This window comes from Solea senegalensis, linkage group LG8 (assembly GCF_019176455.1).
Source record: "Solea senegalensis isolate Sse05_10M linkage group LG8, IFAPA_SoseM_1, whole genome shotgun sequence".
Taxonomy (NCBI): domain Eukaryota; kingdom Metazoa; phylum Chordata; class Actinopteri; order Pleuronectiformes; family Soleidae; genus Solea; species Solea senegalensis.
In genome coordinates, this window is record NC_058028.1 from 10,279,575 (window position 1) to 10,333,869 (window position 54,295).

Consider the following 54,295-nt stretch of genomic DNA (forward strand, 5'->3'; position numbering starts at 1 on the left):
AGCGATTTGCCGGGTTTGATATTACAATTTGAATAACATATATGTATATCTATTTGACTTTTTTTGCTATATTGAGAACACACCAGACTTAAAATAGAAAGTTCCATTATCCCTTTGTAAAATAATGACAGAAACTGAAAGATGTGTGGTCGTTGGGATTAAACTGGACTGCTTTGTTTTTCTTACTTCCTTAGAAGTTGACAGTTTTGGGGAATGAAACATTTCCACCCACTGACAGTGTTGTCTATTGACTCGAGTCCGCCCTCACAGGCATGATCATGTGATAGCGCTTTCTTCTTTTTTTTAACCTCTGCAGTTTATTTATTGATACATCACTTCACTTACAATAAACTAATTTCACATCCTCTTTTCAACCTGCACTCATGTAATTCCTTCTGTGTTAAAGGTCAATGTTAAATAACAATCTTTACAACAACACGTGGATGCATCTTTTAAAAGACACAAGTTTTCCAAGTTGATTGGGTTTGTAGTGTGAATATAAACATTCTGCTAAAATTAACATCACTTTCCTGGTTTGTGAAAGGAAATCAAACAACAAAAATAAGAGATATTCATTTACTGTACAGCAAAAGCTGAGGGTTTGTTCCCAGAGCTCACAAGTACAGCGTCATTTTTTTTACAAACAGTGGGTGTGTTGTCTTGCACTGAGTGAATACCTGTTTCTATACATTTGTACCAGAAATGTTAATTTTGCATTTGAATGTGATTATGAGAGGATTTTCATTTAATCTCTGGCTGCTCACACCCAGCACAAAGGATCCCTATCCTCACATCAGCACACTGCTAACATTACACTCTACATCTGATAAGCCAACTGTGAGCTCGGGCTGAGGGTTTGGGTGGTGGAGTCAGAAAGAGTAAGAGTTGACACTCCTTTAATTAAGCTTCAATAAAAGTGCACACTACATAGAGATGCATGTTGTTAGTTCATCTTTAAAGTCAATATTAGCGACCTCTACTGCTGATCACTGGGCTGTCCAGCACAAATCTGCATTTCAAAGCAAAACAGCTATATTGCACAAAATATAAGGTGGATTATATCACTCCTTTCCTATGTCTCTCCTTCCTTGTAGCCTTGCATAATGTTCAGTTCTTCAGCTGAAAATTGTTTAACCCAGGGCTACTTCAGACAGATTCAGACGGATATTCACCGATGAAATCTGAAGAGGTCACACCAGTTACCTCACACTGTTACCTCATCCTTTTCACCTAAAACAGAATCGGACAGATGGACATGGTGTGTGTGTGTGTGTTTGTGTGTGAGTGTGTGGGGGTGTAGGTGTGTGTGTGTGTGCGTGCGTGTGCATGTACTGTTCGTGTGTGAGAGAGAGAAGAGATGGAGAAAGAGAGGGAGTGTTCACCAAATCCCCTTTCAATAAGTCTAAACAGTGGAGGAATGTCTGTCTCCAGCACATCATTTCTTTTCACATGTGACTTTATTTGACCTGCAACACCAGACCACATAAAGATGTAAACAGATATATGTAACTTGTTTTGTTGTTTTTTAAATAATAACAGTACAGTAAGTCTGTGTGTTTGCTCTCGTAGAGATGAAACGTTTGGTGGTTATGTGTGTAAAAAAACAGAGTTACTTGCTGCTAACTGTGACTATAGGATATACAGTATATACTGTATGTTGCAGTAAAGTTCAGAGGTCACCATACCCCGTGAAAACAGCTTAATCCAAAAACAGAGGCTACACAGGAGGAGGCCCAGGATAAAATAGATGGCTAATACAGACACATACATTTAAAAAAAAAAGAAAAGGGAATGACACAAGGCAATGACTTCCAAAAGAAAAGGGGGATGTCAGGGTTTTCCTAGATTACATGGAGGGAATTTATTGATTTCCCCTTGTGAATATTTCAGCTGTAAACTCTGCTCAGAGACACTCCATCCAGTCACTGCATTGCTGCATAAACCCCAACAGTGCTGGTTGTTTATATCAACAAGAAAAAACAGCGTCATTTTCCTCTCTCCGTGATCAGAGCCTCTAGGGTTGTCATGTAATCCCTGGGGAAGCTGTTATTTAGCTTTCACAACAATGAGCTCATCGTAGAGTCCCCACACACACACATTCAGGCTGAAACTGAAAGGGGATCCACAAGTCTGCACTGGGCTGCCATTTCAAACCAGAGACTGGAGCTCCAGGATAAATAAACTATGGTTAATTCAGTGTACTTGGATTGCTGCTTATCTGCACCACAGTCTAACAACGTGGATCATTATTAATTAATCAGGAGTGTTGTGTTTTCTATGCATCTGTGTGTGTGTGTTTACATAATTATATAAAATGAAAATACTAGATGACAAAACATACAGTAAACTGAACATATCAATAGTTACATTGTTCTGTAAATAATATACATAATGTGCTCTTGGGAACCATTACTGTCATGATATGCTTTCATATTACTATGCAGTAATGTGTCCTCATATGACATTATATTACATGATATTAAGTGACACTTATTATGGTGTAATATGTGCATCACATTGTAGCAATATTAGAACTAAATTGACTTAAAAAAAAAAGTTACCATTCTATCAATTGGTGTATATAGTGTTCTTTTGAGCTGTTTTTTTTTTCTGTGAGACTGATGCCACAGTCTGTTGTGCTTCACCTGTCTCCACCCGTAAGCCCTATTTGTATGTCTACAGGTGATATGATGCCACAGGTACCCAGCTCAAGTTGCATGATCCTATCAAGTGATTAGCAAATCCTGTGTGGTCATTACTCAGTGTTCTGCCTAACAACAGGGCAACTGTTTGTTTTGACTATGTCCACTGAAACTGGGTCACAGGATAGCAAGTTATCTTTGTGTGTGTATGTGTGTGTGTGTGTGTGTATGTGTGAGAGAGAGAGAGAGAGAGAGACACACACACACAGCACAAGAGCATCCTTATGATAGTCTACGTATGGCTGTGCAGAGGCAGAAATGTTGCACAATTATATATACTATACACTGTATAGTGTATAATGTGCATACTACTACTACAGGAGTATATGACAAAACAAGTTAAAGGTGTTAAGCTAAAGGCAATTTTATTTTTTGATTTATTTCACATTCATTCATTCATATAAGACTACTGGTTAGTTATTACTGGCTTATTACCTTTTAGGGAGAAGTTCAGCTGGAGAAGGTGTGAAAATACTTAAGTAATGTACCTCATACAGCACATTGGAATGAGTAAGATAAGATGAGATAAGATAAGATTTAATTGATCCATGATTTTATGACTGCTCTAGGCTCTTCAGTTGCCCCTTGAGGTCAAATAACTTGGAAAAAATGGAATTGTAGTTATATAAATAGTAGTAGTTATACAGTGGAACAGTTGACCCAATGTACAACTACAGGATAAAATTATGCACAATGATAAATAAGTAAAAAAAAAAAGAACATACAAGGTGACAATGACATATGTCATATGCTCTAAATATTGTATGCTAACAATTATAATAATAATAATATATTCATCTGTACGTTATGTGAGTGTGGCAAACTTCGCAGTTGGAGTTTTACTACCCTCATTACCTGGGAGTCAGTCGGTCAGGTTCATTTGCTGACCGCTTGCGCCATCTTGTGGACGACCTACAAACTTTATTTTTAAAAAGTTTAAAAAGTTTATTTGTCTCCATCGCTATTAACATATCTGTTAAATATCGGCTCGATGTTATTTATATATGTGTCAGTGAGGTAACAAAGGAAAAACACAACAACAGCTTAATTGTGTCTCGTAAAAGGAGAGCACTGTCTCTTTAATAAAGTATGGCGTCGGAGAGCGGGGTCATTATTTGGCAGGAAGTTAGCCGCAGCTAACAGGAAGCGGGATAATAGAGACACTTTGAGGTGCAGGAATTGGCAGCGAAGAGCCGTGAGTCCAAACACTGCTCGTTACTTTCACTACGACTCCTCCGAACAAAGGTAAATGAATCGGCCAGATTTGATCTTTGCGATGTTTTTACTTCGCCGTTTAGCTGCACGTCGTTCGCTGCTGAGGGCGCTGTGGCGTGGTTCCATGGTGGAGTGGTTCGGTGCCTTTGTATGAGAGCAGACATGGCTTAGTGTGCTTACATTACATGTCTGTCCAGCAAGCACACGCTCGTGGATCAGTTTTAATGTTTCTAAGACACGCTGCACTCTATATACAGTGTTTTTATGAGCTGCTGCGGCTCAAGTGACTTATATTCACATTCTGTGTCGTACGGATCAAATACGCTTACTGAAGCTTTGGAAACACATGAAGGATCTATTCATTTGGCTTTGGCACACACACACACACACACCTCACCGTGACCTGAGATCTCGTGAAAGTGAAGAGGGGTCGTTCAATTGAGCCTCTGTCTGTAGCAAAGTAGGACTAATAGTAACTCATAATTTATATTATTATTTGTTGGGAATGCTGTGTTGTGCTGTAATGTATTGTATGTGCTCCATATAAGTACATTCTTTCCAGTGTTTTTATACTTTTGGTAAGTTGTATTTTGTTTTCGCGAGGGGCCAGATCAAAGGCAGGTTAGGTAGCTGATGACGGATCAAAGACAACACTGTCTTACACTTCATGTGAAGAAATGATCGGTTTTTAACTTTGATTAAGAACATTATAGCATTACACCACAAATTACTATTCTTCTTCTTCTTGTAATTATTATTATTATTATTATTATTATTATTATTATTATTATTATTATAATAAGACAACAACACATACCTGTTGAGAGTACTCCCAAGTGCATTGCTGTTATTGTTAAATCCTGTTTCCCAAACCCTTTTACAGTGACCCACTTTTTAAGGAGGACAAACCATTGTTTCCAAAATAAATCACGAAAAGAGGGAATCTCTGCATAATATAACATTTCTGACTATTTTTTACTACCATTTCTGTTACACCTAATATTATTTTGAACAGGTAAACCAGTGTTTTTCCGAGCACATTGCACATCATGTTCAATATATGAATCATAACATAATGTTTCAGCACTCTTAACTAGTTACTAATATTCAGGTATCTTTAAATAACATATATGTACCCAATGTTGAATTGATTTTGATTTTGTGGCTGATATTGGTTACTGTTGATCTCTGACACTGAGTAATCCTTAAACAAACTGTCTTAATTTGCTAAATTAATTTTCTTTTGAAAGTAGGACTATGAAATGCAAACTGAATATGATACTGATGAATACTTTTTTTACTTCTAGAAATTAGAGGATTTGCTTAACTTTTTGGACGGTCATGCAGTCTCCAACAAACAATAACACGATTCATCTGAATAATTGAAGTTTAAATAATGGCAATTAAATGTTTTTAGCTGAGAAGTTTTATCTTCCTGTAAATTATTTTGCAAACAGCTTTTAAATGTTGGACTTAAAACATGTATCATTCAACCATCCAGATTAAGTAACCAAGAGAAAAAATGTTTTTTGAGGAATGATAAACTGCCAATTTATTAATCTTGTTTAATGTCAATTGACTAATCCTTTACCATGACATCATCATTATCATCTCCTTTTACAGGAGGATCAATCAGTCAGCCACCTGTGAATGAAGACAAGATTAAACTATGGTAAGTAAGAGGTAAAACAATTATATTACTCTTAATTATTTTACTCTTTGGTAAAGCGTATCAGAATAATCTGCATTTACCTCGTGCTTTATTTGGTCCAGTTTTTGATGGTTAGGAAAGACTGACATCTTTCTCCTCTTTGTCTTCTCTCTGCTAGTCTTCAGTGGTTGATCTCAAGACCAAGGAGGAGAAGGATGCGGAGTTGGATAAACGAATCGAAGCTTTGAGGAAGAAGAATGAAGCTCTGGTCAGGAGATACCAGGTACAGAGATCTTAGCTGAAAATACATCAACTATCAAACTGTGGCAACTAAAAAGTTTCACCACTTTTATGTCCAGCCACATTTTTTCTGCCCACTTGAATTTAATGGAAGCCGGGTCTTATGGTCGTGTCCCTGACTGACTCCATGATGGTGGCGTCGAGGTCTTAACATCCAGTTTACTGAAAGCTTGGTCAGAATTGGCTAGCAGTTTGTAAGTGAGAAATACCACCCAGTTTAATCTGACTTATTCTCTCACTTGATCTCAAAAGGAAATTGAGGAAGACAAGAAGAAAGCAGAGCAGGAGGGCATTGCTGTGACGACACCACGGAAACCCCGTCCCCATGAACCAGAGACAGACCGAAGGAAGACGGAGAAGGAAAACATAACTGTCACAGTTGACCTGTCTAAACCAGTAGGGGTAAGATATTTTTTAAAATCATTGCATTGACACAGTTAATATCAGTTAGTATAAAAACAGAATGGCATGTTATAGCAGATTCTGGTGCAAAGTGAACTTAGATTACATTACATGTCATTTAGCAGACGCTTTTATCCAAAGCGACTTACAATGCAATTGAGTACAATCAGCCAGGGGTGGAGTCGAACTTGCGACCATTGTGACCATGATGTCTTTCGCACACAGGGTACTGGTCTTAACCACTGAGCCACTCCACCCCCCAATGATAGTCACCAATGTCCTGACAAATTAGCCTTGTGCTATGGTTATCTAAATGTTTATGTTCATTTGTAGTTGTTTTAATCTGTACGAGTGCATGAAAAAACATGTGTGACCCAGATCCATTCGTTTTGTCTTCATTGATCCCTCACCAGGAAAACTGACCTATTCATTAATTGATTTGCCTGGCAGCAGTTCAGCTTGTGCTCTCAATCATGTGTATGTGTCACTGGCCTCTTTTGCTTTCTGCAGACTGTGCAGAGTCCAGTTTGATGTCTTGTGAAATCTCCACATGGTTTGAGAGGCTATGGGACTGACCCCTCTTTCAGGAAACAATAAATAAAGATAAATGTTTATATTTGGTTTAATATATGCACAATGATGATGATGATTGCAGACTGCTGATATTCAACCTACTAACATTATGAGGCAAAGAGAGACAACAGAAGGTATCTGCTCCACCTGTGTTTCTGTTGGAATGGATATTGACTCAGAGTCAGCAGGTCATGGTTGTTTCATTAGTCTGTTAAACCTTTTCAAAGCTTGACAACAAAACACTGATCCCTTTGTGCCCCCGTGAGGAAGTCTGAGTAATTGCCAAACCCTGCCAGAGTATCTATGCCTCTCACAGGGTGAAGAGATGGAGGATAGTAAAGATAGTTTTTTGATAGTTTCTCAGTGGTAATGGTGTCAAGCTCAAATACAAGCAAGGAACTAAATACAGTAATGAACTGAGCTCAGTGCAGCTTCTCCACTCAGTGACAGGGACACACCTCCTGCAAATTTGTCAGGACTCTATATGTGGATTAGGAAGAAACGTAAATGTTGTGTTGTAAGATGTATCACTCTGTGCGCAGTGTGGGAATGTCACAACACTGCTATACCGAGAAACACAGGTGGTTGTGTGGAGCTGATAAGCTTAACAGCATTGTGTGAACTCGTCTGGCAATAGTTACACAGTAAATCTTTAAAGGTCTCCAGACTGTTGAACAATCAACTCCTCTCCCTGCCTCACCCTCTCCCTCACTTGTTCATCACCTCCCAGTTGCACTGTCTGACTTTGTCGTGTTGTAGTGTTGCATGTTCTTCAGATTGAATTGACTGAGTGTGTGTTTAAATGTATAGTATGGAGGTTAAACTTGGGACAGGAAGTCACTGGCTGAATGGATAAATCTGTTATCTGTTTCACAAAAATCCATAATGCTCCCTATAATTCTGCTAATGTGCAAAAACTTTTTTTGTCTTTTTGACAGCCCCGAACAGTAAGTAAAACTAATTATATGTGAATCTGGCCTTTCTGTAATTACTCTGTTTATTTCTTACAGGAGAAGAGAGTTGTGAATGACTGGACACCTTCAACTCCTCGTGGTCGGAAGATGTCAGAGGAAAGCGATGGCCAAAAAGGGCAAAATGATGGTCATAGCCCACCCAGAAGGATGGGGTCTGGACGAGTAGGTCGTGGAGGACAGAGAGGAGGACGTCAAGAAAGGAGAGAGCATGAACCAAGGGCACCCAGAGAAAGAGAAGCTGGGGAGTCTGGAGGACAGAGGCGCAGAGGAGGATGGAGAGGAAGAGGAGGAGAGGGGGGAGGAAGAGGAGGAGAGGGGGGAGGAGGATGGGAGAGGAAGAGAGGGCGGAGGAAGAGGAGGAGAGGGGGGAGGAAGAGGAGGAGAGGGGGGAGGCGGAGGGCCAGGGACACCAGGCGGCATGGACAGGAAATCAAAGGTAATGTTACTGCAAATGAACCACAACACTGATAAGCAGGTTCACAATTTTCATATATATACATTTCATGCCTTATTTAACAATTACAGTTTTATTAGTTAACTGTAGAGAGCAGTAAAAAGATTGAGGCTCAAACAATGAAAACGCATTTCAAACTGATTACTTTTTATATGATGCCTGTATTTCTGCTGTTCATCCACTGATTGACAGTTTTAAGAAAATCTGTCCTGCCTTGAACTCTGAAGTTGTTTTATAGCCAGTATGTGTTTGTTTGGAACACCAATGTTCATGTTCTGTGTGTTTAAAATAGTTAACTGGTAACAGTGTGACATTTATTGCTCTTGAACAGGAATGGGAAGAGAAGAGACGACAGAACATTGAAAAGATGAATGAAGAAATGGAGAGAATAGCAGAGTATGAGAGAGGACAGCGGGTATGAGTCCCTGTTTATCAGTTATCAATATTTGCAGTTCTGGTGCTTTTCTACAGATCATCCAAAGACATACTACAGAGATCCCTCCCCTTGCTTTTCTCAGACTTTCCTGTTTATTGATCGGTTAATCAGTTGTCTTACTTTATTGATGAGCTAAATAACACCATATACTATAAATGAGCATGGGAGAAACTGATTAAATGTGACAGAGCTTTACATTTTTAATTTCCTCTATTAGGTGGATGGTGATAAGCCAATTCGTAACTTCCTGGATGACCCAAGACGCTCAGGCCCAGCCCCAGACATAGACCGGAAAGAGGGCAGCAGAAGACATGTACGAAACTGGGGGGGGCTTGATTTTGACAATGTAAAGACGGGAGCGGAACTAGAGAAAGAGTGGACTGTGAGTACTGTCTCTCTTTTTTTTCCAAGAACAAGCTGCAGGGGGTTCAGTTCTTTGCCTGTGGGTCTGATAAACCCCCAAATCATTAGGAGTTTACTGATAATACAATACTGACTTCTCTCTCCTGTCTGCACAGAGTCGAAGACCTGGTCCCAAAGGCTCTGTGGACATGACCATGTCTATGACTGGCAGGGAGAGAGCAGAGTACCTGCGCTGGAAGAAAGAGCGTGAGCAAATTGACGAGGAGAGACTAGCACGTCATCGTAACGCCACAGGCCAATGGAGAAGAGAGTGGGATGCACAGAAGACTGAGAACATGTAAGAAAGGGGAGGAGAGGTTTTTGACAAAATTTCTTTAAATGCAACCTGAAGAAAAGCACCAAGCTTGAACAGAATTACAATGCATGTGTGTAGAATTTAAGCCCTTTAAAGTCTGAAGCTGCTCGCCATTAGGGGGGGCTGTAGCCCTAGTTAACACCTGGTCATCAGTGAGCTAATGAAGCATAAGAAATCAAACATTTTTACCATCAGTTCTTATCTAAATTTAAAATGCATGTCAGGAATATCCTGATTTCGGGTCTCCAGGAGCAAGGTCCTCATTAAACACAAACAGGGGACAGGGATAGAAAGTGTTTGACTGCTTGTCAGTTGGGATAAAGATGAAGAGCGTGGCATCAGGAGGTGGGATACACTGGGCGTGTGTGTGTGTTATTCTGCATGTTGATGTAACCCAGCAGTTGTTTTCACAGGTTCAAAGAGGACACGAATGTGGCTGCAGAGGGCATCGCATCTGAGCAGGGCAGCAGAAGAGGCAAGTCCTTACACACACCCATGCAACACTAATCTGCTGTTGCTGTGGTAACACATGGTCTGGCATGACAAGGTCAGCAGCAGGCCTGGCCTCATCCTCATGTCTATGTTTCTTCTCGTCTGACGTGATGACACTGACATCTTGTCACATGCACATATCATAAACACCAAGCACACTTCAAAGGACACAGCAGTATCTCCTATCTTCAGCTCATTAAGACCCTTATTAAATTTGAAGGTGATTAAGCTCATTATGTAAATGCTCACTGAATTTCCCCTGAGTTCAAATCAACCTCTTAAACCATAGCCAAGCTGATCTGTCTTTACTTTCTGTCATGAATGAGAGACGTGTGTGTCTGTAAGTGAGAGCGTGGAGACAGAAATACTGTAATGTGTTTGTGTGTCCTCTTTGCAGCCCAGGGGCGTAACCCTCGTACAGAGCCTCAGGGCAGGGCTTCAGGTTAGACCACAGCATGGCTCTGAGTTTGCAGTGTGTGTGTGTGTGTGACAAAGCATGATTTGAATTAACTTCACACGCTGGTTTCCCCTTTGTCTTGTACGCACACTGGGTCAATGTGTGTCAAAAACTTAAAAACCAACAGTTGAAACATTAAGGGATTTTTGGCATTGTTGATTGGCATATATTTATTTCATGCCAGATATCCTTCCCGATTAAGTGACTCCCATTTATCTGGGCTTGGGACCAGCACCAGGACTACACAGGAGAATGTCAGTTCAGGGATTTTCTGATTTTTCTCCAGAGGCTTCTCTCTCTGGGTTAAACATACATTTTCATATTTGTTTTGCCTTCTCTTGGCACCTCAATGTGTTGCTTTTATCGACGGACTCTTCTGTCTGACTAGAACTGGAGTGTTTATGAACAGGATATGCACACATATAGGACATGCCCCACATTGAAACCTTCATTTCACTTTGACAGCATGGGTGTGTTTCTCTTTTTCACCGTTTCTAATTTGTGAAATGATTCTTGATTCTCCTCTTCACAGCCCCAGGCTGCTCTGTTCAATCTCCTCATCTTCATCCCCTCAGTTTTTTCTTTTTTCTTTTTTCTTTGCTTCTCACTGATCCCTTGTGCTTGCCAGTTTCTCTTCCTGACCTTTTTTTTTAATCACATCCTCCCCTCCTCTCTCCACCTCAAGCTCTTATCCACCTCCCTCCTTGCTTCCCCTCCTCTACTGGATCATTCACTCTCCAACCTTCTCTCTCCTCACTCCTTTATCTTCTGTTCATCTTCTCTCTGTTTGCTCAACATCTTTCTTAACATCAGCTGTTGTCTCCTTCCTCCACAACTACATGGTTTTCTCTATTTAACTTCTTTCCATACATATTTATCTTTAACTTTAACTTTATCTGCTTTCTGTCCTTTTTACGTCATATATCCATTCCATTCTAATCCTTCCTTGACTTACAGACTTGCACACTAGCATATTCTCGTGCAGTATTCCTCTAATACCTTCCTTGCTATCCTCTGGGATGTAATATAATAAAATAGTTATTTGGTTCATAAAGTGTAAAAAATTGACAGATGTTGAATGTTGTTTCCCAAACCTCAAAATTAAAATGTCACCTAATGTCTTGATTTGTCCACAGACCAAAGACAGTAGAGGAGCAAAGAAGCCAGAAAATAATGACATTAACCTACGTATTTTATTCATATATAAAAAAAAAACACAAACATCAAAATAGTTCAGAATTGACAGTGTAGTTAAATATACCCCAAGAGGGATAAAAGCCTAGTAACCAGGTGTGTAAAAATTAAAACTGAGTATCCCAATGGTAGGACTTCTCTTGCTCTCTCCCTCTCCCTCTGTGGTCTGTCATCCACCATCTGATAAAGCACCCTTGTCCCAGAGTTCAGGTGAACTCTGGACACAGCAGTATGCTGTTTCCAACTGCTGTATTCAAAGGAAGTGTGTCCCTTTTTTTTAAGTATGTGTTGACTGTAATTTTATATATGTTGATATTTGATTCATGTCAAATTGACTTCTGTGATTTAAGCAGCGGCTGTAACCATGATAATACACATCCATCTCCTAATTTAGGTCTTTTCATTACCGTCTACCACCTTCAGATCAGTGATTGTAAAACAAGTTAAATCTCCACATTATTGTCCCCTCCAGATGACAGTAAGCGGCCACCCAAGACTCCGACATTTGGCGACTTCCTGTCCCAGGGCAGGACCCAGGGGCCCAGAGGGGACCGGGGCAGAGGGAGGGGTCGAGGACAGAAACCGAGCTACAGGTATCAACAGCTCAGTCTCTATACCAACATGTGTTTAAAGGGGTCTCTTTGACAAAACAATAACATCTATGTCAAAGACCTATGTTGATGACGTCATGAATCAGTTTAGAATCATTTTAATTGTTACATGGGGAAAGCTTTGCAACATAATGTGCATTAATTAGAAATGAGTAGTCATGGTCCATTAGTGACAAATTAGCACAATAAAATGCAAAAACAGAAGACAACACACTGGTTAAGAAGACCAGTCCTCACTTTTGCCATGTGCTTTACAATAGACATGAAGGTAATCGGTGGTCATGTCAGTTTATGCTGTACATGCTGCCTGTTGTGCTACTTTTTAAATTCAAAGTTCAGTGAGCCTCTAAGCTTCCCTCTGTAATAGTGGAAACGTTATACTGATATATCTGGATGTTTTTGACAGCATGCATGATAACCGCTGGGAAGGAGACAAAGAAGAGGAGAAGGAAAAGGAGGATAACTCAAAAAAAGAAGATAAGACAAAAATGGACAACATGGAAGTAAAACCCAAACCTTCAACACAGAAGGTAGAGTACCGTCCACTGGATAGTTAATAAAATCATCAATTGTCATATTTTTTACTTTTTCTTGTCTTCTGGTTCATATAAATACTGAATCTACATACAAGAACCTATCAGGAATCTATGTTTTATTCTATTGTTTTCTAACTCATTAGAGCCTTCCTGCTCTTTGACATTTTAAAACAAATGGTGACAGTTAGTACAGTAGAGCATTCAGCTACTGTTTTCCTGAGGGGCTGTAACCTGGAGGCTAAAAGTAGAGTGAATCATCCCTTTACTAACTAACCAGAAATGTGGCTCTCAATATTGAAACATGAATGCAAGCAAAATAGTGTTTGCTGTTTGGTTCTTTTCAGACTTTCCTTGTATCTCATCTCCACCCATATTTTCTCAGGTGGTGGAGAGCAATGAAGATGTAGAGGATGATGATGATTGGGAGGATGCCAGTGATGATGAAGGGGAAGGGAGCGACTCTGAAGATAGTTCAAGGGGTGATGAGAAGAAAGACACTGGGAAAGAAAAAACAGCTAAGAGCAAAGACAAGACCCCGATGTCTCCAACACCTCGTTCTCGACCAACATCAGCAGGAAGCCCAAAAGACCAGCGGACTCCCAGGCCAAAGATTTACATCCCTCCTCCGGCTATAGCTCAGGAGTCACCAGAGGGTGTAAAACCCCTCAGCCCCTTCTCCTTGCTGGACAGCCACCAGCCTGTGTCTGACTGGGGGGAGGAGATGGAGATGCAGTCACCACGAAGCAGCATGGGGGGTGAAAGCCCCCTGAAACCCTCAAGCACTGAGTCCAGTCCTCCGCAGAAGAAAGCCCAGGAGGAGGAGGTGGTTGAGGAGGTGGTTGAGGAGGTGGTTGAGGAGGTGGAGGAGGAGGAGGAGGAGGAGGCGAAGGAGGAGGAGAAGAAGAAGAAGAAGGAGGAGGTTGGAACAGAGGGTCAAGTCACCACCTCCAGTGAGCCTGCTGAACCACAGCCAGAAGACAATAAAGGTGAGAGACTTAACCACAGATGAGCCATAATATTCTTCAGTGGCTTCATTGCTGTGAGTCTAGGCTCTTTATTACATTTCATTCATTCATTAATTGTCTACCACTTTATCCTCCACATGAGGGTCGCAGGGCTGCTGGAGCCAATCCCAGCTGACACAGGGTGAAAGGCGGGGTACACATACAGACAACCATTTACTCAATTCACTCAACCAATTTTGAGTGTTCAATTAACCTCTGCATGTATTTGGACTGTGGGACTATTTTTTGACTTGAAAAAAGCTGTATAAAAACATAACATGACTGAACAAACAAATGTAAAAAAAAACAACTACAACAGAACTTTTTTTTCTTGAGACAGAATTGCTGTTTGCTAATTTGTTCTATCATCAGTCTCTTTAAATTTTCTGTATCGTCTCTACTAAAATGTATTGTCTTACTTTGTCCTTTTCTTTTTCCTTCTTCACTCTCTGCCCTCTCATTGTCTGCTGTTTGCCCTGTTTAGCCATAGAAGTTTCCTCTCTGCCAGAACAGGCAGAATTCCAGCAGACGGTGATAGTGTCAGAACCTGAGTCTGTCCCCACAGACTCTGCTGCTGCAGCACCATCTGATGCTGTCCCTTCTGAGTTGTCTGCGCCAGCCTGCAGTGAGATCAGTGAGGCTGCTGTGTCATTGGACCAGGATGCACCTGCTGCTCCAACACAAAGTAAATAACAAAAAATAAAACGGAACAAAAAAAGAATACAGTGGTGCTTTGAGCTAAATGCTAATGAAGGCATGCTAACATTAACATGCACAGTGACGGTGATATATTCCATCTGCACATACAGGTCTATTTTATTTTATAATACAGAAATGTTCTTGGACATTGAAATTAATAAAGAGCTTAACTGATTACATATTTATTTTTTCTCTGTCTTTGACAGTAGACCCGCTGGACACTGCTCCCCCTCCTGCCAACCTGGAAGCTGAGCAGGGATTTTCTGATCCAGCAGGAGGGAAAGCTGACGACATGGTGTCCACTGGGACCAACGATGCCCAGACAGCAGAGACAGCAGAGACAGCAGAGACAGCAGAGTCCACAGAGCAGGTGTCCTCAGGTGCGGTCCTTATCAGTGACTTTGAGACAGTGACATACTGTAAGAAATCCACTGCATATTTCTAACGTCTGCTCGCACTTCACATTCTTGTTTTCGTCTCCTCGTGTTGATGTGTTGGTTTTATAACCTCTTCATTTTCCTTGCTGTGGTGTTCATGAACTGTGAACTGTGGTGGGAGATGTCTTGTCGCATGATAAACCCAGAGATTTACACTTGCAATCACAGACATGGCATCTTGCTTTTTCTTTTTTTTTTACCTGATCCATGCCTCTTAAGGCATCACTACCTCCTCCAACCTTTCAGGACCTTCCTCCTCCTCCTGTGATGGACTGAAAGTACTAACTCCACCTCCTGCTCCTTTTCCTCCTCAATATGAAAAAGCTCCTTTTTGTTCCCACTGGCTTGTGGCTTTGATGGAAAGTGCTGCATGGACTCCTGCCTGCTTTACCAGACTGTGGTGTACTGTATGTCATTCTCCCTCCTTAAGTGTTTTCATTGTCTTATTTTGGACCGGAAAGCAGTAACACCTTTCTTAGATGAATTATGAATAACTACATAGTAAAGATTGACACTGAGTTGTGATGTGGCTGCTTTCTGTGTCCACTGTCTTCTGTTGATGTGCTGGTTCACTCCTTTCTTGATGCTTGACTCTGGTCTCACTGCTTGGCTTCACTGGACATGTTAATGGCTTACAGTGTGTCTGTTGTGTTGTGTTAGGGTTATTGTTGTTTTATTTCCATTGTTATCAAGTTGTTGTTGTTGTTGTTGTTGTTCTCTTTTGTGTAAACCCACAAAGAAACATAATTTTTACTGAGGTTGATGCAGAAGTAGGTTTATTCGCAAAAAAACAAGCACTTCCCCGAAGTGATGCCAAAGTACATCACGGTACCATGAATCATCTCCTCTTCAGCAGGGAATCCATCAGTAGGAACAGAAATCACTTGCGCTGGTTAGAAACACCATCATTGAGATACATCACCACATCATCTGTCTGTTTTTAACTGAGTTTAAATGAGCTAAGTGGATAAACCACAGACTAGAGGATGTCATTAGCTGCTCCCATCTCATCCACTCAGCCTTTGGGGTTAGTGCTTTGGCTAATAGCTAAGTTTTTAAATAGCAGAAGTTTCTAGATCAACTTGTTCCTTTATAGAATCCATGTCCCCTCGGTCATGTATAATTTGACCCGCGTGTGTGAGATATAGAGGACAAAGTCTGAAATAGTCTCTTTTACGTTCATATTGTTTTGTTCCCACACATTGAGAGTCCTGCTTCCTGCATGAATGATGCAAATGGGATTTCAAATTTGGTTCATTGGAACAGTGGAACAATCAGGTGAATATGATCGCATCTGATTTATGATGAATAACAGAGGTCAGATGAGCTCATGCGAGCATTATGTTGCTCCCCACAAACACTCATCTGCCAGTGTAATTGTGTAATAGTGTTACAGTGTTAGTTTCAGGGCGGAGTTCAGGAAACCAGGGAAATTAGAGGCACAATTCAGTTTTTAAAAGGCTTTTCAGAGGAAATGAGCTGCAGCGTGTCGGGACTGATGACAGAGCTGATAGAACAGATACCGTTTGAAGTCTGACTGTGGATTGAGAAGAATGACATGATTCACTCGAGCACCAAAACCCACTAAAACTGCCACTGGTTCTACATTAATTCAGAGTGTAACAGCATTATGAGAAGTAGCACTGAAGCCTCCTCACTGGATATGGAATCATTTTATTTTTTATTTTCAGAGGTGCATATTAACCTTTGGACAGAGTCTGATTTTGCAGGTGCCTCCTGTTTTCAGTCTTTCCTTTCAAGCTAACTCATCTACCCTCTATGATTGATACAATTGACAGATGCGTAAAAGCAAACTGTTCTTCTCTCTGACCCTCGTCTCAAAGATTTCGGTGACCAAGAAACTGAAACTTTCATTTGAATAACTGACTTCAATGGTTCAACTTTTCTACATAAACTACCATCAGTTCAGTGAACACATGAATAATATTCCTTAAATTGTACATTATATCCTTAAATGGAGCCAACTCAGTCACCCTACTAAGAAGCAAAATTGTGGTTGTGACTCAGTGAAGTTAGTTTCTAATGACAGAATAATGTTTGATTTATTGAACTTGTTAATACTTTAGATTGTTTAAATCTTGTCATGTTGCACTGAAGATGTAAGTCAGTCATGTTGTTTTGTGACTCAAAGATGGGGAAGTGTTAACTCACTTTTTGCAGCTGCACGAGTCAGTATTGATTATTGAGGACTCAGCAGGTGATTATTTCTCCCATTCAGCGGCAGAGTAGCTGAATGAGCATTTTGGAGTCTCTGAAAAGATTTCCCCTTGGGGCTTTTGGTTCTCAAATGTGCACTATGGTACCGTGATGTGCTGCGGTTAAAAAGCATTAGACACATGGCACAGACATATATATATATATACACAGAGTAGCACATGTGTGACACACTGCACCACCACTTCCTCCTTATGTTTTTGTCAACAGGCTGATACTGCTGGAATCAAACATTCACTTCTGAGGAGGATGGATGAAAGGAAATGAAGACATCTGACTAGCATCACATCACTGGAGTGGCTGTCGAGCCACCCCCCCCCCAAAAAAAAAAAAAAAAAAAAGATTTAGGAGGAGGAGGAGGAACTGTGCATCACCACCAGGGACAGGTGTTTTAGATCAGTGGGGTCTGATCACCTCTGAGTGGTCACTATATTTTGTCTCAGTATGTCAATATGTCAAAGCTTTTGTTCTCTCAGTGGAGTCTGGAGGTTAATCACTGTTGTTCTGCAGGGAAATTGACCTACACCCACTAAGCACTCGCCATCTTTTTCTCAGCCAGTTCTTAATCCAATGCTTTGTCTTGTTTTACTTTAAAGCTTCTGCGACTCTTGTAACAATGATCTTAGCCTTATTAGTCTTTGTCATGAGGTGATGGGACACCACCCTTCAGCCTGCTCAGCTTTTATTTGCGGCTTTATAGAAGTATTTATTTTCTCTACAAGAAAAACCCCTCTAAGCATTTTTTTCTAAATAATTATGTTATGATTTTAAAATGTGCTTCACTTCAGAGTCATTTATATAAGAACCATCTGTGCAGACCTACAGTGTGTGTTGGTCACATGTGGGTGATAGAGAGCTGGCTAATGCTCTCATCTACGTTTAACTTGGACAGAACATTATGTGATTATGTGATGTGTTCAAACCTCTTCCTCATATCGAAATACCAGTTATGTACTTGGAGCCGTTGGTCTATTTGCTTTTGTAATTCTGTGTCCTAATCATGGTGAAACCTCTTTATATTTGCTGTCGTTTTTGTGAGTCTTTTGGGTTGTGACTCATAGGAGCCCAGTTCTGCATCCATCTCCCTCCGTCAGAAGACACTGCCTCTCAAATAGACAGATTTTTTTAAGGGTTTCATCCAAAAATGGTTTAATCATGAAGAAAACCAGCCTATTTAGAATGTATAAGTGACTGATTTGTTTTCACATTAAAGCTATATTTTAAAGAAAATGTAAAACCATAATAATAATAATAATGGCATTTAATGCATTATATGGCATCAAATAGTGTAACATTTAATTCTATTAGAACAAAGAACTTCAGGCTGCAGTATTTTTTTTTAATAGATTATTTTGGGATGAAACTCTTCACTCATACCTCAGCACAACAAGGGCTGTAATTTGGTTTGTTGAGTTTGTGCTTCATTTCCTGCAAATGGCTCAGTATTTGAATCAGTGGTTCGCCTGTGGTGAATAAAGGAGATGCTTTAAAGTTTTTATGTTCTGTATCAGAGGAATTATAATTACAAGAGATGCATTTGAAATGAAACAACTGCAATATGTACAGGTTTTTTTTAAAATGGAAATGTACATTCCACAGTTGGGTGTTTTGTGTAAAATGTAGCCTGTGAGCTATGTTTTTTTTTTTTTTGTTGTTGGTTTGTTTCTGCTCTGTGTATGGATATTTGATTTTTTTCAGCTTCGATGACCGATTGTATTTAAAACAGTAGACATTTTGTTGTACATCAGTTTCGACACAATCTTCCTGTTTGATAACATGATATGGCATTTGCCTTTTTAAATGGTGTGCAGCTGTTTCCATGAAATGATCAGGATGAGCATGAATCTGAAACTGTAGCTTTTTAATGCTATCTAAGCAACTGATTAAATAATCAGCTCACACATAAAAGAGACAAAGAGTCCACTTTTCCACATCATGTCCCTCCATGAAATGTAAAGCACACTGATGATTTGCTTCCCTCCCCCATTATTGAGTCAATAAATGTTTTTCTCTGATGCCTGATGTGTTTTTGTTTGTAGCTGTGTGAGAATGATTGAAAATGATGTTCATAGTTGTTGAGTGAATCCATGTAGCATTAAAACACCTGATGCTCGTCACATAATTGTGTGTGTGTGTGTGTGTGTGTAAGAGTGAGTGTGTGTGCGCGTGCGCGCACTGTGATGACCCTGCTGTCCTCTTCTATTCCACCTCAGAGACATTAAAGCATGTCCTGCTCAGTGGACAGTGTGGTCACATAAATCATGTCTGTCCCGCAGTGTTGCGTGCAGGATTGTGACCTTGGCTGCTGCAGCACAGGAAGATGAATGGCCCACAGTTCATCTTTTGTTCACAGCACATAAATATGGTCAGAATCAACCATACACGGCCTGCATAGTTGGCTGCAGCAGCTTCTGCTTCTTAGTGATGTTTCTGTGGACTGGGGACCAGCTGCTGTGCAGCAGGTACAGGATAGAAGCAGAGATGATGATCTCTAACACTATTCTGCGCTTGTATCTCTTTCATCTTCTGCTGCGGGACGTTTCTCCCTCAAACTATGACCCAATGGTTGTGTGTTGCGTACTTTCAGCCCCTCCTCGTCCGGAGCAGCGTCAAGGGACGCAGAGACACGCCGACCAATGCCGGAAACACGGTGGACCCTCCTTCAGAGTAAGAGTAAATGACTTTTCCCGTCATAATTACAACATCCAGCCTATAGCCATGTCCTCTTCTACTGATCTCAGCACATACAATAATAAATTTAACGATTCAGTATGTAAGAATTATGAATCCTCCACTCCGCAACATCTAATCAGTTTGTGAGTTCAAGTGAGCATCTGTGCTAAAGCAATGTCAAAAGCTAATATGCACCTAGTACTCCTACCAATTCTCTTAAACCACTAAATTGCAGTCTAACAAATGGGAATAACGTAATTTAAGTGGTGAGCACTAAATTGGAGAACATGAAACATGACTGTATCATGATTTAAGGGATTACAGGACAGATGTGGATTATGAAAGGCCAGGCTGTAACCTCACATCCAAGACTGAATTTTGCAGATGCATCTCTGTTTAAGATGTCTGCAGCCTCTAGAAATCTACTGAGAACAAGATGGGATAAATGAGAGTCACAAACATCTGTTTCTATTCTATCCTCCGAATTTAACTGATATTCATTCATAAATACATAACAGTCTGCAGCTCTTCTATCATATACTAAAATTAATGTGTGCTTAACTCTGTATCAGTAGTTTAATGTTATTTACCTGTTCTGATGCTCCTATTGTTTAATCAGTGTGGTTTTGTCCCCAGTGTTTGTTTTAAGTTATTATTGTATTCATTGCGTTCAGTTGTCCCCTCACAATTATTAAAAGCCATCTCAGTCACTTTGCCCTGATGCCAGGCCTAATGGGGCATGTGTTCAATTCAGTGATCTAAACAAAAGTATCCAAAATAAACTCAGCTACCAGACGTTTCCACTGAGGAAATTCTCAAAATTATAATTTCACTTAAACAAGCCTTCAATGATTCATTCAGTTTTTACAAACTTAGAATGTCTACGATTTTAGACAGTAATACTTGGATGTATTTATTCAACACACAGTATACAATACACAGTGAACCATTTTATTTACACGTATGCAGGTAGGTTACACCGTGTTTAATTTGAAAAGTCTCTCCGGAAATGCTTTCTATCTCTCTGGTCAGCTTGACAGCAGTCCCGTCCAGCTGATGCTAAGAAGAGCCTCCTTGAGTTCAGTTTGCCTGATGCGCACAAAAGGACTTTGACTCCGGCAGCTCTACTGTCCCGCAGGCACGGCACCGGGGGCTGCAGCGGGACCACAGCAGCTGTCCTGCGCGTTTGACTGCGTCCTACATCCGGCCCTGAGGAGAGGAGAGAAGGGGGCTGCTGGCTCTGCTGTCCGGACTCAGATGAACACACAAGAGTCAGCGGGGGATAAATCGTTGGATGCGGTTTCAGCGCTGATACCAAGATGAAAGCGGCCGGCAGACAAGTCACCGTGACCGCGGACAAGCTGAACGGGGACATGAAGCGGAGGCCGAGCTATCCCGGCGAGCTGCGGGCCAAACACGTCAACATGTCAACTAAGATTTGGGTGAAAGTCGCGATGGCGATTGCCTATTTCCTCTGCGTGTCCGTGGCCGCGTTCATCCTGGTGATCTATTACGTGTTTTTCTGGACACCGGGCCAGCAGTTCTCCAACAGCACCACCAGCACCGAGGCACCGAACCCCAGCGTAGGCTGACTTCAGCACGCATTTACGCACACATGTGCACGCATCATTATGAGGGTGACGGAGCACACCTGACACGAGGCTGCAGCGGGGACATAGGACTCCATCCCGAGTTTGGATGCGGGGGGACAGAGGGTTGAGTGCGGGCATCATCAGTGCTGTGTAGCAGGACGCTGCTGAGAGTCACTGTTGTTTTTAACAGCCTTTTTCAAACAGCTGACCTGAGAGGTGGTTCATTTATGTTCTCAGTGTTTTCTTGTCACTCAAACCCACCGTTTCACATGCTTCATCCATTTCAATATGAATGTCCTGACTGTGAGAAACATGTTTAAGCTTTGTTGTGTTCTTGATTTTACTGTTTTAGCTGTTTTACTGTGTGCCAGGGGTAAAGTTATAGCAAACATCCATGATGAGCCTCTGAGCTCAGTCTTCCATGACAACCAGGTACAGGTGAACCAGAACCTTTATAGCTTTCTTTGTCATGTGACACTGTGAGACTCCTGTTTAAATGTTTCCTGTCACAGTAGATCCACACTGACATGCCACTGTGCAGATTAAACATTTTAGGACACTGTACAGGTAATGTTCAGCCTCAGATACTAGTACACTTTTCTCAAGACAGAGCTTTTGTTTTTCCCAATATTACGTACAGTACATTTTAAAATTCACAACATTTTTCAAGAAATTCTCCAAGTGGTTCCTGTGTGTCAAAATCAGCCGCTTTTATTTTTGTGACAAAATGATTATGAAACTTCAAGCTCTAGGAACTTGGGATATTTAATAATGATAACATCGTTAATAAGTATCCAGTGTAGCAGTGCAGTAATATGAAAGACATTTGCTCTCAGTATTACCATGTTTACTTAAGACTCTCCTAAACGGTCAACGGTCTTGACAACTATCTCTGTGTCCAGTAGTCCTGTTCATTCATCCATCCATCCATCCATCATGCCCAACATCTCAATAACCATTTTAGTCCACTCAGTATTTCCCAGAGTCATTTCAAGGACTTCCTATCAAGGACTCCTAAAATCGTTTAGGAACATCTGGGACCCCAGGTTTCAGAAAACCCATTAAAAACACCCTTTAAGAAAACATATTCTCTGTAATCTCTGAAGAACTCCTGAACTGCAAAGAACCAAGACGATCCCCAAAGATCCTCCTGCAGCCCACAACCCAAACCCCTTCCAAGAACCAATGGACACCACTGTTGAGATCCCTACTCTGTACTGATGGATATTTATTTTTAAAAAGAGCCTATAGAGCAACAACTGACTTTTGACTCTTTGTTCTTTTACAGCCAGATGCTGTTTTTTATTCAGGTATCTAGAGGAACTTAAAGCGATACTGTACTGTAGCAGAAGTAGCCTAAACTGTAAACTGTGATCTCCAGTAGCTCATAGCTGTAAGAAATGCGAGGCGATCACTCAGTATACTCTCATTAGTTGCAGCAATTTTAACTTCTTAGAGCGACATTTGTCTTGCATCACCTCACAGAATGAGTGAACAAAAGAAAATCCAGTGCAATGTTTCGTTTGTAAGTCTGTCTTGATGACAAGTTTTTGTTCACCTCACTTTATGTTCATAATTTATTCTGCAGTCCCCAAATCTGCTAGACTGTTTAGTTACGATGTAGCCTTGAGAATTTATTGATATGATATAATAAACTATGCATTTATTCCAGTGTGGGTGTTGTCATTGTGTCAACAGATGATGGTGCTGTGAGGTGTCTTCCTGCTCTGGGACGTTTATCATCTGTGTGTTATTTTGAATTTCACATCTGAAACATCAGTACTTTTAATGTACATTTTACTTTTTAGCTGCACCACATCTGGGAAAGTAATCCTTCAGATTAGTTCCATGTCTCTTGATTGTGTCAGATCATTTTAACCTTGATCCTTGTTCCTATCAATAGGCCTGATCAGTGTTTCAGTATTATCTTTTATTAATCATACAGGCATTGAGTTTTTCTGATGGACTATGGAAAATGTTTGTTTAGATGTGTTTTGTTTTTATAATGTCTTCAGCCTGACGGTTTATTAATGTGAGATTTGTCGGACAGTGTTCATACAGTACATGAGGCAGACACATCGCTGCAGTAGCATCAGCATAAATCCAGTTACTCAAACACTTTTCAAGTCGACAAACCTCCCACTGTTTCACACACTGTGCCACAGTCAATAATTTAAACAGCGGCTGAAGTTGTCAGCAGTCTTCCCTCATGGCAGGCTGCAGTAGCCATGACCTGAGGATGAGCCTCTTATGAATCAGCTTGTTCAGACTGCAGCAACAAAAGAAAACACACTACTGCAGTATGAACCGACAGGAGCTGTTTACACCTCGAGACCAATCACTGGATTCAGCCTGTTTTTCCTCTGTCACTGTCCACTTCAGATTTGATCCTAGTTTCATATGAATTGTAGCAATGATAGAATGAATCATAATTGCATGACTGCACAACATCCATATTGATCCAAGTGTGACACATCCCTGCCTCCACTGCAAATAAGCCGGAGAGCAAGACAGGAGGTGATTTATTTTTGGGATAAATCGTAAAAGCCTTGACCAAAACTTTACACAAGCCTTATGTGTGAATTTGTGTCATTTTACATGTTCATATTTAAGGACTAAGAAAGCACATGACTTCATAAGGTCCAAAGGAAGTACAGACTGCAGTAAAACAGGAGGTGGTTTGGTGTCACTTAAGCTGCGAGAGACCCTGGAGACAAAAAACTGCTGAGCTGAGGAGAATTTTCAGGGTTGATGTTAGGTTTTCTTGTCTGTGTGTATGAAAAGAGCTGAGGTGGTTTTTGATCCTGGCTCCTGGGCTTTCAAAAAGACAATGATTATTCAACCACAACATCACATGAGAGAGATTTTAGGCATTTAATGGTGCAAGATTAGTAACCTCAAGAGCTGAGCTTCACATTCTCATATGACAGGGTTTTAGGCAGTAAAATCTTGTTTTACGACGTGTGATGAAACAGGCCAGGATGTTTTTTACAATAAATTATCTCCCTCCTCTTCACCACCTTTGTCCAATACACTTGACCCCCATTAAAGTAATTAGCCGGTGAGTGATCACTGACAGGATTGATGATGTAGCTCTGCTCTGTACAATGCCTTCAGGACCTTCATCACTTCCATGCAGTGTCGTCCTCATCAAACTGCTGATCTGTGGCATTCACTGGAAGTACAAAACAAAACAATTCATCTCAGTGTCTGAGCTTCAAAATAAAACTATCATCAGTTATTTCCATTAACTGTTTGCAGTACGTGCATTTCATCACCAGAGGGCAGTGTTATATAGAATACGATGAGACAACTGTCATAACTGCTGTAAACGGTGATGTTGAGTGTTTAGGCCACATGACCCACAATTGTGGGTGTGTTGTGATAATTATGGGTGCGTCAACATTAACTGATGATTACACTGATGATTAGGACTGTGTACTGTTTGACGTTAACTGTTTTAAATGTAACACATTCTCAATGATACAAAACAAATGCAAGTAAACATTAAAATGTCACTTTTATAGCTAAATGTAAAATTCTGTGAATATTATAATGTCATATTACTAATGTTTTGGGATATTTTCTAACATAGCTGGTTAAGGCTAAGCTGAACATTTTTCACATGTAAGCCATGAGATGAACTCCTCTGAGTTTGATAATGAAATGGCATGAGCATTAAAATTAGTCCTTCTTTCACTCTGCCACTGTCTGCATTGATGTACAGCTAAAACAAAACAAGTTAAGACTGAAATTTTTTTTATAAAATCACAAGCAGGAGTTTACGATGACTTCCAAAGGTAGCAATATTTCTCACTGTGCAGCGCTGCACTGATTGAACAAACAGTCACAACAATGGTGTTAAGCAATAAGATCAAGGAAGGGCGAATGGCCCCCATGGCATTACCCAATAACATGAGGCATTAACAATTAAAATACACAATAACGACACTATTCTAAATAAAATATCATAAATTACTCTCAGTCAGTGTCAGAACCACCACTACCATTTTCATCTTCATCTTCAATCAGCTGATCTTCTAATTATTTTCAGTTCAGGAGCAGGGGCACGGGTGGTGTAGTGGTTAGCACTCTCGCCTTGCAGCAAGAAGACCCGGGTTTGAGCCCTGGTTGGAACAAGGGCCTTTCTGCACGGAGTTTGCATGTTCTCCCCGTGTGTGCGTGGGTTCTCTCCGGGTACTCCGGCTTCCTCCCACAGTCCAAAAACATGCAATGTGGGGATTAGGTAAATTGGACACTCTAAATTGACCGTAGGAGTGAGTGTGAGAGTGAATGGTTGTTTGTCTCTATCTGATGCCGTTATTTCTCGTAGACAGTTTTCCCTTCTGAATGTAAGCATCCTTGCAGGTTTGCACCCTTCTCCTGCCCTGTCTATGTCTGGCACAGCAGCAGATGTGTTCATGCCTGCAGGAGCAGAGAGGTGGTATAATTACTTCAGCTCTTCTCACTCACCCAGCCACTTTCTCTTTTCCACTCTCTTCCCCTGCCCGTTTTTCTCTCAGTGTGAGAAGTGCTTGAGGTTACGGACCACATGCTCAGTTAAAAGCAGGTCACCACCTGTGTTGATTGATCTTATTCAGAGAGTGACATTCTGCTCTCTGGTTTTATCTAAAGCTCCATGGATGCTCTAACTGACCTGGAGTTTTTCCTCATTTGTCCACAGCCTCACAGGGCCTCTTCTGGATTAATCTTTGTATCTTTGTCTGATGATCCCCTCTGACACACTGTCAAGCCTTTGCTCTTTTACCTCCTCACTGTGCTACCATATATCTGTAATCACTTCCTCCATCTCTTCTCTGTGTTGTGTCATCCTTGACTCTGTGACCTCAGTGTATTTGAAATAAACAGAGACAAACCCATAAAACGTTGATTGAATGCTTCAGACAGATAGAGTTGGAAACCTTTTTTCTTTAACATCAGTTCTCTATATGTTTCTCCGTCTTTAATGATGATTCATATTTCTATCATACAGCCATCACTACCAAATAGTCTCCAGTACATAACACAACTGCAGATGGGGCACAGTAGTTTGAGATGTTTCTGTTTTGTCAGCAGTGCCATACTGTTGATTAGCTCTGTGCACAAGGGGGTGTGATGGGCAATCCATTAATCTATGGAACCTAATAACAAATTGATTAGACAGAGAGGATCCCGAGGCATATACTCACCTTTGGTTCCCCTAAGCCCCCTTTTGCCCACTGCTTTGAAAATTAATTCTGGATGATGGGTCTTTTTTTCTGCAAAAACAGCCTAAATAAATCTAATAATGCAGTAAGTAAAACTGTTAAAAATAAAATGCTGTCTTTACTTAGTGCAGTTGTTGATTTTTGAATGTGGTGTTGTAGGCACATAAATAGCATGGCTGATGCATAACTATTTTTGGTTCAAGCATACTGACTCACACTGAAAATAAATAAATATCTATAAATCCGATCTATGCTTCATATAATGTAAGCAGACGATGTTGTGTCTGTGACATGAATAAGATAGGCTAGTGTATTAGCAGTGTTGTCATTTGTGCATATCAGTCAATTATATCGTTTAATTATATCAGTGCTCGGTTGCCATGGTGCTTGGCTGCAGTTTCCCGGATGTAGTGTAACTCCCGTGCAACATGGCGTCGAGAAAGTGAGACTTCGGCTAATGTCACACAGTTTGCTCAAAGTTGACCCGTTGCAGCGCTTCTAACCGGAGGAAAGTTGTTTTCCACATCGCAGTGGAAGCAACATTGAGTTGTACTTGGAGCTTCGGGGTAAGTAATCTTAATGCCTTTAAACACTGTAGTTCAGGCGTGTGGTCAGCAGGTTGTGGCGCTTGTGTACTCTCCGGTTAGCTGCTAACGGTGGCTAATGTTAGCTGCTTTCAGGTCCAGTTAGACTGGGTTTGAAAAGACACAACAGAGAGTGTCTCTTGTGGGACCCGTGATAGTGTGTTAGTGTGTTAGTGTGTGTGTGTGTGTGTGTGTGTGAGAGAGAAGAAAACCCACATAGTGACATGAAAAGCCTGTTGTTTTCTATGTGTGGGAAAGTTAGAAGGTGTTAGAGATGAGTCACTTGTTAAAGTTGTTGAACAATTAAAAAGCTCAGGTCACACTGACCAAGTTAATTTTACGCTCGCTGATCGATTTAATGCTAAATCCAAAATATAACTGGTTAATGTTAACATTAGTTGTGCTTTTCTGTGCGACAGTTTTCATGAAACTCCGCGAACATTATCTTGTTGGTATTTCTCTTTGAGTGCTATCGTATTGCACCTTTACCGGAAAGTGTAACCGGCTCTTGTGAATCTCAAACATCCTGGATTTTCATTTTCACCCATGAAAGAGGAACGGGGTTGTGTGTCTCAGCCTTGTGCTTTCTGGGCAGACTGGCAGTAAATTAAAGTTGCTGTTTCTGGTCCCTGACCCCACTTAAAACATTGAACATCATTTCCCCTCATCCTTGTATAGTGTATGTGCAGTGAGTACACAACTGATTATTTGGCTAGTCGAAATTTTGCCAACTTTTGATAACCACAGATGCAGACAATTTTAATAATCTGCCGAATTATTATTTATCTATATTTACACATTTTATGAATCCAAATCCACTAAAGTTAAAAGAAGTTAAAAGAACCAAGACCTAGTAGGCCTGAAATAGATTAATCTGTCAATAATTATAATTATAGTATTATAATATTAAAATAATAAAAATAATTTAAGATTAACCGAGTAATCGCTTAGTCCATAAAATGTCGAGCAGTGTTTCTCAAACCTGTAAATTATAATGTTCTCAAATGTCTTGTTTTGTCCACAAACCAAGAATTATTCAGTTCTAGTGATTTCTTTGTTATATGGAGCAAAGAAACCAGAAAATATTAACGTTTAAGAAGCTGAAAATCAGTGTATGTGTGTATATATATATATATTTGTATAAACATATGTATATATGTGTATATGCATGTGTGTGTGTGTATATATATATATGTGTATATATATACATACATATATATATATATATATATATATATATATATATATATATATATATATATACACATATACATACACCAGTGCAAGAGTATATATACAGTATATATAACTTAGACACTCAGAAAAAACTCAAACTGATTAATCGATTATCAAAATAATTGAAAGTTGATTAATTCTCAAACTGTTTCAGCCCTACATGTATCTTAACTTTAGTTCATATACATTCTGTGTGTCATTTGTTATTATTAACTTATACTTTTGTCATATGTAGGAAAGAAAGACAATCGGAAGTAAATATCAGGATATAAAACTAAAATCATCATCATATGTCATTCACTGGCTGCCATGATTTCAGCATTGGCATAGACCATAGAAAAAAACCACATTGACATCTGGTACAAATAAATGAACAAAAATGTACTCTGAGTAAAAGTACTGCATTTGTTACAGCCCACCATTATGTATGTGTGTGTTACTTTTAAGGCTTTAATATTTAAAATAAAGAGTTTGCAAGTAACTTACTTAGTCAGCACTGTTGTGTGAATAGTGCTGGGCAAACTACACATTCCTGAGATGCCAGAGCCGAAAGGAGGGGGTCACTCTTCTTCCTCATATACACACCGTAACCCGGCACTCCTATCAATGTACAAACCAAGGCTGCATAATGCTCTGCAAGATATTCAGAAAACATAACTGTATGAGGAAGTAACACTAGGTGTTGGTGTGAGAAACAATCGAGAGCACAACCCAACAGTTGCTGATCAGCATCTGCAGCTTTCAGCCCTAAAAAGATGTTGTGATGTAAGGGAGATATGAGGAACAAGGCTCCTCATTGGTGAAATTCTTATTTTAGTTGAGGTTCAAATGTGACTATGTGCCAACAGAAGGCAATAACATTACTTACTTAATTAGGTATTAGTACTTCATTAGTTCCACCTGGTTCTGTGTTAGTTCCACAAATTGGAAATTTTCCAAAAAGAAATTTCAAATATATAAAAAAAAATGTTTAAATGGCTCAACACTTCATTTTGACACCATGAGGTTCTTGGGGCTCTTTATCTTTTATAATCTCCTAATCTCTATCTGATTGTTGAAAAGTAGCTGCTGGTCTTGAACCCAGGAACTCTTGTTTGTTAACCAACTAAATCCTACACTTTTTTGCACCTTTGCACTCCAATGAGCAGGTATAGTTGGGATTTTTGAATCCAGATGAGCTTGCTTAAAAAACAAGATTCCTTTTGCCAGTAGTTCTTCACTTAACTCAAAATATTGAACGTTGTCCCAAGTTATAAAAAGTAAGGTTCACTGAAAACATTTAGGTAAAAACTGGAAGATGAATGAATGCCTCAAATTTCACTGGAAAGATTGCCTAATACTGCATAGCTACCAAAAATGTAGATGTAGAGAAGTAGGTGAAGAAGAAATTGTGTGTTAATTTGGTCTTGTATTACCACTAATACCAATCACAGCTGAGCATTTACCTGGGGGTAAATGCAGATTAAACACATTCCCACTGGTTAAAAACCTGTTGAAACCCAGGATTTAACAGTGGGAACGGGGTATAAGCAACATCTAACCCAAACCCTTTCTTCAATATTGTGAGTAATTTTTGGGGGTGTGTCTAGTACTTTGTGAATTATAAATGCTTTAATTGGTAAATTAACATGAGGCTACATATGCTGTGTGTTAAACAACTTTTCTCCAAGGGCATGTGATGTTTTGCAATAAAGTGTGCTTCAAGCAATATTCTTGTTTTTCTCTCATTCAGACAGGAGGCTTCAATTAGCTTGCTGCACCCTTCCCTGCTCTAGTAACAGTAGTAACAGGGAGCAGATCTGTGGTACCCTGGAGGCTAGAATAGAGCTGAATGAAGAAGGCTTTCTCCTGTAAACAGTTCAGTTGGTTATCAAAAAAGACTGTGGTTCAGATGACAAAAATATATATCAGGTGTAATAAAAAAATAATAATTACACAACCCTTCCCTGATGATTTTAGAGAGTTTAATTTCACCGTTTCAAAAGCTGGTCTGTGTACTATGTTCAGGTGGCCACAATGATTAATATTGAAGCTAAAATCTGATGAGGAAACTGACCATGTTAGAGAAGCCATATTCAGGAAGCACACTCTTTAGCATGAAGGTACTCACCAAAGCAGATGTGGTGGTTTCAACACATTTTGGTAACTTGCATTTAAGAGCTGGAGGGATGTTATCATAAGTTTGATGTGAGATGACCTTAGGGTCAACCAGAGAGGGAGTGCGATAGACAAACACAGCTGCTATTGAAACTGCTCCCAGAATTTTTCAGTCACAGCTTTAGAATACATATATATATATATATATATATATATATATATATATATATATATTCTTTCTTTTTTTTAACTCACACCAACAACTAGTTTGTACTTTTCCACCTTTTGTCCTTCTTTGTTTCATTTTATACTGTAGGTAATGAGTAAAGATAGAAACATTAAGTATGTTATATCTTCAGATTTCAGATTTCACTGGTATTGGTTTAAAAAGAAAGGGATAGATTTTGTGGTCATGTTCATGATACAGAGAGAGAGACAGAAAGAGCAAGCAAGCATGAACGAGCAAAGATGAAAGTGGACTTGTTTAGTTTGCAGGTAGGTGTGGGTCCTTTTGGACAATCCAGAGAGAGTGAAGGGTGGAGGCTGGGTGTTGAGCCAAAACTCGGCTGGATTCTGCTAAAAACACAGCCCAATAAGAGCTCTGCATAGAGAAAACAGTTGAAGGGCAATAAAAGTAAAAACTCACCTCAGTTCAGGACTAAACATTTCGCCCAATAGAGCTATAAGAATTTAATGAATGGTCTTTTCTTTCATTCTCTGTTTCTTGTGTTCTTATGTTCAGTTTTTGTCTGGTTATTTACTTGATTTCTTTATTTTTCTTTGACAAACTATTCAGTATATATCAAACATATACAGTTACATTTTTATAAGTTTTGATGTTGACATTGAATTCAGCTAACAAAACCCCCTGAAATGTACCTGGAGACAGAGGACCAAGCTTAGTTGACTGGAAATGGATTAAATAAGCCCTGTGTAGGGGAGAGAGAGGAATGAAAACACTGAGGATCATATCGGGCTATACATGATGATTCTTCCCTGTTACGGGTTTATTGCCTTAGAGGACCAAAATCCTCTCAGGAATGACTGTGGTGGCCAACATCAACACAACCCTCTAGGTGCCTAGGCAAGAACACTGTATGAATTAAAAAAATGATAATATCTGACCTACTTTATGGACTTAAGTTCAACAGCCAATGGAGGTGTAGTGTTGATATTTAGCCAGTTACCATTCAGTGTAGTCCTTTTATTTGAAGTAAATAAATCAGTGTGCAAAACATCAGCAGAAACTCAAATATATAACTTGTATTTTTCTATAGACTGTATAATAAATGGAAGTCGACTTCCAGGTTTGTCCTGAAGCCGAATATATATTAAATAGCCACTAAGTTTTACTGTCATAGCTGATTAATGTTTTGACATAAATGATAAATCACAACATCAATCATCACATAATGAAAGTTCAAATTAGTTTTCACTGCTGATAATAGATTTACCCAGTAGTGGAATCTAGTGTTGTGTCAACTGCTTCCCTCTGTGTGTCTTTCTTTGGACCCTGGAACAGTGAGGAGTTTTATTCTTGTGTTTACATGTTTGAATTTCAGCTGAAAAAATATCAAGCTCAGGCCTGCAACTCCACAGTGATATAGAGGTTCCACACACACAAGCACACACACACAAAAACAGGATCGGGCAGTGATTTTTCTTAAGACATTGCATTGACTTCCATTCATTTGGACAGCCTAAAAATAGTGCTATTACTGACCTTACCCATAAACAGTCAATGCCCAACTCTAACCTTAACCTAACCACATTTTGGCACACATTAGTACCACTGGACTTGTCAAGGTCAGTGTTTATATTTGGATAGGTCCTAAAGGGGTAGTAAACATGCACAAGTGCACCCAAAACATTCTCAATAGAGACAGTTCTGGATGTTGGCTGTATTGACCTCAGTTGTTGTGTAGTATTGATGTTATAGTGGCAGATGAAACAAAGGGTAAAATGCTTTTTGTTTGTTTGCTTTCTCTCATAAGATTCTGGATGATGCATGCTGGTCTTTTGTTACTGTATTGTCTGCCTGTCAGTAGATAAAATACATATTAAAGTATATAAAATGTAATTATATGTATATTTTTGCCATGACAATATGTGAATGATCAATAATTGTCACGTAGTTGCTGGAACTGTGATTACTGATCACTTTCCTCAACAATGTTTTCACAGCCTATGTGCTATTTAGCACCAGAACACAATTTCTTACCTCCACTGTGTCTCTGGTTTGAATATCATCACAGTCACGCTATTTTTGGCAGAACATCTTGCACAAAGTTATTCTCAGACCACATGGTGAAGTGATGACTGGCCGCACTAATGACAGGGAAGATTGATGTAAAGTTTGCCTTCTTCACAACAACATTATCTAATGTTCTCTGTTTTTGCTATCCTTCGGGTGGTGCTACAGCTGCTGAATGTGTTTGATCTTTAACATGAACATTGCACAATCGTATGTGTAAAGTAAATAGCTGAGAACATTGTTACGTGTCACCTGACTGTCAACTGGAATCGAAGTTAGACCTCAGACATGCACTGAACACCAGAGATTGTCTGGAGAGGCTGTAACAGTCACTTAGTAGCATTGTACCTTCTCCTGCAAATTCTAGAGAATATGTGAACACACTTCTTCAGATATTATCTGGAGTTCATGTCTGGAAATGGGAATTAGAATCAGAATACTTTTATTATCCCGAAGGAAATTGTTTTGTTACAGTTGCTCCATATCAGACTCAGTAAGTACCAGAAAGAGCACACAAGTTAAAAATTAAATATTAAAAAAGAAATTAAGCTTAAAATTAAATAAATAAAAATAGCACGTACATTGGATGTAACATTTTGCTGACACTTTATGACACTGAAACTACTTGGTGGTCAGTGAATTGTTGTTCCAGCCATTGCATGTAACACAGAACTCAGAACCTTTGCTAGAATGATTTTTCTTTTTTGAGAAGTTGTGTTAATTCTCATAGAGTACAGTAAATGTTTAGTTATCCATTACTTTGTATCCTCCACCAGTCTGTCTGTAAATAATTTTTTGTATTTTTGTGAGGAGAGTAATACCATCGCACTTGAACTTGTTGGCAGCTCATGCACCTGTTCCTGTGAACTTGACAAAAATGTTTCCGTCCTAGACTGTATCAGTGGAGGGGAAACTAGGTTCTGTGCAGTGTGTGTGAGAGAGGGCTGAAATATGTCTAAGCTAGCCTGTGTGTTCTATGTAGCGCTCTCTCTCTCTCTCTGCTGCCTTTATCGTTGACCTTTCCACATTCCACAACCTGCATCTGGAAGTCAACCCTTATTGGCTGCCACACTGCGAGCTTTGTTTGAACTCAGCCTTGGGATTGGCAGGTTTGTGTGTTTCTGGCTCTGATATGTTGAGTGGATCTGTTGCTGCTGTATTTTTACTCTTCAAAGAATGTCAACAAGCTTTCCCTTGTTGAAGCGTATACATTTTACTCTCTCTGGAAGTGTATATGATAATAATATAATAATAATTAAATATTATAGACATATTTCACAGCAGTATTAAGTTGACTTTGATGTAAGAATGTTATTATAAACAGATCTGATATGATCTGATATGCCTCTGATGAATGTGAACGTAAATGAAGACTCAGCAACAGGTTTATTCATTCAGGCACTGATTCCTTTACAGATCAGTGACATTACTTCAATAAGTTAAGATCATTTAATTATGAAGCCACCCACAGTGACAAATATTCAATGTGTGTGTCAACATTTTCAGTTTCCTTTCCCTGGTTTAATTTGACATGTGATAAAGAGCTGTTTACATCAGCAACATTCCCAGCAACCAGACAGGAACAAAGTCAGTGTGATTAAAACACCAGTGAGCCTGACAACTCCTCGATCATAGTTGCCTAAAATTCTTTTTTGATGATGATGTATTTTGCAATGGCCTTGACTTGCTAACTTTGTGACTTTGGTGATGAATCTGTTTGTGAGCTGGCAGACATGACATTTCACAATATCAGATCAGATTGTTACAATTAGACATAATTTGAGTCATACTGTTATTAGACGGAAGCAAACAACACTTTGAGAGTTAAATTGCTTGAGATGCCAACTTAATAAATAGCGTATCAGTATGATATTCATTTATTTTTTGATATGCTTTGATATGATAATATGCCCCTGACAGAAAAAAAATCATACATATTTACACAGATTTTACAGAATATAATCCATCACCATCGCTACAAAAAAACCAAAAACAGGTTACAGATATTTCAGAAAAAGTGAAATTTCAGAAATAAAAGGCACATCTGGAATCAGTATGTTTCCATGCAGTAACAACTAAACTGTTCTATTGGACTTCTATTTGTGAGCACCCATTGACTTGGTTATGTATTATGAAAGTCCAGTTCTAGCACAATAATTCTGTTTTGTCTAATGTCATGTAAACGTACTGATTGTTTCTCTGGTTTTGCACAAAATATGCTCCATGTTATCAGCCCCAAACACTGGCAAAAAAAAAAACCTTGGTGGTGGTTAATAATGCTGTGAAACCACTGGGACAGCGCACACTTCTGCCTAGGTCACTCAGTTCTCCACTGTCAATACACGGCCCTATCTTGCAAGGCTAACAAATATTATTACAAATAGTGAATCTTTATTTGTAACCACATCACCATTGGAATATTATCTTCCTTGAGCCATTACCTACATCTCCAGAAAATATCTACTTTACTTTTTGAGTTTTGCTGTTCAAAAGCAGACAAACATAAGCTCTTTGGTGGAGGAAATAATTTAAGTAGCCAGAGCCACATCACCTGCCAGGTAACAAGACACACCTGTGAAGACAGGTTCGTAGTGTGTAAAATACAGCGGGAAAGTGTAGAAACGTTGCTTATAACTGTATACATACATACATTTTAATGGGACATGCGGTTAACAGACCCTTGGTCACCCCCCCTGTCTCTCTCACACGCTATCTCTCTCACTTGCTCTCTCTGGGTGACGTCATGATACTGGGCCGCTCTTTTGCTGAAACCATAGGAATGCGACACACTTTGTATAATGCTCAAAGCTCTGCTGTGCCGCGTTGTCTGTATGTGTATGTACCCGTGCAACCTCCGTTAACGCCGAATTGCCGAAATCTCCGTTGTCGTTTCGTGTTTTTATGGGGAAATAACGACGCTTCTGACGCGTGAACTAAGTTTTCATATCCTCGCGGAAACAGCGCCGGCGGTGCAGTCTGTCTTTTTCCTCTTTCGTCCTCCGCTGCGCTTCCCAACATGAGATCAGGTGGATAGTGTGTGAATATGTCGCTGTACCTGGAACTAAAAGTGAGTATTCACCGACAAATTTCACCCTCGCTTCTATCACTGTGTTGTATAGCTAACAAGTTAAAAGTTTAAACTTCTGCTGCGTCCGTGCTGCGTTTGCGGGTTGAGAGAGAGATAATATGGGCCACCAAAAACACACGTTGTTGTTGTTGAAAACTCCCTGTTCGGATAAAGTGTAAGACAGAAAAAACCCCATAATAACGATAAGTAACGTTTGCCTGGTGTGATTTGTGCAGCGAACCGAACGAGGGGTATTTGTTTGACGCAGACAGGCAGCCTTGTTGAAACGCTGGGAACTGACTGACAGTGAATTCTCCTCCTCCCTCCTCTTCTTCACCATCAAACCTCTCACTGACCCACTGCTGTCAGACAGCTGCTGGACTCAGCTGTCCAGGTCATGTGTCTCTCTGTGCACAAATGTTGGTGACACATGGACACAATGTGCTGAACAAATTCTGGAAGTGATTTGTTTTTATAAATGCAGTGATGTTGTGTTTTGAACGCAGTAGGAAGTTGGACATTGCTGTGAAACGAGTTAGTTTCCTTTGTTTTATTTTATTGTGTTATAGCTGTGTAACATGATATCGTACTCTACTCTGAGATTATCACTGGTTGATATTTTGCCTCCAAATTTGAGGGTATTCAGTTTAATCTCTGGTGTCATTGTAGACTGTACTACTGACGTAGTTCTTTGTCTGACTGATTTATTTTGAAAGTTGTTTTTACATCCATTAATTAAAACTGGTGAAACACACATTGATTAAAGTCTGTCGAATTGTTAATCTCCTCACTCTGTTTTTTTCTTGTAACTATCAGGCTGCTGTCTAATATCAAAGTGAATTAAGCTTTAATTTATAATAAATGAAGGAATAAAAAACTTTTAACATTAACTTGTCATTGTGACATTAAAACTGACTCATCTTTTAGCACAAAGAAAATGCACTATTCTGTAACCAAAACAATTAATACAATAGGTTTCACCCATTATGTTTTTCAGACAGGAGAGCTTATTACAACACAACACAACATGGCTCCCAGTGTCAGCTGGTGATTGAAAAATGTTAGGGGGTGTATTTTAATGAAAAGAAAAAAAGCACTACACGAATCAAAAGAAAAAAACAGCTGACTGAAGTGGTGGGTGATCGATTAAAGATCAGACATGATGATCACTGTTCGGAGGTGTGAGAGGGAGGGAGAGAGACATGAAAAGAAAGAGAGAGACACACATGGAAAATAATGTGTCCATGCTGGTGCGTCTTTACCACCCTCACCAAGCAATAATACACAAGGGACAAAAAAAGCTGTCTGACTCTTTAAAATGTAATTTTATTAATATGTTTAATATTTCATTAATATCTTAATGTAACTTGTTGATACCTCAAGTTTATCAGATGAGGGATGTGCTTCAGTAAATCTCTTGTCTCTATAAGTTAAAGTCATGGATATTACCCAGTAGAGTAACCTTTTGTTAATATAGGGAGACAGTTTCAGATCAGTGGGTTGACTTAGGGCTGGTCCTTGGTTATTATCGTATTTTTAGAACTGAGCTTATGTATGCAGAGAGTTATTTACAATCATTTCTTCCAAATGTTAACATATAGACTATGACATTTGTAGTCCTACCTTGTGGTTATCATATAAGAGATAAATCCATTGAAAGTGCAGTGTTTACATCAGTCCTTTAAGAGGCTGGGTCAGGATGGTGGCATATTTTCTTCCTTGGTCACCTTGCAGATTTTCTGTAGCCTTTTACTTAAGATTTGTGTGTACATGTATGAAATATCATGCATCATATTAAGTTGTGAAATTGTAAAGTCAAGCATATACAATACATATACTCATGGCAATGGTTGTTTTACCTGTTCAACATTGTACTAGGTATAAAATAGCAGTAAATTATCTGAAATGTTATCTTATGCACAAATGTGCTCTTTATATTGTGAACTGGGTTGCTGTAGTATGTTGTCTTTCAAAGCTATGTCTACAGATCTAATTATAAAAAGAGAAACCCTGGATTACACAAAGTATCGTAGATGTAGTGCAGTCCTCTGTTTTGACAAGCTGGTGTGCAACGCAGCACTATGTTTAACCAGTAGCATAAGATATCATTGTAATATAGCACATTATTCTTTAGTTAGATTTCAGATTTCACAATGCAAACATCAGCTATCACCTTGTCAGCTATCATGAGAACATAAGGGTGTTAATATGCTGGTTGTAATACTTGTGTTCCCATGACATGCAACTTCATTGACCAGTTCATAGCCAGCCAAGCAGTTCTGTATCTTAACTGCCTCATCAACTGTAATAGTAGACAGACGTAAGAAGAAGGAACACTACATGTAGCATGGTTGCTGAAGCTGTCACACATGCAGTGTGAACTGGCTGATGCTCGCTTTAGCAGACAGGAGCCCCAAGGTCGCAGTGTACGGTATGTTTGCACAGCACTTAATGAATCAGGGAAACATTGGGAAGTGTTGTCCTTTGTGTTTGTGGTTTGCAGTAGTGTGAGAACAAGCCATTAATTGTCACTACTGAGTCAGCACCACCGACCTAATGCAAGAACACCACAAAAACAATGACAAACTGAATACTGTGACTTAATCTATCTTGCTTTTTAAATCTATGTGTCTGTGTTTTGTCTTGCTGATGAGCTAATATTGGTGTATATGTTTTTAAAAAAAAATACCCAATTATAATGTAACTTTGTGTGCTCCACCAGCTGCTTTGTCAGGTTACCAGTCATTGTTTAGAGGCTATTTATTGTCACATTTCTGGATGTTTTTGGCTGTAACATTTTGAAATGTCACTCTTATAGTTGCATAAAAAAGGGAGTTTAATTAGCAACACTTAGCCTTGGAATTATAATTATTTTAACTGTTATATAATTATCATTGATTAAATGTGTTCAGAGGTTAAGAATCAGTTCAGTATGTATTCTGTTATGAGTATTCTGAACTTGTTATACAGGTAGTAGCATAATCAGTGTTTTGTGTGGAAGGGATATCTCAACATAAAGAGCTAGACTGGCTGATATAAGTTCTCAGTCATACTCATTACGCAATCTGTTAAGTTAGTTGATTAGGTTTATTTGCCTTTTGACAAGTCTAAGTAGTCAGATAAAAGCATAATCAGTGGTTAAAATCATATTTGAAATCAATAACGGTTTATTTTGACTTTTGAAGTGTGTTGACATTGCTCCTCTCAAACCCTGGAAGTTATGGGAGGTATGTCTCAGTGGAGCTGCAGACATAAAATCATTAGAGTGGCTGTAGGAAATGTGTTGTGCACACTCTTTGTCTTTGCTGATTTCTTTCAGACTCAAAATGCATTTAATAAATCCATGGTCCTTGTCAGGGATCTGGCTTCTATTCAGAACAGATTCATATCCAAATGCACCATTACAGTTGAAGCATTCTGTTGTGGCTAATGGTAACTTTCTAAGTGTGGACCACCCATGTACAATACTTGAATCAGACCAGAGGACAGCAGTTTCATCCAGAACTCATCAGCTTGGCTCTGGCACCCTGACTGGACAGGCTTTCTCACTGTTTAGCCAGGCATACATGAGCCGCAGTGGAGCAATACCACGAGAGCGGGTGGGGGGACTTTGGAAGAGAGAGGGGGAAAATGGGAGAAGGGTGGGGGACTCTTAAAATTGGAAGGAGTGCAGAGAAAGAGGGTGAGATTGAGGGAAAAGGTGGGGTTAGAAGGACTTTGGAGAAGACTTGGGCGGGGGAGAGAAGATGATGAGAGAGTGATGGATTTTGAGTGGGAGGGAGGGAAAAACACAAGGAAACTATAACTACGATAATTTTTGCAAGAGCGCATAAACATTGTTTGAGTGGGTGGCAGGGTGCAGCAGTAAACCTCTGTTCAGCTCTCTATAAGATTTTAATGCCTGCAGTAATTTCCCATGTACTGTTCTAATTTATAGGACAGTGACTCTTAACTCTACAATCGTTAAGCGTTGAGCTTTCTGTGTGGACATTTGAGACTGTGTGGGACAACAACGACATTTAAATGGCTTAATGTTTCCTTTCATTCCTTTAAAAAAGAGGATGGTCCTTAGTACATTATGCTACTTCTCTGTAATCAAACTCTTTACCAAATACATCATTTGTGTGTATGCAGCCAGAGCTGTTGGTCTATTCATTTTGTCCACATGTTTCTATTTAAATCACCTCACCATTTCATAGATGCATTAAATTTAACATATATTCTAGTATTCATGAAGAGCAGTCATCTGTTGCTTCTGTTCACCTGTCCGGTTCAGGGAGGCCACCAATCACTTTCCTTTTGTGTGTTCCTGGACCCACCTGTTCTACTACTCTCTTCATAGTTGCTGTGGTATGGGAAAAACCATCCACTGTATTTATTGTTTATAGATTAAAACATTTGATGATATGGCTGCCACAAAATGAATGGAGTTTTCCCTCAAAATAATCTGTTTTCTGTTTTTCACTTGGCCTTCATCACATATGAATCTTATTCTTTCTTGGCTCCGTGTGAGTGGCAGTAAAATTTTGTTTTTCACCCACACCCTTTTCACCCGAAGCTCCAAATACACTATCTTTTGCTGCAGAACAAATCTTAGCTTTTGAAAACCATGATACTACACTGAGATTTGGTGCCAGGCTGCTGTCTGCAAATATAAGACTCTCACTGTCATTCATCCCCACATGACAATTTTTCATGCTGATTTATAGTTAAAGCTCCTTGTGCGTTCAATGAGATATTATGACTTACACCATTGACTTACAGCCCACATTGGTGCTATCTTGCCAGTAGTGTATCTAATCAGAGGGTGCAACACATATTGGTTTGTTATTGTCCTATGTAGGTAATTTGATTTCTCCAGCCACCTCTTCCAGACTTCATTAATTTTGTCCTTCCTTAAGGCAGTAGTTACAATCTGTGTTCCAGAGTTTCGATGTATTGATTGATTATATCGCTGTCTCAGTTGAACACTAATGATGGGCCTGCACAGTGATTTATGTGCCTGTCTCTTGTTGTCACCAGACCCATTATGAGTGGAATGAGGCATTTATCACTTGTGCAGTAACTCGCTGTTAGGAGAAAGTTTTACTAATGTCAACAAAACCCAGAGCTGATTGCTGGGGTGAGAACCATGTTTATTCAGAGAAATGACAATGAAAATGTATCTTAATATGGATTAGGGCTGCAACTAACTAGTATTTTAATAATCCATTAATCTGTCTATTATTTAATATTAGTTGTTTGGTCCTTAAAATGTCTTGTGGTTCAATTAATAATAGACTCGATAACAGCCCTAATGTGGATCTAACTGCACAACACTGATGACTATAAAGTAGGACATTTATTCACTTGTGCACTTTGATGATACAGATTGTGTTATATCAATAGATGAACATTGGATTTGATATATGAAAGATGTTTGTGTAAAGGATGTAGGAATAAGAATATGATGTGGTTGTATTTTTTTTTTATTGACTAATATTTGGCAATATACAGTATGTGCTGTATACTTTGTTCTCATTATTTAACCCCAAGTCTAATGGAGATGATTCACCAGTAACCATCCATAAACCGCTCATAGTGCAGGTGTATTCCTACTGATACTTGTGCATCCACATGGACAGAAATTTAATATGGAGGCCCCATGTCGAAGCTATCCATGCCAAGGTGCAGCCGAGGCTCCATTTCCGGTGAAGGCTAAAAATCTTTGCCATTGCCCAGGAAGTGTAGCCACTCTCCTATTGTGCTGTATTGGAAAGCCACCTGCACAACTTTAATTTATAAGATAGAAAATAAGCTAACAATGCTGGTACACAATGCTTAAGGATATGCACTTTTCTTACATTTCAACCAATCTGAGTTTGAGATTTGTATTTTTCCTCTGCAACTACAAATATGCATGACTGTATAAGTCCAAAAATACTCAAGGTGGAGTTGGTATGCAAGATGCTATTGAACATTGTATGCCTTGCATCATCTTACTGATTTTGACCTTTCTAATAGGAAAGTGCCCTTTTAAATACAATATACTTCAAACTGAGTTTTGGACTGTATGCTTGTATTTATTCTGTTTGTTTGCTTCTTGTTTTGGCTGAATGAGTTATTGTTTGATCTTGGAGACTGATTAGATATTTTATTTCTGATATTTACAACAAAGCTTACTGTTGTGCCAAAGCAAAAATTAGGATAAAACTAAGATCTTTTTCCAAATGTAGATTGGCTGATTTGAATTTGGTCATTGTTTTTTTTTTCCTTTTGTCTTTGTGCTAAATGATAAATTCCCTTTTTGGCAAAAATTATACTGTTTGAAGTAGAGTGTTGCGTTTAATTTCTATGGTGCTGTTAAAGCTGTGTTCTTGGCAGTGAACCTCACTTTGCTCAGTGTTCCTGGGTGTGTCCCGTTAGACTTGAAATACTCCTGCTGCGAAAAAGTTAAATCCCACAGACTGTAAGCTTGGCAGTATGAGTAATGTTCTGTAACTCATGACCCACCTAGATCGCCCTCTCACTCCACTCACCTAGCCTCACACCATGTGCCAGTCCCCCTCTGATCCACATATTTTGCATGACCTTGTTTTTAGCTTCCCCTTGTTTTTTTTCATCAGTAAATGGTCTCAGTGGGAGTGGGACTTTGTGTTTGGTAGAAAATAAGAAGCAAAGACTGAAGCTGAATTTACCATGTCAGCTGCCCGCCACCCTTCAGCTGTCCAGCAGGGCCCATTTATGCTCATAACACTGTGATCACTGGCAAGGCTCTCTCTGACTCCTGGGAGTGTCTCTTTTGATATCCTCTGACAAAGCAGCAGAGTTGAAAGGAAGACCAGTGGTTTTCATGAAATGCTGAACTTGCGCAGCCTGCAGTAATTGCCAATAATGTTGATGATGGCTCTGCTCCATTCAAGTGTGAGCTGAGGAAGTCTGAGCCTTCATTAAATTTTCTTTTAAGTTTCCCTTTATCTTTTTTTCTGTCCAAAAAGGCCCATGTACATTTTTGTCGACTTCTTACATCAGTGCATGCAAGATGGTATTATGAACATTAGAAAAATGGTACGATTTAAGAAAGTATATTTACTTAGTTGCACACAGTAGTTTTCCTGTGTCGACCTATTTAGTTGCTTGTTTAAAGAGGCCATAGCCCGGAAGTGCCAATTAACACTGTGTTTGGTGTGTATCTGTGTCATTACCTCGTCTATGAAGCTCTAAAAGTCCATAACAATCAGTTCAGCCACTGGTGAGAGCGCAGGGTTTTATTGTTTTCCTGAGCTCTACAAAGCGTCAAGGCACTTCCCTTGACTAATTACGTCAGTGGCGAATCTCACCACTCCGGTAAACAGCAGCGCCTCCTAGTCTGGGGCACTAGAGTCCGGTGACATACTTTCAACCGTAGAAGAAGAAGAACTACTCTCGTTGTAGCTGCTGAGCATATCGGTTGAGAAAAATGTCCAAAAAAGGTTCAGCAACAGTAAACAATACCAGACTCTCCACAAGCTCCCCACCAATGAGCAAAGAAAAGCTCAGGGGATATCTTTCACATTTGATGCTACATTTCCCAAATACCTCCATGTATGCGGCAACCACTTCACGGAGGATTGTTACACAAATTTTGGGCAATATAAAGCAGGACACAGCACCAAACTTCACCTAAAGGAAGGAGCAGTACCAATACGTATATTACAAACCATAAAACTGTCTTTGTGTGCTTGTTCTGTCGTTTAGCATTAACGATAGTTGACTACAGGCTAAGCTACACACATTCACTCGTATTTCATTTGCATGTATGTGTGTTTATCATCTGGGTAACCACAAACATTATCCAAGCTACAGGCGTCCTGCATCAGTCTTTGTGATGGAGGTGGTTCACTTGTCACAGTGTCTTCTGACTCTGGATCAAATGTGTAAGGGATTACAGCGAGGGCTCGTGACGACGGCCTTACTCAATGTTTTGATAATTGCTAGCGGTGCATCCGCCTTTCCAGAGGGGGAGCAGCGGGTCTGAGAGCTGACGTGCCAATTACATCACTTCCAGGTAACTGGCCAATCACAAGACAGTGGGAAAGCTCTCGTTGGCTGGCCAATCACAAGTCTGTGTTCTGCGGGTGTGGTTTTGGTCTGAAACAGCACGGCTGACGAAAACGTCAGTAATTAGATATTTACATCGGCTCGTTTGCAGCGACTAGGAGGTTTTTGACTATAAAAACGACTTCATGTTTGTAAATACACCTCCATATCTCACATATAAGTGAGATAGGACCATGCTATGGCCTCTTTAGTAAGTGAAAACAGCAGCAGCTGACTGAAGTTGCCCATTAACCCTTTATGCATGCATGTGTGGTATGCTTTACATACTGTCTGCCCATATTTGCATTTTTTTATTTTAGCAATAATCCTCATCTCTTTCCTTCTACCTTCTTGCAGGTCTAGTGCTAGGCTGCAGCTACCCCAGCAACCATCATGTTTACGAAGAAGAAGAAGTCTCGTATCCAAATCTCAGCTCCATCCAACTTTGAGCATCGCGTACATACAGACTTTGATGAGCATGAGCAAAAATTTGTTGGGTTGCCCCGGCAATGGCAGTCACTCATCGAAGACACGGCCAAAAGGCCCAAACCCTTTATCGATGTTACCGTCATCACCACTGTCGAGCCACGCAAGGTTGGATGCTTAAAAATTAAATTACAAACAAATACTTTAACAGCTGCTAGATCAAGCTACATTTTGAATTTTGATTGTAGATAATATTATTATTATATATAGATTTACACAGATTGAATAGTGCAGTGCCTATACATTTAAGAAAAACAGTTATGTCAAGTTGTTAAGATGTTTTATTTTCTTTCAGAATCCTTAAGCAGATACTAAGCTTTGCCATATCAGGTCCACCCATCCTGTTGTCCACTGTTCTACTCTATTTTTCTCCAAAATCTCCAGGCAATCGTACGAGGCAACAAGATGGCAGTGGATGGCTCTCTGACCTGGCTGTTGGATGAGTTTGACACCATGTCCGTGACTCGCTCCAATTCCCTGCGACGAGGAAGTCCTCCTGTCCAACCCCGCAGGGACTCAAGCTCATCAGGAGGAGGCGGGCAGGAGAATGGAGATCCTCACCACAGATACTACTCACAGCCAGACAGAAAAGACAGGTAAGGAATTAAACTGCTTCTCCAGCCTTAAGTAATCATGTATATATCTGTCCTCTTTTCTACAGCAGCAGCATCGTGTTGCACATACGTGGGGGCATCATCATTTACGAAACAATACATAAGCACATTTGCTTGCATCACAATTATTTGTAATTATTCCATGAATCACTTTGCCTCTCAGTCACAGATCTAGACTGGAACATCAGAGTGGAGGTGAGTCCCACCAGGGTCATCGAGCAGTCCCTTCTACTCAGAGGAATGAGGGCGTCCATGGTCGGCCACAGCAGCAGCCCCGTGGCCAAGAGCCCAGCAGGGCCCACAGGGATAGACCAGGCTCTGGCCCTCCCCCTCCCCCCCACAGAGACAGAGAGCCGCGAGACAGGGACCAGGTCTAAGATTAAACTTAAAATTTTCATGTTTGTTGATGATAATATAATTGCTGTTTATTGTTATGTTTTTGGTTATATACTGCCATTCTACCAAGATTCAAGTCTGTTGGAATTGCTTGTATTGTATTATCAGCTATCCAACTCTCACCAAATTCTATCTTTTCCCATGAGCAGGTGGTTCGCAGGGATCAACCCAGTGATCAAAGGCCAAAGTCAAGCTACATGACACGGGAAGGCAGCCCACAATCTCCCAGGGACAAGAGGCCTCTCTCTGGGCCCAACATCCGTACCCCAAACATGCCAGTAACAGAGGGTGTAATAAAGACAACCCAGCAGACCACTCGGCCGTTCAACACCTACCCAAGGACAGACAGTGATGGTGGCCGCAGCCCTACAGGACAGGTAGGGACAGAAGCAAAAACAGAAACAGAAAAAGTGTCTGTTCCCAAGCAGGGCAGGCAGTCCTGTTGGAAGATATTGACTGTGAAAAACAGCAGACAGATGCAAATTGAGCCACAGGTTGATGGATGGTAGCTGTTACCACCTTGCTCTTTGTTCTCCAGGTCAGAATTAGCTGCTTATGTCCCAGTTCTCTTTTCTGGAAGCTGTTAGTCATGCATATGTGATGGTGTCAAGATTCATGCCAGGGATATGAAGACAAATAAAGAAAAACTATTCTAACTGATGATACACTTTTTGTTTTTGTTTAGTTTAGTTTTAATGTTTAGTAAATCAAAGATTTTTCCATACATATATAATAAATATACCAGACACTTCATCATCATTTTTATTCATTAAGATTTCCTTAATGAAAATTGTTATATTTCTTCTTTTATTCCAGCCTGTTCGATACCCTGAACCTTCCTCTCAAAATGGTCCTTCAAGTGGTTCAAGCAAAGGTTCTGCTAGCTCCAAACCTCCTATAAGTCATCCACATCCTCATCATACTTCCCACCCAAGCCTGGCCCCTGAGGTCTCTCAGCACCCACACACACCTCATCCGAACGTTCCGGCTCCGCGGCCCCCAGTGCCCTCTGGGCCACCTGCTTCCAGTGCACCATCCCAAGGTCGCTCACCACAGAGGGAGCCCCAAAGGGTTTCCCATGAGCAGTTCAGAGCGGCACTACAGATGGTAGTGGATCCTGGTGACCCAAGGACCTACTTGGACCACTACATTAAGATAGGGGAAGGATCCACAGGGATTGTGTGTATAGCCACAGTGAAGACCACAGGAAAGCTGGTCGCAGTGAAGAAGATGGACCTGAGGAAACAGCAGCGCAGGGAACTCCTCTTCAACGAGGTAACACTACATGATCTAGTTGATGCCATTTGGTAGACTCAGTATTTCAGAACAACTCCTGTGTCATCTCAGGAAAATGCAGTCCAGTACAACTCTATCACTAACTTTGACCTAAAAGTGATCAGTATACACTACTGTCTTTCCATCTGTTTCCGTGCCAACTTCAGGTGGTGATCATGCGGGACTATCATCATGAGAATGTGGTGGAGATGTACAACAGTTACCTGGTGGGAGATGAGCTCTGGGTTGTCATGGAGTTCCTTGAGGGAGGGGCACTCACTGACATTGTAACACACACCAGGTGAGAGAGCGAAAGAGAGGAGACAATGTATCAAGAAATATCAAGATGTCCATGTTATTTTTTGTATTTTGGCAACTTTGAATCTTTAAGGTACTAATAAACACATTTTTATTATGACTGCTCATTGATCACACTATTTTGCTAGAAATATTTCTCATGAAATTCCTCACCAACCAACAGCTTTTTCTCCCATAAGGGGGCAGTGTAACCCCACACAGAGACAACTCATCACAGTTTCTTTTTTTTTCTTTTTTAAAATTCACAACCACATGTACATCACTATTTCATACATGGACTCATCAAACCTACTATGGTGAACGGAAGTGATTAATGCAGAAACTGATAAACGGTTGTTTGAAATGTTGAAACATTGAACATTTCTTCCTCCTTTTTCAGGATGAACGAGGAGCAGATTGCCACAGTGTGTTTGTCTGTCCTGAAGGCATTGTCTGTCCTCCACACACAGGGTGTCATTCATAGAGACATAAAGAGTGACTCAATCCTCCTCACTCATGATGGCCGGGTATGTACCACACTGTCATCGAAGATTAAAGAGGTCTAAGCCATGAAATCTAGCTTTCTTTTAAAATATAAAAACAATCGACCAGTCAAAGTTAGTGTGGCTAATGCCAGACTGCATCTCAATCTCAAATCAGATTGAGTCTGAAAAGGGTGTAGTCACTTCTCAATTCCAAGAAGTGTGACCAATGGACGTTGATGAAAATGCCTCTGTACTCAGTTGGACAGACCTACAACCAATCAGACCAATGCATCCGGATGACATATGCAGACTGACGAAAAATGTATTAATTGTAGTTTTACAGGAGTAACGGCTATCTGGTAATGGTGTCTAGCAAGCATCCGTGGATATGTAATTTAGTGTTTATGACACAAATCTAAGGCCTGTAACTAACAGTCGTCATAGACAGTATTGGCCATCATGTTGGCAGTAGGTGTTCCCTCCATCCCTCCTTCTTTATGGCGATCATTGGACTAGCACCTACCCTCTCTTCTTTCATCTTTCCTCTTACCTCTATTCTTGTTGCCCTCATCCTGTGCCCTGGTGCTGATTAACTGGAATGATATGTGGCTTAGTCCAAGCCATGTTTGTGCCCCATTTACAGGTTATGTATGAACACCAACACACAGAGAATAGACAGTTGTTGGACCGCAAGGACGTATTCACTTAACTGTAAATAAGATCAGAAACATCCACTTCAAATTCAGTGCCTAGTGATTATGTAATTAGCAACGTCAGTGCTTTTTGTGTACACATAATTGATCCAGTTTTTCCTCACAGTATGCTCAACTGTCAATGACAAAACTTGACCCACTTTTAGAGAAAAAAAAATTAAAATGTTGACTGGAAAGAGGAACTAAATGCATCTTTGTAAACCACTATTGTCGAGTTTGACAGGCGAGTTTCTGCTTTCTACACAAAATGAAACCAGCATGGTAGCACAGCAACATCAGGGAAATGGAGAACTTAAAGTTGGCATCTGATGTGTCAGTGGTCTGTGCGACTGAAGTTTGTACTGTAGTATTCTAGGTATGGTCCAGATTAGAGCTGCAACTAACGATTATTTTCATAATCGATTAATCACTTGGTCCATAAAATATCAGAAAAAAACAAAAAAATTTTGATCTGTGTTCGTCAAACCTGGAAATGATGAGGTTCTCAAATGTCTTGGTTTGTTGACACAACAAGACATTTGAGAAATTAAGAACATTTTCACATTTAAGAAGCTTAAACAATCGGAAATCTTGTTTTAATCATGAAAAAAGCTTCAAACCGATGAGTTTGAAAATTAAATTAAGAAATTAAATTCTTAACTCTTCAGTGAAGAAATGTGGATGAATTGGTTTGTTTTTAGTTCAGTGTACTGATTCTCCCACCTTCAGTCAATCGGCCAATGCACATTAAAAAGGAAATCCATGCTTTTTTTTTTAACTTCTGCACTTGACTAGTATCTTAAATAATAATTTAGGGCAAATTAATCTGATGTAGGTAGATTTTTTAGATTGTACATTTTTTGCTGAGTCTCTCATTTTTACACATTTCATGCCAAGATGAGTGATCTTGAAAACCGCAGCGCCTTTGCTAACAGTTCAGCTGTGTTGAAGAACTGTTGTTTCACCCACTGCCTTGGCTTCCAGCAGTATGCATAGCCGAGCAGCTGTGCACAGTAACGTCCCTCGACATTGTTGTTCTGTCTGGCAGAAATAACCTGCAGATGTTGCTGAAAGTGATTTCAATAGAGTTAGTTGAATTTAATTTATTTGTTTGATGTAATGATCTTTATATTTCTGGATATTGAACATTTCAGTACATCTTCTGTTTGGAGATATGTCAACCCACCAGGGTTCACATTTACTTTTTCTGTGCCTTTTTTTGGACATAAACTTTCATGTGCACATTTTAGGAAGTTCCCTGTGTTGCTTCCTGTTGTGTGATGTAGTGTTTTGGTGTTGGGTTGGACCTGAATTTTATTAGTGCTTTGCTCTTTTAGGGCAAACAAACTCAACCAAGTATGAAGTTTTATCATCAGTAAATGGGTGTTTTAGATTAATGCACCTGCATACTGGGTGAGTGTTTTCATCTCTTCAAAGATGCATTCAGATAAATCATCCGTGCTATTATTAACAAATGTAATGCTCAGGTTATATCTAGACTGCAGCTTTGTGGTCGTCATCTGCAGCAGGTTTTCTTTTTCTCAGCCATGTGCATCTTTCTCAGAAATGGACGAGACTTGACCTCAGATTGAACCGCTTAACTATTAGAGTATAACTAGTCTCAAAATCAAAAACTCTACCTCAGTCAGATTAACTATCTTTAACAGTAATATATATAATGATATGCACTATAAATTCAATTCAATCAAACCAATCAATCAATGACTTTTAGTATAAGAAAGGATAAGGATTAATACTTTTTAGCCCATAACAGCACCTGGAAATGTTTCTGTCTGCATTGATGACCACAAAAAAATGATAGCATTGTATAAATTCTTCAAATATTATCTGCGACAAATTATCTTGACATTTCCTTTGTTCTCTTCCCTGTGATTTTTCTTTTTCTGCTTGCATCTGTCTCTGTCTCACTATTTCTCACTCCAGATAAAACTGTCAGACTTCGGTTTCTGCGCTCAAGTGTCTAAGGAAGTGCAGAGAAGGAAGTCTCTGGTGGGAACGCCATACTGGATGGCACCAGAACTAATATCCAGGTTGCCGTATGGACCAGAGGTAACATTCTTGTGTTTTCTGCCATTCTTTAAATATCTTAACAAGCATCTGTCTTCTGGTTGTTGACTTCACTTAACTGTTCTTCCAGGTGGATATCTGGTCTCTGGGTATAATGGTCATAGAGATGGTGGACGGTGAGCCGCCGTACTTCAATGAGCCACCGCTCAAAGCCATGAAGATGATTCGAGACAACCTGCCTCCCAAACTGAAGAATCTGCATAAGGTACAGAGAACCAAATTAAAAGCACAGCATTTTTACCTGCTTCTTATTAAACAGGAAGTTTTTGCACATCCTCATAGACTGTGAATTACTGATAAAAGAAATTTATATGACCTCATGAAGCACACGCATAAATGTGTTATTCTATTCAACGCCAGTTGCTAAGTTCAGCATTACCTTCTGGTTCAAGTGTGTGCTGTCATTTCCCTTTCTATTGAGCACTTTAAGTGTTACTTATAACCTTTTTACAGAACAACAGGATAGTATTATGAACAGCTGACTCTGGATGTTTTCTTCCTCTCTTCTCTCTTTCTCCCAGGTCTCTCCTGTGCTCAAAGGCTTCCTGGACAGGATGTTGGTGCGAGACCCAGCTCAGAGGGCCTCAGCCAATGAGCTGCTCAAACACCCCTTCCTAACAAAGGCTGGTCCGCCATCTTGCATCGTTCCTCTGATGAGGCAGAACAGGATGAAATGAGACGTGTGACACTCAGATTTTTACGGACTGTGCAGGTTCAGATGAAATTGAATAGACCTATACACAGATGCGTGGCCCTCAGAGGTCATGGATGAGAGATCTGTGAGTGCTCTGAAATATAGAGTTGGTGTGCAGGGGTATTTGGTTTTTCTAATATGAATCACTGAACTATTAGGGGTGTATTCCCTGAATAAGAGGCAATAAGAGTGTCTGTGTGTGTCTGTGTGTGTATGTGTGTGTGTGTGTAAACATATGATGCCAACACTGTTAATGACAGTGTTCCATGGCCTGTGCGTGCATGCTTGTGTGTGAGCTTTCACTGTGAGTTGTGACAGTGGAGAAGCAACAAATTGCCTGTTGAACAATTTCAGTTGATTTCCTGTAGACATTTTGTTTTAGCTGAAAAGCCTGACCTGGAATGACAAAGGGCTGTGGCTGTTTTTATTTTTCCATTTGGACCATATCTGGATTTCAAGTGTGAGGATTGGGTTTTGCACACGAGTTAGACGCTTTTAAGGAACAGAGAGCCTGTTGGCTGATTTTAGGTATAGTCAGATACAACACTTCAATCTCACTATTGGAAAGTCTGTAAGTCGAATTTTCTTCTCGACAAGAACATCATTTACAGACGGATCCCAGATTCTGACACTATCCTTATCACACCCAGAACTTACTACTGAGGAAGGAACTCGTTTGACTCAAAAATGAGCCAGATAAACTTTATTTTGTAGCCAGAAAATGACTAGATTTCTGTTGTAAACAAAAAAAAGTACACTAAAACAAAAGGTAAACACTGGAGTTGTGTTTTTTTTAACAGATTAAATGTTCTTATTTTTCTGTGCAAGTACAATGAACATAGAAAGATATATCAGTTTGGATGTTTCACTTTCTCTATTGTGTGATTGTTGTATTTTTATGATTTGTTTTTACTGGTGTATTTTAGAGTGAAATGTGATGATTATCGAAGCACTGTTGTCAATAGATAGAAAGCTGCATTCCCAGTTGATTCCAACACAGATACTATAGACTTATTTTTGTAATCAGAACAGAAGACTTTTCTGACTCACATATGCTACTTGGATTAGCAGAAAAGTTTCACAGAAAGTACATCACATTAAAACTGAAAGAAAAAACATTAAGGAACATACCCATGTTTGGTTTTGGTTTTATCTTGTTCTCAGGATTCCATGTTTATTTTTGGTCAAAAAGCAATTCAGCTGATGGTAGTAACACATCTCACAAACTGTTCTGAGGTAGAAAATGAACACAAGCTTTTATTCCTGGGTGCATGCAGGCTTCCTTCTAATGTAAACGCCCTCCTTTAACAAACACACAGTGGCTGTAGTCAGTTGCTGACCTGAGGGAGTGCTCATCCTGTTCTTCAGTTTAATCCATTAATGTTTCATTGTATAGTTAATGTAACTGCCAGACCACGAGTCCACCTCAAAGTGTACAAGCTTGAAAACAGGAAACCATAGGTTTTTGTCATTCAGCAAGAACCATATTTTTAAAGGATACAGAAAGACTCTTAATTGACACGGCTCACAGAGAGGAACATTGGACATGTTTGTTTAGATTCATCACTTTTCTTTGAAAAGAAAACATCCCCGCGAGTCTGTCTCGACATGCTGAATAACACCACAATGAATTAATTAGATGTCAGTCTGTCCCAGGTCTGATTATTATTGTTATTGTTGTTACATGCCCACTTCTGTCCACAGACATCTGCAGTTACACGCTGTACCTTTTGTAGCAGTGGACAGTCATTTATACTGAGGATTGAATTAAACATGAGGCTGTGACTCTCTTATAATTCACATCACTCAAAATAATGAGATACAGAAATGCACGTAAGCAGTCTGCAGATACAGTCCCCTCTTTGGACGAATGCTGTGGTTTCCGTTCCTTCTGTGTCTTCCAGTTCATTATCAGATCAGAGTGAGTCCAGAATACTTCCCCCTCAACAGGCGCTTGCTGAAAATGAACGAACTCTGTCGGCTGCTTTTCTACATACAAATCAAATATATGTTGTTCTACACATTACACACTGATGAGCAGTCACTTCCTACCATCCATCAGTGTGTCTCACTTAAAACACTATTGACTCAGTAGATTTATAAGATATTAACAATGTCCTCCAGAGAAATTGTGCTTACAATGTTTTTTTCCATACCAAAATGAGCGGCTTAACATGTTTGTATTGAGTCATTTCAGGCTGAACGTAGGTTACTCATAAACTTTGTTCACGACATGTTATGGGGGCTTAAAAAAATGCACTGCCAAGAAACTTCTTGTTGCTGTTTTGTTCTTTTCTCCTTGGCTGCTCACCAGACTGTGCGGTTTGACACATGTCCGTTGCGTATGTGTGATTTTGGGATGGCTGAGCTGAATGAAATGGACAGACTGGATGACAATCAGGTAGAGATGAGGTGAATCAGTTCTTCATTTCAAGCTGCAATATTTTAAAAGGAGACACTTTTTCCACTCGAAATCAGGATCTTAGAGTGATATTGAGTTCAATAAAACCCTTACAATGTAGTCATTTTTAATCATCACTTAGTGTTTTTGAAATAATTATAATTAAATAAGTAAATTGAGGACTGACAACACATAAACAACTGAGGACTTGTAAAATGCATCTGGTGAAAGGTTAAATCTGGTTAAAATTTGCCTGTTAAAGCCACAGTTTGGAAAACTGCATCATTTGATTTAAATCTGTTGTAATATTGTTTTTCTTTTTTTAAAAAAAAAAAAAGTTGTTAAATGTATTATTGAAAACTTGATCATTTATTTTCCAAGCTGTGGTCGTAATGAAAATCCCAAACCTGTTCACTCTTATCACTGATGATGTTGACTAGGAAAACTACAAGTACATGTTTGTGGACCAGACTCTACTGCTGTGTGTACATTTATAAACGTGCTTCTGTGAAGGTATTTTCTATGTACATAATGTGTGTGTGTGGACATGTAAGCATTGTCACGAGTTCATCCCTTAACACTTAACAGTCACTACTTGATGAATTTTGACTCTGACATTATGAGTGTTAGTGATGGTGAAAGGAGACTTCCATTGCGCGTTACTCTGCCCAGACTACTTAAGATGGAGGATTTTGTGGTCGCAGAGTGTCTCGGAGTCAATCCTCCTCTCACCTTAGTTGTGTTTTATGATTTTAAGAATTTTTTTTAAGAAGCAGGACTTGTAACAACCTCTCTGTTTTTTTATCAGTATACGTCTGCTTCACTCACAATCTTCCAAACATTTTCTTGTTGTTATCTTTACTTGCAGTCGATGAGCGGTGACAGTGCTGCTGTTTAGGTTTCGGTGTTTATGACAAGCCTTGGTCTTGGAAAAACCCTGCAGGACGTAGCCTCTGGTTTTTACCCAGAAATTGGCATCACCAAAAACAATGACCACTACTGACCAACC

At 39.8% G+C, this 54,295-nt stretch overlaps 2 protein-coding genes and 1 long non-coding RNA gene across 4 annotated transcripts; 2 read left to right on the forward strand and 1 right to left on the reverse strand.

Moving 5' to 3' along the window:
• Nucleotides 1-3,855: 3,855 nt before the first annotated feature.
• Nucleotides 3,856-17,410, forward strand: ccdc9 (coiled-coil domain containing 9). The gene is given in 17 exon segments (XM_044032117.1): nucleotides 3,856-3,947; nucleotides 5,541-5,589; nucleotides 5,747-5,851; nucleotides 6,121-6,270; nucleotides 7,854-8,120; nucleotides 8,122-8,253; nucleotides 8,603-8,686; nucleotides 8,925-9,089; nucleotides 9,226-9,407; nucleotides 9,839-9,900; nucleotides 12,041-12,161; nucleotides 12,586-12,709; nucleotides 13,098-13,550; nucleotides 13,671-13,701; nucleotides 14,210-14,404; nucleotides 14,625-14,798; nucleotides 17,301-17,410. Coding segments are annotated over 16 exon segments (2,253 nt in total). The 5' UTR covers nucleotides 3,856-3,947; nucleotides 5,541-5,586; the 3' UTR covers nucleotides 17,306-17,410.
• A 6,805-nt stretch (nucleotides 17,411-24,215) lies between these two features.
• Nucleotides 24,216-29,147, reverse strand: LOC122773350. The gene is made up of 2 exons (XR_006360881.1): nucleotides 28,869-29,147; nucleotides 24,216-24,530 (listed from the first exon to the last, which is right to left on the reverse strand). It is a non-coding gene; the product is annotated as an uncharacterized LOC122773350 (long non-coding RNA).
• On the forward strand, nucleotides 26,979-53,609 carry pak4 (p21 protein (Cdc42/Rac)-activated kinase 4). Of its 2 annotated transcripts, none has more exons than XM_044031969.1 (11): nucleotides 26,979-27,128; nucleotides 44,216-44,452; nucleotides 44,729-44,940; nucleotides 45,122-45,329; nucleotides 45,504-45,731; nucleotides 46,171-46,629; nucleotides 46,797-46,930; nucleotides 47,327-47,453; nucleotides 50,048-50,173; nucleotides 50,262-50,396; nucleotides 50,713-53,609. In XM_044031969.1, exons 2-11 carry the CDS (start codon nucleotides 44,252-44,254, stop codon nucleotides 50,866-50,868), a joined length of 1,986 nt encoding a protein of 661 aa, XP_043887904.1. In that variant the 5' UTR covers nucleotides 26,979-27,128; nucleotides 44,216-44,251; the 3' UTR covers nucleotides 50,869-53,609. The 2 variants fall into 2 exon arrangements, with proteins under 2 accessions (XP_043887904.1, XP_043887905.1); XM_044031970.1 differs by lacking the exon at nucleotides 26,979-27,128 and adding an exon at nucleotides 35,480-35,800.
• Nucleotides 53,610-54,295: the final 686 nt, after the last annotated feature.

What these genes read in the sequence shown, in the direction of transcription:
- pak4 (XM_044031969.1), top strand. Translation starts at nt 44,252, where the DNA reads ATGTTTACGAAGAAGAAGAAGTCTCGTATCCAAATCTCAGCTCCATCC. An exon ending in GCCGCAGCCCTACAGGACAG is followed by an intron (nt 45,732 to 46,170) that starts GTAGGGACAGAA and finishes CTTTTATTCCAG; the next exon opens with CCTGTTCGATACCCTGAACC. An exon ending in GGGAACTCCTCTTCAACGAG is followed by an intron (nt 46,630 to 46,796) that starts GTAACACTACAT and finishes TGCCAACTTCAG; the next exon opens with GTGGTGATCATGCGGGACTA.